Raw genomic sequence first — 72,089 nt, 5'->3', positions numbered from 1 at the left:
AAGATATGTTTCTGGAGGAACTTCAGCACTGTTTTAATATCATTGGTGGTGTGGCAATAGCCTCAACCCATTTTGATACATAGTCAACTGCCACCAGAATATAAGTGTTTGAGTATGATGGTAGGAAAGGTCCCATGAAGTCAATTCCCCATACGTCAAACAACTCAATTTCCAAGATTCCTTGTTGAGGCATGGCGTAACCATGAGGCAGATTACCAGCTCTTTGGCAACTGTCACAATTACGTACAAACTCTCGGGAATCTTTATAGAGTGTGGGACAATAGAAGCCACATTGGAGGACCTTGGTGGCTGTTCGCTCACCTCCGAAATGGCCTCCATATTGAGATCCATGGCAATGCCATAGGATCCTCTGTGCTTCTTCTCTAGGCACATACCTACGGATAATTCCGTCTGCACATCTCTTAAAGAGATAAGGTTCATCCCACAAGTAGTACTTTGCATCAGTAATTAATTTCTTCTTTTGTATCCTGTTGTACTCCTTGGGTATGAACCTTGCAGCTTTATAGTTTGCAATATCGGCAAACCATGGTGCTTCCTGAATGACAAATAAATGCTCATCAGGAAACGTCTCAGAGATCTCAAGAGAAGGGAGGGACGTCCCTTCCACTGGCTCTATCCGGGACAGATGATCAGCCACTTGATTATCTGTCCCTTTTCTGTCTCTTATTTCTATATCAAACTCTTGCAGAAGCAATACCCACCTGATGAGCCTGGGTTTTGAATCCTGCTTTGTGAGTAGATATTTAAGAGCAGCATGGTCAGTATACACAATCACTTTTGATCCTACTAAGTATGATCTGAACTTGTCAATGGCGTAAACCACTGCAAGTAGTTCTTTTTCTGTGGTTGTGTAATTTTTCTGGGCATCATTTAGAACGCGATTGGCATAATAAATGACATGCAGAAGCTTGTCATGCCTCTGTCCCAATACTGCACCAATGGTATGATCACTGGCATCACACATTAGCTCAAATAGTAATGTCCAGTCAGGTGCAGAAATGACTGGTGCTGTGACCAGCTTAGCTTTCAGCGTTTCAAACGCCTGCAGGCACTTTGTGTCAAACACAAATGGCGTGTCAGCAGCTAGCAGATTGCTTAGAGGTTTTGCGATTTTTGAAAAATCCTTTATAAACCTCCTATAGAATCTTGCATGCCCCAGAAAGCTTCTGATTGCCTTAACATTGGCAGGTGGTGGTAATTTTTCAATTACCTCTATTTTTTCTTGATCCACCTCTATTCCCTTGTTTGAGATTTTATGCCCAAGAACAATTCCTTCAGTCACCATGAAGTGACACTTTTCCCAGTTTAAAACTAGGTTGGTCTCTTGGCATCTTTTCAGAACAAGTTTCAGGTGATCAAGACAGGAGCTGAATGAGTCTCCATATACTGAGAAGTCATCCATGAAGACTTCCAGAAATTTTTCCACCATGTCAGAGAAAATAGAGAGCATGCATCTCTGGAAGGTTGCAGGCGCATTACATAGCCCAAATGGCATCCTTCTATAAGCAAACACTCCGGATGGACATGTGAATGCTGTTTTCTTTTGATCCTGGGGATCTACTGCAATCTGGTTATAGCCTGAGTAGCCATCCACAAAGCAGTAATAATCATGACCTGCTAGTCTTTCTAGCATCTGGTCTATGAATGGTAAAGGAAAATGATCCTTTCTGGTGGCTGTATTGAGCCTTCTGTAGTCAATACACATGCGCCACCCCGTAACTGTTCTTGTAGGAACCAGTTCATTTTTTTCATTATGAATCACTGTCATGCCTCCCTTTTTTGGGACGACTTGAACAGGGCTCACCCAGGGGCTATCAGAAATAGGATAAATAATCCCAGCCTCTAGTAACTTGGTGACCTCTTTCTGCACCACTTCCTTCATGGCTGGATTTAGCCGCCTCTGTGGTTGAACCACTGGTTTGGCATTATCCTCCAATAGGATTTTGTGCATGCATCTAGCTGGGCTTATGCCCTTAAGGTCACCTATGGACCACCCAAGAGCTGTCTTGTGTGTCCTTAGCACTTGAATAAGTGCTTCCTCTTCCTGTGAATTTAAAGCAGAGCTTATGATCACTGGAAAAGTGTCACCTTCTCCTAGAAATGCATATTTCAAGGATGGTGGTAGTGGCTTGAGCTCGGGTTTAGGAGGTTTTTCCTCTTTCAAAAGAAAGTTCAGAGACTCTTTCATGTCTCCTGAATCCTCCAAATCAGGCTGAACATCTTTAAAGATGTCTTCCAACTCTGATTCGAGACTCTCAGCCATGTTGATCTCTTCTACCAAAGAGTCAATAAGATCAACTTTCATGCAGTCTGTTGATGTGTCTGGATGCTGCATGGCTTTGACAGCGTTCAACTTGAACTCATCATCGTTGACTCTCAGGGTTATTTCCCCTGTTGGACGTCAATGAGGGATCGTCCAGTTGCTAGGAAGGGTCTTCCTAGAATGAGAGTAGCACTCTTGTGCTCCTCCATTTCCAGCACAACAAAGTCAGTGGGAAAGGCGAATGGCCCAACTCTGACAATCATGTCCTCAATCACGCCTGATGGGTATTTAGTGGAACCATCAGCAAGTTGGAGACATATCCGGGTTGGTTTAACTTCTTCAGTTAAGCCAAGCTTCCTGATAGTGGATGCAGGTATTAGGTTGATGCTTGCCCCAATATCGCATAAAGTTGTCTTAGTGCAATTATCTTCTAATATGCATGGTATCAGAAAGCTCCCAGGGTCTTTAAGCTTTTCAGAAAAGCTCTTCAGAATGACTGCACTGCATTCTTCAGTGAGGAGTCTGTTTCTCTCCAGTCCTTCTTATGACTCAAGATCTCTTTCATGAACTTGGCATAAGAAGGTATTTGCTCAAGTGCTTCTGCAAATGAAATCTTTATTTCAAGAGTCCTGAGGTAATCTGCAAAGCGAGCAAATTGCTTATCCTGCTCCTCTTTCCGGAGTTTTTGAGTATAAGGTATCTTGGCTTTATATTCTTCAACCTTAGTTGCTGCAGATTTATTGCCTACAGAAGTGGTTGAAGAAGCCTTTTTAGAGGGGTTGTTATCAGCATTTGTGTGTGTCTGATCCCTCACTGGCACTTGAGTGCCAGAGTTAGAAGCTGGAGTGAAACTGGACGCCAGCTCCTTGTCTGCTCCTGGCGTCTGAACGCCAGAACTGTGCCCTTTTTGGGCGTTCAACGCCAGATCCTGCCCATTTTGGGCGTTCAACGCCAGATCCTTGCCCATTTCTGGCATTGAACGCCAGTCCTATTGTATTTCTGGCGTTGAATGCCAATTTTGGCCATGATCTGGGCGTTCAGCGCCAGCCTTCCACCAATTTTCTGGTGTTTTAGCGCCAGAATTATTTTTCCCTGGGCTCTTACTGTCCTCAGGTGAATTTTGGGTGGTTTGCTCATTTCTTAGCTTTTTGCTGCCTTGAGGTGGGGTATTTAATCTTTTCCCACTTCTTAGTTGAACTGCTTGGCATTCCTCTGCTATTTTGCTTTGACAGCTGCTGCTTTGTTTGCTTAAACTGTTCGTCCATATGTATATTAGCCATCCTTGTCTCTTGTAACCTGTCTTTAAATTCGGCTAGCTGCTTTGTTAGAAAGTCCAATTGCTGATTAAATTCAGCAGCTTGTTTTATAGGACTGAGTTCAGCAGTTACTGTTTTAACCTCTTCATTCATGGAAGGGTTGCTGCTTAGGTACAGATGCTGATTCCTGGCAACTGTATCAATGAGCTCTTGAGCCTCTTCAATTGTCTTTCTCATGTGGATAGATCCACCAGCTGAGTAATCTAGAGACATCTGAGCTCTTTCTGTAAGCCCATAGTAGAAGATGTCTAACTGAACCCACTCTGAAAACATTTCAGAGGGGCATTTTCGTAGCATCTCTCTGTATCTCTCCCAAGCATCATAAAGAGATTCATTATCTCCTTGTTTAAAGCCTTGGATGTCCAGCCTTAGCTGTGTCATCCTTTTTGGAGGGAAATATTGATTCAGAAATTTTTCTGTCAGCTGTTTCCATGTCCTTATGCTGGCCTTAGGTTGGTTATTTAACCACCTCTTAGCTTGATCTTTTACAGCAAATGGAAACAGTAATAGTCTGTAGACATCCTGATCTATTTCCTTATCATGTACTGTGTCAGCAATTTGTAAAAATTGTGCCAGAAACTCTGTAGGTTCTTCCTATGGAAGACCAGAATACTGGCAGCTTTGCTGCACCATGATAATGAGCTAAGGATTCAACTCAAAGCTACTGACTCCAATGGAGGATATGCAGATACTACTCCCATATGAAGCAGTAGAGGGGTTTAAATATGACCCCAGAGTCCTCCTGGACTGTTCATTTCCGCTTAGGTCCATGATGGAGAAAGGGAGATGATGTAAAATAGAAAAAATATTTTTATTTATTTATTTATTAATTTATTTCAAAAATAAAATAAATCAAAATAAAATAAATAAAAATGAGTAAAAGATTTTCGAAAAAGTGAGGAGAGAGAAAGACAATAAGATAACACAGGATTTAAAATTTTTAGATCTGAGGTTCCTTATTTTTCGAAAATTTTGGGGGGAGGGAAAAGCACCAAGGAACACCAAACTTAAAAATTTTAAGATCAAGACACAAGAAAAACTTAAGAACACTTTGAAGATTCACAAGAACACGAGAACACAAAGGAAGAACACCAAACTTAAAATTTTTAGAAAACCAAAATAAATTTTCGAAAAACACAGAAAAATCAACAAGAAAACACCAAACTTAAAGTTTGGCACAGAATTTAATAGAAAAATTATTTTTTTTTGAAAGAGATTTTAAAAAGAAAATAAGGATTCTAAGATTCTAACACCACAAAAAAAAGAGAGACTCTAAACAAAAAAAAAGAGAAATTTTTCCTAATCTAAGCAACAAAATAAACCGTTAGTTGTCCAAACTCGAACAATCCCCGGCAACGGCGCCAAAAACTTGGTGCACGAATTGTGAATCACACTTTTCACAACTCGTACCACTAACCAGCAAGTGCACTGGGTCGTCCAAGTAATACCTTACGTGAGTAAGGGTCGAATCCCACAGAGATTGTTGGTTTGAAGCAATCTATGGTTACCTTGTAAATCTTAGTTAGAAAGTCAATTATGTTTGTCAGTTGAATTGCAAATAAACAATAGAGCATGGATTAAAGGTTACTTGTTATGCAGTAATGGAGAATATGTTGGAGTTTTGGAGATGCTTTGTCTTCTGAATCTCTACTTTCCTCTGTCTTCTTGTTCACGCATGCACGTCCTCCTATGGCAAGCTGTGTGTTGGTGGATCACCGTTGTCAATGGCTACCTTCCATCCTTCCAGTGAAAACTACGCTCACGCGCTCTGTCACAGCACGGCTAATCACCGGTTGGTTCTCGATCCGGTTGGAATAGGATTTACTATCCTTTTGCGTCTGTTACTAACGCCCAGCCTTCAGGAGTTTGAAGCTCGTCACAGTCATTCAATCCTTGAATCCTACTCGGAATACCACAGACAAGGTTTAGACTTTCCGGATTCTCATGAATGCCGCCATCAGTTCTAGCTTATACCACGGAGATTTTGATTAAGGAATCTAAGAGATACTCATTCAATCGTATATAGAACGGAGGTGGTTGTCAGGCACACGTTCATGATTTGAGGAAGGTGATGAGTGTCACAGATCATCACCTCCATCACAGTTAAGCGCGAATGAACATCTTAGATAGGAACAAGCGTGTTTGAATGGAAAACAGAAATACTTGCATTAATTCATCGAGACACAGCAGAGCTCCTCACCCCCAACAATGGGGTTTAGAGACTCATGCCATCAGAGAATACAAGGTTTTGATCTAAAATGTCATGAGATACAAAATAAGTCTCTAAAAGTTGTTTAAATACTAAACTAGTAGCCTAGGTTTACAAAAAATGAGTAGACTATGATGGATGATGCAGAGGTCCACTTTTGGGGCCCACTTGGTGTGTGCTGGGGCTGAGATTTAAGTGAGTCACGTGCAGAGGCCATTTGTGGAGTTGAACGCCAGTTTTTGTGCCAGTTTGGGCGTTCAACTCCAGCTTTTGATCCTTTTCTGGCGCTAGACGCCAGAATTGGGCAGAGAACTGGAGTTGAACGCCAGTTTACGTCGTCTATCATTGTGCAAAGTATAGACTATTATATATTTCTAGAAAGCCCTGGATGTCTACTTTCCAACGCAATTGGAAGCATGCCATTTCGAGTTCTGTAGCTCCAGAAAATCCACTTTGAGTGCAGGAAGGTCAGAATCCAACAGCATCAGCAGTCCTTTTTCAGCCTGAATCAGATTTTTGCTCAGCTCCCTCAATTTCAGCCAGAAAAATACCTGAAATTACAGAAAAACACACAACTCATAGTAAAGTCCAGAAATATGAATTTTTCCTAAAAACTAATGAAAATAGACTAAAAACTAACTAAAACACACTCAAAACTATATGAAATTAACCCCAAAAAGCGTATAAAATATCCGCTCATCAGAGCATCAAGAGCATTCCACCACCCTCAATGAAATAAGAGAAGATCAAAGGGCTTTGAGGGAAGAACAAGAAAGACAAAGGTGTGACATTGAAGAGATCAAGCACTACATTGGATCCTTGAGGAGGAGTAGTAGTCGCCATCATTAAGGTGAATTCGTTCTCTTAATCCCCTTCTTTTATGTCATTTTTCTGTTTTTCATTATGTTTTATTGTCTGTTCTCATGTTCTTATTGCATGATCATTTCTATCTATGTCTTAAAGTTATAAAATGTTCCATATATCTCTCACCTTACTTAAAAGAAAATTTTATTTGAAAAAGAATTGAGAGATACGTGAATTTCAAGTTTATCTTAAGAATAATTCAATTATTTTGATGTGGTAGCATTGCTTTTATTTTTTGAATGTATGAATGAATAGTGCATATTTAAAATTGGAATCATGAATGTTGGATCTTGAAAGAATGAGGATAAAAGTGAAATATTATTGGTAATCTGAAAAATCTAAAAATTGATTCTTGAAGCAAGAAAAAGTAGCAAAAAGAAAAAGAAAAAGCATGTTGCAATAAAAAGAAAAACAAATACATGCGATAAATAAATAAATAAATAAAAATAAAAAACAAAAAAAGCCAATAGCTCTTTAAACCAAAAGGCAAGAGCAAAAAGCCAATAACCTTTTAAACCAAAAGGCAAGGGTAAAAGGATCCAAGGCTTTGAGCATCAATGGTTAGGAGGGCCTAAAAAAAATAAAATCTTGGCCTAAGCAGCTCAACCAAGCTATCCCTAACTATATGCTTGTGGTGTGAAGGTGTTAAGTGAAAAGCTTGAGACTGAGCAGTTAAAGTCGTGATCCAAAGCAAAAAGAGTGTGCTTAAGAACTTTGGACACCTCTATCTGGGGATTCAAGCAAAGCTGAATCACAATCCGAAAGGGTTCACCCAATTAAAGTGTCTGTGGCATTTATGTATCCTGTGGTAATACTAGAAAACATGCGCTTTGGGTCACCGCCAAGACTCTAAAAAGCTGTATTCAAGAATAAAAAAGAACTAAACTAGGAGAGTCAATAATATCATCTGGATTCTAAGTTCCTAAAGAGGCCAACACTTCTGAGTTTCAATGGATAGTGAGATGCCAAAACTATTCAGAAGCAAAAAGTTACTAAGTCCCACTCATCTAATTGAAACTGAGCTTCATTGAAAAATCTGAGATTTATATTATCTTACTCTTATTTTTATCCTACTTCCCCAAGCAACAGTTTAAGTTTGGTGTTGTGATGAGCGGATATTTTACACACTTTTTGGCATCATTTTCATATAGTTTTTAGCATGTTTTGTTTAAGTTTTATTAAGTTTTCATAAGTTTTAGTGTAAAATTTACATTTTTGGATTCTACTTTGAGTTTGTGTGTTTTTATGCAATTTCAGGTATTTTCTGGCTGAAATTGAGGAGCTGGAGCAAAAGTCTAATTCAGAGACAGATAAAGTGTTGCAGATGCTGTCCGGATATGACCTCCTTGCACTCAAAAGAGATTTTCTAGAGCTACAGAAGTCCAAATGGGGCGTTCTTAACGGCTATAGAAATCTAACATTCAGAGCTTTCCAGAAATATATAATAGTTTATACTTTACTTCAGAATTGAAGGCCCAAAACTGGCGTTTAACGCCAGCCATCTTCCCTATCCTGGCGTCCAACGCCCACAAGGGTGTAGCCAGCATTCCAACGCCCAAGAAGGACCCCCAAGCATGCGTTTAATGCCCTAAAGGCCTCCTAGCACATGGATCTCATTCAAGCTCAGCCCAAATACTCACCAAGTGGGCCCCATAAGTAGATTTTAGCACCAAAAGACTATTTTACCCTTCTTATGTAATCCTTAGTCATTAGTCTAGTATTTATTTGAGAACTTTTACACTTTTCAGAAGCTACCACCACTCTACACATTTATCATTGTATTTTCTATCAGTATGAGTTTCTAAACCTCCTAGGTTGAGGGGAGGAGCTCTGCTGAGTTTTATGGATTAATAAAGTACTACTGTTCTATCTCAATACGTGTTTGATTCTCTATTCTAAGATGTATATCCGCTCTTCATCATTATGAATGCGTTGAACCGGCACAAGGTTATCTGATTCTACATGGGTTTAGAGTGAGTCTTTCATCGGACAATGATGAACCACTAGCTTGATTATACATCTACTAGACGGTTAATCCACGAATTCATTGGGGACTTCTCGAGACACCAGTTTAGCTGAGGTATGGGAAGATTAGAGTCTTTGTGGTAGAAGCTAGAACCAAAGGTGCAGCATTCTCTGATTCAGAAGATTCAACCTTGTCTGTGGCATTTTGATTGGGATCACTAAAGAGAATGAACTACAGGAGCTTCACCCTCAATCAGACTGGATCCGCACTAACCTTGGGGTTTAGATCTGGAGGAGTATTGGTGATCTCTTAAGAAAGGCATTGATCACATACAGCCTGCCATAGAAGAAATCATTCACAGTTGAAGAAAACAATAAGACCAGATTGATCCAGAAGAACAAAGCATCTCCAAGCCTTAACCATCTTCATATCATTGCATTCACCATCAACTGAGTAACGTTTTATTTATTTTCCTTTTATGTGAATTAAACAAACAAACAACTCTTCTATCCACCTGATCCACCTGACTAAGATCTACAAGATAACTATAGCTTGCTTCAAATCACAATCCTCGTGGGATCGACCCTAACTTACTCATGTATTACTTGGACGACCCAGTGCACTTGCTGGTTCAGTTGTGCGAAGTGTAATTCTGTGCTACCATCCACCTTGGTTGCCCAAGTGCATTAATATCACAAACAACATTGTAAGTTTGGTTTCCTACTCTTCTTTTTTCGATAAAGCATTGTAAGTAAGAGTGACCAATTTTTATACAATTAAAACAATAATTTTCTGGTGCATGTTGCTAAAATTGATTTGTGTTTTTATGCTAGAAATGATCAAAAGAGTGAGATTTTCTGATTTTTGAAAAAGATGCATTTTTTTTACAAAATTATTTTTATTATTAGCATCTCTTTTCGCAAATTCACTCAGACCAAAATTTTTGAAAGCATATGGGCTTCTTGAATAAGACGTTCTCTTGTGAAATTGTGGTTTTTTTAAAGCAATCTCATTGTTTGAGACATGGACCAGACCCCACTTGTTCAAAATAGGCTCTGTTCTTGAATATGATGTTGTTTCATCAAAATGAGGTTTTTCAAGTTCATCTTCATAGATGGGAACATATCCAATACCAGCTTTGTTACAAGTGGGTTTCGTTTTCGAAGAAGTCATGAATTTTGTAATGGGTTTTTTCAAAAACTACTTCTTCTTTTGTCACAAAGCCCAAACCATATTTTTTAAACAATGGTCTTTTGTCACTAGTCTCTGTCTGTTTTTCTGTCATTAAAACTTTACAGACTTTTCTTCGACTTTTATCTTTTCTTCAACTTTTTATCTTTCTTTTATCTTTGCCCCACTAATATGTTCTTACCACTCCCTAAGTATTTTATGAAGGTAATTATGAGATTCTACGCTTAAAGTTGTCTTTCTAAAGCTTTTACAGAAAACTGCCTTTTCCACATTATTTTATTATTTTTATTAAAATATTATTTTTAATTAAATATTATTATTTAATATTTTATTATTATTTATTATTTTATTAATATAATTTCGAAAATTACCTTCCTTTAACCTTTTACTTTATAAATTCACTTTTTACCACCCGTAACTTTTAATATTTCTACTTTAACCACCTTAACTTTCCGAAATTACAAAATAACCCCTCAAAACCAAAATATTTACTTTCTTGCCTTTTCTAAGATCTAAAAGGTGTTCTTCAATGTTCTTCACCACACTCAAAGTGTTCTTCATGTTCTTCGTATATTCTTCAGATTCTTTCTCTGTTTTTACCCGTTTTTCAGTCTTTTCAGTAACCAATTCTTACCAAAATTCATAATAAATTCCCAGCCACTAAAACCCCATCTTTTCCACATAATTTCAACACAAATTGAACCCCAATTTAATGATTAGGGTTCGTTTTTCCAGCTGCACTCAAGAACATGTTTCATAGCTTGAATATCATCAAATTTCATCAAATTTTCACCAAAATTTCAACAAGAATCACTCATATAAATCATCAATTTCAAGCACAGCCAAACCATATCATAATCACACAACTCAAACACAATCAATCAAGATTAAATTCGTCAAACCATACCTTGATTTGCTGCTCCAAATCCGGTTACTCTTTGAAGTGTTCTTAAAGCACTTTTTCCTCCTAAAACACATCAAGAACAACTTTAAAACTCTAAACCATCAACTAAACGAACTTCAGCAGCATCTTAGAAAGGTTATCTTCACCTTAAACGTGCAGGAAATCAAATATCTTTGGCCCACAAGTCAAGCTAAGCAAGAGATCTAAGGAAGAACATCAAGAAAACACTTGTTTAAGCATGTTTCCTTGAAAACCGAATTCAAATGGGAAAGGGACAGCCATCTAACCTTATTTCCAGCCTTGATAAGTTACATGGTTATGTAGAGAAAGAAGAGAGGATTATTTTGGTAAAATCGGAGTTTTGATTTGAGTTTTAGTTCAGGAGAAATCAAGCTTTGAAGATTAAGTGTTCATGAAAGTTTCTCTCTTTTCTCTCTTGTTATTTTCGTCCAAAATGAAGAAATGATACAGCCTTGGAGTGTCTTGGGGGTGTAGGGTGAGTTGTGATTGGTTGGCTTGGAGGTGGATTAAAATAATATTAAAATATCTCAGGTGTATCAGAACACTTATAAAAACATCTCTAAAAATTATTTTCTGAGCTACTAGCATAAATGACACTAGTAACATATTTATTGTGAGAATAAAACATGTATAATGAGGCCTTAGCATTGCTAAAGTCATCAGAGAGTGCTGGTGCTAAGCTGCACCAGTAAACTGTGAACCCGGTTAAACCGATTTTCTATTTTTAACTAAAACTAACCAGGTAACCTTATAATATCATTCAAGAAGCTTCTAATACTCATATAATGATGATATTATCCTATTATCTCTCTTCTCTCATGAATCGAGTCCGGTTCATCAAATTGAGACTATTTACGAAAAACCGAATCAAAACTCCTAACCGATACGGTTCAAAAACTAGGTTCTTCGTGACTGTGTTATCGAGCTTGCTTCATAAAAGGTTCTAACTTAAATATGACATAATGACAATGAGGATTGAGATACTTGATGATATATCAGAGCTTCTCCCCTTACTGATCCTCTGGAGAAATCTGTACTTTCAGAAAAGATCTCGCGTACTTGAAAATCAGGGTTGTTACACATTCGATTTCCTTCATTTTTCTTTCAAAAAATTATTTTCAGCTTTCAATGTATCCTTTTCAAAATTGCATTTATTGTATTTGTTTAGAAATTTCTCAAAATGGAAGGTGAGATCATCAATGATAACATGTAAATCGTCTATGGACAAGTCATAGTAATTTACCTCATCCAGTTGATCTTCACCAGCTATGAAACATATTTGAGCTTCACATTCGGAGTCTTCTTCCTCATCCAAATCATTCTCAAGATCTTCCTAAGATGCCATGAGCACTCTCTTCTTTTTTTTCTTCCCTTTGTCCTCCTTCTTGAGTTTTGGGCAGTTGTATTTAAGGTGTCTAGCCTCCTTGCAGATGTGGCAAATTACTTTGCTCAAATCTTTCTTGTACTCCTTTGAGCTCGAGCCCTTGTACTTGCTTTTGTTTCTCATTTGCCTTCTAAGTCTCCTAGAAAAAAACACAAGTTCTTCATTTGAAAAATTGTCACTAGATTCACTTTCTTTTGGTTCAACTTTTGATTTAAGGGCTATTTCCTTTTTCTTTGAGTCTTGGCTTCTGTCTGTGGTTTCATAGGCAAGAAGTTTTCCTCTTAGCTCATCATAGGTTATAGGACTTAGGTTGTTACTCTCGGCTAGAATAGTGACTTTTGTTTTCTATTCTTTTGTGAGGCTTCTAAATACTTTTCTTACTAAATTTTGTTTAGTGTGTGTTAAGCCCATAGCATCAAGGCTGTTGATAATGATTGAGAATCTTGCAAACATTTCATCAATACTTTCTCCATCCTTCATGGTAAGCATCTCATACTCTTTTCGTAGCATATCAATCCTTGTTTCTTTGACTTGTTTGGTGGCTTCGTGTGTAACATGGAGTTTCTCCCAGATTTCTTTGGCCGTCTTGCATCTAGACACCTTTCGGTACTCCTCAAAGCTGATAGCACAGTGTAGTAAGTTAATGGCTTTAGCATTCAACTCCACTTTTTGTCATCATTATTCCACTCAGCTTCCTCTTTTGGGGCCACTACTACATCAGCGCTGGTGTTTGTTGGCATTTTGGGACCATTCACAACTATTTTCCATATGTTGTAGTCGATGGATTGAATGAAGATTCGCATTCTTTCTTTTCAGTAGGCATAGTTCTTCCCATTGAAGAAGGGAGGCTTGTTGTTTGACTGGCCTTCTGTTAGAGTGTAGGCAATGGTGGGAATTTTTAAAATATTCACAACTTAACCGAAAAGTGCACCAGGTCGTCGAAGTAATACCTCAGGTGAGTGAGGGTCGATCCCACGAGGATTGATGGACTGAGCAACAATGGTTGAATGATTAGCTTAGTTAGGCAAACAGAAAAGATTGTTTGGTGGTTTGAAATTGCATAAGACAGTAAATAAGTAAATAAGAAAGCAAAAAAGAGTATTGATGTAAAAACATTGAGAAAATGGTTAAAGCTTCGGAGATGTTTACTTTTCCGGATTAAAATGTCTTACCAACTATTTTAACAATGAATGATTCATTCTATGGAAAACCATAAGTGTCTAAATCCTAATCTCGTAGCGATTTAGCCTCCTCGAACCTTCATCAACTGCCACTCTCGTGGTCACTTAACTCAGATTAGAGGGTGAAGTTCAGAAAACTAATTTATACTACGAAGGCCCTAACCACCCTAAACCAGCTGAATAGATATTGCTTATCCCCATCGGTTTATGTAATTAGCCATCTAAGAGGTGTGCTTTCAAGCTATAGTTCAAGTGAGATAACTCTCTCGAGAATCACAAGAACTCATGTAGAAAAGGGTCATACTCTCGTTCCACCCAGTTCATAAGATTAAGAATGAAAACAATCCTTAGAATTGAATCAAACAAATTAAAATAGAAGAATAATAGTTCTAATCCATAGATATAAACAGAGTTCCTAACCTTAACCAAGGAGGTTTAGTGGCTCATGACTTACAGAGAAAAAATGTAAAAATGCGGAAGTGAGAAGTCCCCCTCCCAGAGGAGAGATCGAGTGTCCTCAGGGGAGGAAGAAATTTCCCTATTTATAGTAAAAACCTCTAAGACTAAACATAGAATTCAAATTCAAACTAAATCAAAACGAAATCAAATCTATATCAAATCAAATCTTTTGATTTGAAACTAAAATAAAATATTAAATTCTAAACCTAAAAGATATTGTTTGTAATTAAAAATTAAAAAGAAAATAAAATATAACTAATAGGTGCTAAATCCACTTGGAGGCCCAAAGAGGGGTGATTCCAGATAGCTGCTGGCATTTAACGCCAGTTTAGGCATTAAACGCCCAAGGAGGAGGAGTTCTGGCGTTGGTCTTGTCCCTGTTGGGTGCTAAATGCCAGGCTCGACGTTTAGCACCACATTTAGCAGTGATTCCAGAAAAAAAAAAGAGTATAGACTATTATATATCGTTGAAAATTTCTGAAAGTTGGCTTTCCAACACCATTAAAACCGCATCAATCGAACCTCTATAGCTCAGGTTATGTCCGTTGGAATACAAGGAGGTCAGGGTTGACAACATATACTATCCTTTCTTTGTTTTTGCACAAAACTCTGTCAAATTCGCTCGAATTTCACTTGAAATCATAAAAATACTAAAACAACTCAAAGTAGCATTTAAAGAGGATTTTTCACTAAAATCAAGTAAAACTAAATAAAATCTAACTAAAAATAACTAGAAAATGCTATAAGAAAAAAAGGGTATAAAATATTCACACATCAAAACACCAAACTTAAACTATTGCTTGTCCTCAAGCAACCAAAACAATGTAAGACCAAGAAGAGAAAATGTCTGAGACTTGAGTTGTCATTTAAGCTCAGGTCTAGTTATTAAGTGGGGCTAATGATACTCTACTCTAAATAGTTTTGGCATCTCACTATCCTTTGAAGCTCAGAAATATTGGCATCCTTCGGAACTAGAACTCGGATGATATTATAGATTCTCTTCTTTAGGCTCTAATTGATTCTTGAACACAGCTTTTTCTTTCTTTTCTATGGTCCTTTGCACCTTGACCCTAGCCGTGACTCTAAGTGTTTTGTCTTCAAGCTTAACTTGATACAAGAACACCAGAAGCACTTAACTGGGAAACTCTTTGAGTTCTAATTTTTCTTTTTACTTCTCCTAGACTGTGGTGCTCAGAGCCTTAGGCATACTCTGTAACAGCAATGGGTCACAACTTTAAGTATTCAGTCTTAAGGGTTGCTTCACACATTCACACCACAAGCATATGGTTAGGGAAAACCACTCTTTTGATCTTTAGATCAATTTTGACCCTCCTACCCATTGATGCTCAAAGCCTTTGACCTTTTCTTTTTTATTTTTATTTTCTTTTCAATTTTTTGCTATTTCTTTTCCTTCAAGAATCAATCTCTTCTTTTTTCAGAGAATTAATAATATTTCTCTAAGTTCCTGTTCCTCAAGAACCAATATACTCAACTCCAATATCAAATATGCACAATTAATTCATACATTCAGAAATAGAGATAAGGCCACCACATCAAAGCAATTAGAATAACTATAACACCCTCACTATCAGAATGTCACGCTTCCAACTGCGCCACTCTGATAACTTGGATATTACGACAACTCTAAACATATTTAATACTAAAATAGGAGCCTGTTTAAACTTAAAACCGCATAACCTTTCTAAAAAACTTTTTAGTTGAAAACATAAACATAGATGTACATACAAACCAGATACAATACCGTAATCTATATATATACAAATCACTAACTCTATAAACATACATATCACAAATTCCTATCCCTCTTACAAAATTAATAAAGATAAAGGCGAGGGAAAAATCATTACTATGATAATACAAAAATACCGAATGAACAGAAAAGGAATATAACTCTTCAGAAGCTTCGTCGTCCATATCTTGAAAAGGAATAACTTGTAGGGGAGTGAGAACGTTGTCCTCGCTTGTTCTCACTATAGGATTACAGAAATTGCTATAACAAGATACGTAAAATAAAACTATTTTTAAAGTACGATGATCAATGCTCGGCTTATGTGCCTTTTTGAAATCCATTGAGTTAACATCCAAAAATCCATTTCAAAAGAGGAAATAAGATAATTATCCAAAGCTTGGAAAACTTTCTCCTTTGGTATAAAAATCTTAAAATCTTTCCTAGACAGTATAAATGACCAACCTGTCCCAAGCATAGGTTCATTAAGTCTATGTTGAACCAGTTTGATACTTTATACAGAGCTAGACCTCAAACATACTAACCACAGCCTCAGGCCTATCCAATCCAACACGGCCTTGCCCCAAACAACTCAATCATCAACCAACTCATCACAAACCACCCAATCAAACATAATCACAATTAATGTAGTTCAAACACAATCAAGAGCAGTTACAACAAGTATAACAGTTAGCAGTTAACATAATTATTCACATAGGCAAACCAATTACAATATGCATACCCAAACAATGTCACATAGATGCAAATGATGAATGTCAGTCCTACTGGCTGTGATTGCCAATCCGACACATTCCCATGGGAATGTTGCCTTTCGGTCACGAATAAATGGGAATCCCCTGGGATAACGTGCCCAGCACACGGTCCAGGATGTCAGTGCCTGCACACTCCTGTGATCCGAAAGGATGTGAGCGGGATACTCTGCCTCCGACCTCACATTTACACGTAAGCAGGATTAACCACCGTCCTTACGCGGGCGCCGCAACCTCGACAAGCGGGATTAACCACCATCCTTGCCAGGCGCAAGCAACTTATCAACAATCTCATCAATATCAAATCTCTCGGCATAAGCGGGACGAACCCGGCCCTTATGCTTACAACTCAGCGTAAGCGGGACGAACCCGGCCGTTACGCTTACCAAACAATATCTCATCAATCTCAATAATATCCATAATCAATCAGGCTCAATATCTTATTTCAAAATCATTCTTGGTCCATTTTCTTTTAAATAACAAATGTATTCAATTCACATCTTACCAAGAATCAAATTTCAAAACGGAGCCACTTTTCACATCTTTCTAAAACTCCCAGACAATCTCAAAACCATGCCAAATTCAAAATTACTTTTGAAAGACTCAAAATCATTCATTTCTAAATTAGGATTTGGTCATAAAATTTCTAAGTGGAGTCTCAAGAATTCAGGGGAGAATAACCTAATTCATTTTCTTAAATTCATTGAAAACCTCTGAAACCTTAACTTCTTGATTTGAATAAATAAAATAGAACTTAAACCAAAACCAAATCATTTAAACCAAAAACTAATTTTAATTTCATTCTTAAATCTGTTTCCAAAGGCTCAGAAAATTGTTCAGTTTTACTAAATCAAAGTTTTAGAGAATACTTCAAATTTTTCCTAAAATGTCATAAGGTAAAATTATTTAATCGAAATCCAAGTTACTTTTAAATCCATTAAAACTCCTCCAAAATTTGCTTACTTAATCAAACTTCAAAACATGATTATTTTCATCTTTAAATCGATCTTAAAACATAATTCTTTTTCTAAAATAGTTTACATTCAAAATATAATAATTTTCTTAATAAAAGAGTTCAAACCTAATTCATTTATCAGTAATTCAATTCAAGGCATAACCCATTCTTTTAAAATATTGTTTCAGATAAAGTCTTGGATTTTTGTAGAAATTTGGCAGCATCTCACCTAAAACTTGGACTTTGCCACCCTTTTTGGGTCTCAACCAAACCAATCATCAACCCTTCTCAGCTAGTTCAAGACCAAATCAGTTTCAAATAAACAAAACTCAGATTTTCAGACTATCAAAGCCATTTCAAATCAATCAGTCTAAAATCTCCAATTTATCAAAATCAGACATTATTTCACTCAAAACACGCAACCATATTCATCCAAGACATAATCAGACAATTCATAAGACTCGCATAATCACCAGAAATACATTTCGCCCAGCATATCTATTTATAACAAATTCTAATTTAAATAAATTAGTTTGTATAAAAAACCCTACCTCGACTCGTCGAAACCATAACCCAAAACGTGTCAACGAAACCTTTCCTTTTAACCCGAAATCAACAGCAACCACAACTCAGTCCTTGATCACTTTCACAGAACTCACAACAACTTAAAGCGACAGGCAATGCTCAGAACACGACCCTACATTACCAGAACCTCAGAGTTTATGACCAAACATAACAGAATACTAATGTAGGGGTTTCCGAAACATAAATACTTACCGAACTAAGAAAATGAAACAGCAGCGGACACTGAACCGATTTGGCGGCAGCCCCGGTAACCACCTTGAGCGGCAGCGGCGGCCAGAACTCGGGCGACGGCGACTGTAATAAACATGCAGTGATGAAAAACATTTCGGAAACTTAAAAGGAGCGAAAGCCAACTTATAAACCCTTACCGGTAGTGGGTCTCAGTGGTGGTGGTTCCCAGCGGCAGCAACGGCGCCGTGGAGCTCCAGCGATGCAGCAGCTCTACGACAGTTCTCTCTCTCACGTCCTCTGTTCGCGACTCCAATGGCGGATCTGATGGCGGACCTGAAGGTAAGGCGAGCTCCCTCTCCTCTTCGTGAACAGCGACGACATCTGGCAGTGGGAAAGACGAACGGCGGCGGCGAGCATAGACGGTGGCCCAAGCTTCACAGATGGCAACTGGATGGCGCGGTTTCCTCCTCCTCCGCAGTCTTCTCTCTCACCTTAGTTCTGACCCACGATGGCGTCGGCTTCACGGTAGCAGCGGCAGCGAAGGGCTTCCTCCATGCCAGCAAGTATGACGGCGGTGAGGCACTGACTTGATGGTGGCGGCTACTGGGTGGTGGCGCAGACAACTCGCCTCCTCTTCCTCTCCTCCTCCTCGGCAGTCCCCTTCCCGTTTCCCCTTTCTTCTCTTTTTCCCGTTTCTGTGTGCATTTGTGGGTGATGTTAGAAGGGAGGGGGACTGATGGGTAGCTAGGGTTTCATTTTGGGGAAAAAGTGAAAAATGTGTGTTAATTAAGATTAGGGTTTATGTATGAAATTAGGGATTTTGGGACTAAATTTGAAAATTAATTGAAACCTTAAAATTACTTTACAATATATTATTTGTTGCATCAAACTGCTATTTGATTTTCACTCAAATACTCTAATTGAAAATATATCATAATATAACTAATTTTTCTTTATTAACTAAACTTAAGGTATTTATTTATAAAACATTATCATATAAAAAAATCGGATTATTTTACCTCTACTAATTTTATAATTTAAATATAGAAATTAATTCAATAATTAGAAATTGGATAAAATTCTAATTTAAATATCCAAATAGCATTATTTTTAAGTTTCTAAGGCTTTAAATAGTAAATAAGAAAATAATCCAAAAGTATAGAATTTGGATAAAAATCTTAATTTATTTCAAATCCAAATTAATCAAAACTACCTTTAATTACCTTTAATAAAATAAAATGATCTAGGAAATTAAAACTGTAAATATATATATATATATATATCATAACTTGAAATTAGTTCGTAATAACTTTTCAAAAATTCTGGGTCTTACAATAACTCATAATATGACTCAAGATCTCATGCATTTTACTACTTCTTTTTCAATAGATTTTTCTTTTTAAACTTAGTGAGCAATACATGAGATATCTTTCAAAATAAACATAAAATAACAAAATAAGGAACTAAACTAGAAAGCAAGAAAATACTACTGCAAACTTAGAATGGGAAACAGGAAATAAGCTAAAAATACTGGAAAAACAGAAGATAAGATAAGGTAAGGAATAATGAAACTCAACCACCTCAGTCATGGTGGTTGCTGCTCCCTCTTCAGATTGTGCTCTTCCATGAAGATGATTCATCTTTCTTTGGTGCCATTGATGATAATATAACCTGAGGACTTGTTCTGCAACATCAAACTTAAAATTTGCTTGTCCCCAAGCAAGGAAAACTAAAAATGTAAGGGACATGAAGAGCACATGGATGAGTAAAAATAATACAAAAGAAGATAGGAGTGATAGAAGGGAAAAAAAGTTTTAAATAAACGCTAGGAAAGGGCATTAAATGCCCTAGGGGGAGCAAAAAGTAGTGCTGGAATGCCCCCTTTTGAGCGTTAAACCCCCAAGCCAAAGCTCCCTCTCTTGGCACTATACACCAGAGAGGGCATTTAGCGCCCACGACTGTTTTTCTCCAAGACATTCTGTTCTTCACTCTGAGTTCTTTTGTCCCTGTTCTAAGCACTGTGCATGATCATAAACTAGATTAAACCTAGGAAAACTATGGAAATCAATAAAAAATGAAATCAAAATAAAATAAAATTGAAATAAAACTGAAATAAACTTAAGGATACTTATGGTTGGGTTGCCTCCCAACAAGTGCTTCTTTACCGTCATTAGCTTGACGGTTGATGGTTGAATTTTCTTCCTCTTCTTCCAGTTGGTTAAGAGAAATGACTTTAAGAGAGAAGAGGAGAAAAAAGATACCCACCTAAAAGCCATCCGCATATAACTCTTTGATTCATTAGGACTAAAGAAAGCATATTCATATGTTGGGGGAGAAGACTTCAATTCAAATGTGGGTGGTGCATTCAGATTTTTCTTTCTGGAGGCTTGCATGCATTGATTAAAAGGAATTTGTATGGCTTCCTCCTTAATTATTGGAAGGTTCAAGCATGGAGTGTGCATGACTTCCTCCTTTATTTGTGCATCTTCCTCTTGTAGCTTCTGAGGATATGGAATCCTAGGCTTGTATTCCTCCACGACCTCCTTCTTAATTGGAATTTCACTTAGTACAAGGGTCTATTGGTCTTGCTCTTCTAACTCTTCTTTTTTTTTTTTCGGGGCTTTGTGCAGTATTTGGAAAGACCCCTTCATCAAGAGCCTCTTGAATTGATGGTTCAATTAAATCAACCTCTATGCACCTCTCTGATTTATTGGAGGATGGACTCCTTTGAATGATTCTGTCACATTCTTTTGTAGAGATTTGCATTGCTTCTCTTGTGAGGGAGTTTGCTTGTTTTTCTACCCAATGCTTGGTAATCACCTCCACATGCCCCTCTATATTTTTGACACTCATTCTCATATCATGTATGCATCTTTGAGTGGCCTCCCTTAATTCTTTCATGGTGAGCTCTAAAGCTGATAGTTCTTGATATGAATAAGGAGATGATGATTCTTGATATGAATAATGAGAAGTGGCTCTTGATATGACTAAAAGGAGTATGGTTCTTAGTATGAATATGGAGATGGTGGTTCTTGATATGAGTGAGAAGATGATGGTTCTTGATAGATGGAATACGGAGCACTGAAGTTTCTTTAGTCTTGACTTTCCCAACCAAAGTCCAGATAATTCCTCCATCCATAGTAATTTGAATCACTGCTTGGATGTGAGTAGTAACCATGTGATCCCTCTCTATTATTGTTCCTCAGCACAAAACACCAAACAAAATTAAATGCACCATGTGGTAAACAGAAAAGCAAAGAAGAAAGAACAGAAAAATTTATTTATTTATTTATTTTTAAAGAAATAAAATAGAGAAAAGTAAAAAAAATTCAAAAATAAATGCGAAGAGGTAAACTAAAAATTAAAAAATTAAAAAAAAAAAAGAAAAATACTAGTATTTTCAAAAGAAAAGTTACTATGGGGACACCAAACTTAATTTCAAAAATTAAAGAAAAACTTTAACTAAAATAAAACTCAAATTTTCGAAAATTAAAAGAAAAAACAAAATTAACACAAATCAAAAACTAAAAACGCCTAATCTAAGCAATCAAACAATTAATAGTTGTCAATTATAGTCAATCCCCGACAACGGCGCCAAAAATTTGGTGTGGATTTTTGGAATACCCACAACTTAACCTGCAAGTGCACCGGCTCATCCAAGTAATACCTCCAGTGAGTGAGGGTCGATCCCACGAGGATTGATGGACTGAGCAACAATGGTTGAATGATTGGCTTAGTTAGGCAAACAGAAAAGACTATTTGGTGGTTTGAAATTGCATAAAACAGTAAATAAGTGAATAAGAAAGCAAATAAGAGTATTGATGTAAAAATAGTGAGAAAACGGTTAAGGTTTCGGAGATGTTTACTTTTTCGGATTAAAATGTCTTACCAACTATTTTAACAATGAATGATTTATTCTATGGAAAATCATAAGTGTCTAAACCTTAATATCTTAGCGATTTAGCCTCCTCTAACCTTCATCAACCGCCACTCTCGTGGTCACTTAACTCAGATTAGAGGGTGAAGTTCAGAATACTAGTTTATACCACGAAGGCCCTATCTGTAACACCCTAACTACCAAAGTTCACACTTCCGGCTGCACGACTCTGATAGCTCGGACATTACGACGACACTTATACTACTTAATACTAAAATATGAGCCTGTTTAAAACTTTAAACCACAATACCGCTCCCAAAAATACTTTCGTTCGATAACGTACCTCCATAAATACCATTCAACTTACAACAACTCATAAAGAGTACATCCATATATACATAAATATATATAAATAATATTACAAACATAATCCAATACAATTCATATCCCTCTTACAGATTATATCAAGATAAAGGCGAGGGTGTAGTAAATCATAACTAAAACAATACAGAGCATCACAACAACAATTAAATAAGCTCTTCGTAACTTCTGCGCCCATATCCTGAAAGGGGAAAAATGTAGGGGGGTGAGAACATCATCCTCGAAAGGGTTCTCAGTAGAGGATTTTTGGGAATTACTGTAATAGGATACTTGAAGATAAACTGTACCAGTGATTAATAACCATCTCATGCCTCTTTTCAGAAACATCGGTTTACAATAAAAGTAAAGTCGGAAATCTTTTCTGAAAGAGGAACCATTCAATTCTCAAAAACTCAAAAGTCTTTCAAAACGGTTTATCTATGCTGAAACAAAATAGCATTTCATATTTTATTCTAAATCAGAAACATAAAACTGAAATCAACCATCGGTTCATCTCATTCCAACCACGGCCCTATGCCCAAACAATCCAACCACGGCCCTAGGCCCAAACAATCCAACCATCAACCAAATCACCACAATCTAACAGAGTCCCAGTTGCAAACACAGATAGGAAGTTCAAGCACAAACAACAGTTACAGCAAGTAGAACAATTAGCAGTTAATCATATAGACAAACCAAGTACAATATGCACACCCAAACAATGTCACATAGATGCATATGATGCATGCCTGTCCCTAGTGGCTGATGATATCATCTGTCGGTTATATAGCCAACCCGACACGTCCTGGTAGCTAACCATAAACAGAAACACCCATCGCGGAGTAAGTAGGTTTGAGCTACAACCCCATTGCTACTACCCGCTCAACCCAGAGCCAGTGGAATAACCACTACTGCGGCTACTACCCAGGCGGGTGTTTAACAGCTCAACCTGGAGCGAGTGGAATCACCACTACTACCGCTACTACCCAGGCGTCACAGTCTCTGACCTGGAGCAAGTGGGACGAACCACAACCCTTGCTACTACTCAGGTATCTCAAGCATATATTCATTCAGTCCCAGCCATGGATCAACATCCATCTTAGCCATCCGGCTTAAATTCATAATTCATAGTCAGCCATACGGCCCATAACTCATTCGGCAATCAGCCATAAATCAATATCATACATAGCCATTCCGGCTCACGGTTCAATCCAGAACCAGCCAATATTCATAATCATACACAGCCATTCTGGCCCATAACAAAACAGCACTTCCACCATTCAACATCATCAAATTCATAAAACCGGCATTTTAGCCACAAATCACTTTTCTCAAGCCATTTCACTTTGAAATCAAACTTCAACTCTTTTTAGCCTTGGCTTTTAGAAATCTCGTTTCTCAAATCATCTCAGGCTCATAAGCCAAATTTACTCAAAGTGAGTTCCCTTTTTAAAACAAAGCCGCTCTCGGCATCCTCTTTCCGAAACTTCCAAAACCATGGAAAGTTAAAGATTCATTTTGGGAACATTCGAAATCACCCATCCCACAATGAGATTTTATAACAAAGTTTTTCGGCAGAGTCCCAAGTCTTTAGGGGAGAATAGCATAACTCATTTCGCCGAATTCATTTAAAATCATTAAAACCTTGGCTTTCCGATTTGAGTAATAAAATAGGATCTAAGCCGAACCGAGTCACGTAATCATTTATTTCTTTCAAAGCCATTTCCTTTACTTAGGCAAAACCAGCTTCAACCCCCATGATAAATTCTAAAGCGTTTCAACTGTTCAAAATTGTTTTAGTCTTGCAAAAGTTCAGAGTTCAAAGTGTACTTAAAACCTTTCTCAAAACATTTCAAAATAAAACTTGTCAATAGACATTCAGGTTCTTTCAAAGTCATTGAAACTTCTTTAATTGAAACCCCCAAGTCAAATTCAAAGGCATAAACCCTTTTCGCATTCAAACAGCTTTAAAACACAAGTTTCATCTAAATAACTTTCTCTTGAAAGAGATACAATACCTTTCTTAAGAAGCAAGACTAAATCACAATTTCATCTTTACTAACTCATTTCGAAAGCATGAATCATCCTTTTCTTGATAATTCAAATAAAATAGCAGAAGTCTTTAACTCATCATTTTCCAGACAACATTTCAATAAAGACTCGGATTTTATAGAAATTTCGGCAGCACCTCCCCTAAAACTTGGACTTTTGCCACCCGGTTCGGGTCCCAACTAAACCGTTTCTCATTCCTTTTCAACAGCTCAATCCAGAAATCAATTCAAAAGCAAGCTAAATCCAACAGTCGCCTCAGTGGCATATCTCAAGGAAACCATTTCAAAAATCAACTCAATACCAACTGATTTAACTCATTTCTAAAGCTTTAGAGAATCAGTTCAACAATAAATCATTTTTCAAAACCAAATCAATTAAAGCAACCCAGGCTGAATTTCAAAAGTATTCTATCTTTCACATCATCAAAATAATTGACTCCATTCAAACCAATCCTCAACGGATTAAACTCATTTCAAATCTTTAAAGAATCAACTTCAAACATTACATTTCACAAGCCACACAACAATTCAGCCAAACCAACATCCATAGTCATTTGAGTCAATCAAATAATACATAAGGCAGATACAATCACCAAATACACAATATCTCACATCAGTACCCATATGTAATAATTCCAATAATAAACTATAGTTTTCGGAAAGCGCCCCTACCTCAAAACGCAATTCCATAATCCAAACGCCTCATCAAGCCCATTTCCGCCTCAACTCGAACTGACGGCAACCAAAACCTCAGCTCCCAGCCACGTTCACAATAACCATAGCAACACTAATCGCAACATACAACAACCAGAACTCAATCGTATAGCGATTAATGCCACAAACCTCAGCGTATGATAACAGGATAGTAACTAAAGGGATTTCAAATCGAAACGCTTACCGAACCGAAGAAGGAATGGTTGAACCGAAACAGCGGCGGTCTCCGAACCGGTTTGGCGACAACCCGGCAGTCAGCCCCAAGCAGCAGCGGTGATCTGAACCACACGCAGTGACGATGAAGTTCCAGGAAACTCAACAGAAGGGAAACTCAACTTAAAAGCCTTACCGGCAGCATTTTCCGGCGACGACAGCAGGATCTCAAGTGGCAGAGGCTCAGCCCGGAGCTCCGGCGGTGATCCCGGAAGTGACAGAACCACTCCAGGCGGTTAAAACAAAGGGGCACAGCTTTCTCTTCCTACCGCGACACCTGCGGCGGCCTGAATCCTTTTCCGGCGACAGTGAGAACCCCAACAGCGCGGCGCGGTTCAGTTTGCTCCATAGCACAGCAGCAACCGAGCCTCCAACTCGCGTCGTCCTCTCTCCCACGACGCTCACTCACGGCGAACCAGGGAAGCAGAAGCGGAGCTCCATCGTGCTTCTCGTTCGGAGCTGGCAAGGACGATGGCGCAGTGACCCCGACGGCAACTGGGCGCAGCTCGCAGCTCCGTGGGTGGCGGCGACGCGATGAGTTCCTCTTCTCCTCTTCTCTGCGCGACACGACTCTGACTGCGGACTCCAAGGCGGCGCGACGGCGGTGGTGAGGCCTGATGCACCGGCGACACTCCTCCCTCCCCTCTTCCTTCCTAACTTCTCCGTGTATCCCTCACCCCACTTCCCTTTCTGTTTCTATTTCCGTTGGAGGGGTTTTGGGTGGCAACGCGTTTCAAACCTTGGGGGAAAGAACGGCGCTGGGTAGGGGTCAAGTGGCTAGGGTTTCAGGGTTAGCTTTTAGAGTAAAAATTAGGGTTAAGGGCATTATGGTAATTTCACATAAAATTGGGAATAATATAGTAATTGAAACCCAAATTAAGTCCAACACTAATTGTATATAGGAAATACAATTTGCTCATCAATTTCACAAATTATTTTCAATAAAATGTCCAAATCAAATAATTAGAAGTAATATACTTAATTTCTTCATTTTCCAAAATAGCAGTAATAATATTTAAAATATTACTTATCTAATCCAAATCATATAAAATCCTTATTATTTCATAACTATCAACCTTATACTTTAAATATAGAAAATAATCCAATAATTATAAAATTGGATAATAATCATAACTTATCTCAAATCCAATAAATCAAAATTTGCCTTAATTATCTTTAATAAAATAATTTCTGAAATTGAGGCTGTAAATAACTATATGATTTGAGACTTGATCATAAAAAGACTTTTCAAAGTCCTGGGTCTTACATTCTACCCACCTTATAAAAATTTTCGCCCTCGAAAATTGATACAAAATGAAAGAAATTCCATAACAGTTCACCTTTGAACACATTTAAGGAAGAAGCAAAAATATCTCAAAATATAATCATATATACGATTTTCAAATACTTTGATTGTCATATGCATAAGGGTGCAAAGGTAGGAGTGTGATTGCAAAGCAAACGTTACAAGGTAGGCTCAATACACAAGGTCACATAATCTCAAGACTTTTACAAAAACTTGAGGTAACAAAATATGGTGCAAACCAAGATAGGCGTTCACAAAATAAGGCGATATCAATGTGACATAAAGGCTACCAAAACAGGTTGGTAATAAAACAATGGCCACAACGTTTGCCGACAAATCTCGTTCTTACTTCAGAACCTCAACCTCCCAACTCCACCAATCATTTTACAACCTCATGGCCAATCATAAGCCTAACAACCGCAAACCCGTTAGCAAGGAACAAAACATCCACAACTCATAACATGGTACACCTACCGTTTCACCTTCCATATACACATATCACGTCTTAAAGAACTAACGCATCGTGTTACTACGTCTACAAATCGCACGTGATATCAAAACAGTTCTCGAGTCTACTCAGAAGGATACAAGATTTAAAAAGGAGAGTCAAATGTCAAGGATAATACTCATAGATTCGAGAGAATGTATCCAATCCCCGGATAGACAAAGATGTCCAAGCAAAGGAGTTTGCTAGAAATAAATTGATTGACAATTCCAAAGAAAACACTTGGATCCAAGAAATCCAATAGGACCAATCAGAAGAGAACCAGCGCCTTAGTTCGAAACAAATTCAAGTTGAGTCGAAGAAGTAGGAGGTTTACAAAAAGGAATATCAAACCCAAGACAAAGCTCACAAAACTCAAGAGCAAGATTAAAAGTACTTCCAAATACATTGTTCATAAAGGAACTGAAACTTGCGGAAAAACCACTTCGCAATCTAAAAGAAAGGTTAATTAACAACATCCTTCAAGAGAGTAACAAAAGCATAATCGTGGCTTTGCTTTAATGCAAGTTCATGTTGAAATAGATTTTGTCGAGTTCTAAAAACAAGGTGCACACGGGTTTGGCTAAAGGCTAAAATATTTCTTCAAATATTTTAGAAAGATAATTAGATGCACAACTTAACCAAAAGTAGTTCATAAAACTCGGGAGAGAAATCAAAGGCTTGTTCAAAAATTCTCAAAGTTCATATTCAAACAAGCGTGTATAACATTCGTAGCAAGGATGAAAGAGAAAATTAAACTCCTTTTAGAAAAGAAACTCCAAGGTAAAAATTTGCACACAATCTGGTAAGGAAATAAGTGGTGTGTTACAAACAAACCAGTTTCCACTAAACAAGGAAGCTTTCCAAAACTTCATTTAAAAGGGCGCATGCCAACTTTAAATTAATTTCGTCACAATTGGACAATGGTTTTAATCTCAATCAAACAACAGAAAATAAATTCCATTTAATATTTCGTCAAAGAGAATTCGAAACTTCTTTAAAAGGTCCAAAACAAGACTCCAAAAGCGTTCTTGAAATCACCATCTCGGAAGAACATTCAAGAAGTTTAAGATGTACTAAAAAGGAGTCAAGCCTTGCAAGAAAGGATCTTAATTTAAAGTAGTTCAAACAAGATCCACTAGACATGAAACATCAAACAAGTTTTAAATTGATCCAAAAGAATACAAAAGTCATAGAAAAAGACAACTCAATCATTTGTAATTTTTCAATGATAAATCTTTAACTAAAAACTCTTGTAGAGATAATGGGAGAATAAACAATGCACTATCTTGAAACGAATCAAACTGACCCACATAAGGATGAGATTCACAAGAGGGGACAAACCAAGATCAATGGTAATGTTCACAAGATGTAAAAGATTAGTTAAAAACAGAATTACGTATGACATTCATAGAGGTGAAAAGCTTAAGAAGGAACCAGTCCGTTCATAAGAAGAAAGCTATGAATCCAACATTTTCAAAAGAACAACAATGGCATAAACCATGTAGTATGCTAAACCAAACTCAATTCAAAATAGTTAAGTAAAGCTTATCAAACGAAACTCAACCGGAATAAAAGCGAAAAATCCTTTCTTTTCAGTATTTCGGAAAATATCCAAATACACAATCAAATAAAGATGTCCATTGGAACTATAGTAAAATTACTAGAAGGTCAAAATTTACTTTTAAAGTAAGTGCAATTGCGTAAACCAGTAAAAGTACAGGGAAGGTATTAGAAAGAAATAGTTGTTAAACTGTATAAATAATTTCAAAGTCTCATATATAGAAAAGTATATATCTAATCAACAGCAATTTATAAAATCTCAAAATTGGCTGTGATCACTGTCAAGTAAGAGAAAAACTGAATCAACAATTTCTCAAAGAATGGACTCAGAACCCGGAGTTAAAAGTCACAGCACATTAAGACAGGTTCAAGGCTATATCAAAGAATACTTGAATCAAGAAGAACTCAAACAGAGGAAGATAGATGCAACAATGATCTTAAACCAGCATATGCACTTAAGGTCAAACAAGAATGCATATGGATAGAGGAATAGAGTGAAGACATCAAATTACTTTTCAAAAGGTCTAGCAAACAAGAACTTCAAGTTAGGATATGAAAGAACATGTCGACTCGAACAGAATTCAAGACACACAACTGAATAGCCTCGAGAAGTAGTTTCCAACTTTTCCAAAACCCGCGATTTGCCTTACTCAAAACTAGGATTTCATCTATGATAACACATCAGTGCTTTCATATACATACTTCACTAGTATTAAGCCGGCCGAACTTAATATCAGGAATTATGCAATGCAAGACTAACAGCGTTAATCAATAGACTGTCATGTGCATAAAGCTCTAATTCTCGTCATTCGACAAGACCTAATACATGACAAACGCTCAGAGTATGCAACTGAAGCATAGTCAGTCCATTCCTCAGGCTCTACAGGAAGAACTCCTCTGATACCATAATGTAACACCCTAACTACCAAAGTTCACACTTCTGGCTGCGCGACTCTGATAGCTCGGACATTATGACGACACTTATACTACTTAATACTAAAATATGAGCCTGTTTAAAACTTTAAACCACAATACCGCTCCCAAAAATACTTTCGTTCGATAACGTACCTCCATAAATACCATTCAACTTACAACAACTCATAAAGAGTACATCCATATATATACATAAATATATATAAATAATATTACAAACATAATCCAATACAATTCCTATCCCTCTTACAGATTATATCAAGATAAAGGCGAGGGTGCAGTAAATCATAACTAAAACAATACAGAGCATCACAACAACAATTAAATAAGCTCTTCGTAACTTCTGCGCCCATATCCTGAAAGGGAAAAAATGTAGGGGGTGAGAACATCATCCTCAAAAGGGTTCTCAGTAGAGGGTTTTTGGGAATTACTGTAATAGGATACTTGAAGATAAACCGTACCAGTGATTAATAACCATCTCATGCCTCTTTTCAGAAACATCGGTTTACAATAAAAGTAAAGTCGGAAATCTTTTCTGAAAGAGGAACCATTCAATTCTCAAAAACTCAAAAGTCTTTCAAAACGGTTTATCTATGCTGAAACAAAATAGCATTTCATATTTTATTCCAAATCAGAAACATAAAACTGAAATCAACCATCGGTTTATCTCATTCCAACCACGGCCCTAGGCCCAAACAATCCAACCATCAACCAAATCACCACAATCCAACAGAGTCCCAGTTGCAAACACAGATAGGAAGTTCAAGCACAAACAACAGTTACAGCAAGTAGAACAATTAGCAGTTAATCATATAGACAAACCAAGTACAATATGCACACCCAAACAATGTCACATAGATGCATATGATGCATGCCTGTCCCTAGTGGCTGATGATATCATCTGTCGGTTATATAGCCAACCCGACACGTCCTGGTAGCTAACCATGGACAGAAACACCCATCGCGGAGCAAGTAAGTTTGAGCTACAACCCTATTGCTACTACCCGCTCAACCCAGAGCCAGTGGAATAACCACTACTGCGGCTACTACCCAGGCGGGTGTTTAACAGCTCAACCTGGAGCGAGTGGAATCACCACTACTACCGCTACTACCCAGGCGTCACAGTCTCTGACCTGGAGCAAGTGGGGCGAACCACAACCCTTGCTACTACCCAGGTATCTCAAGCATATATTCATTCAGTCCCAGCCATGGATCAACATCCATCTTAGCCATCCGGCTTAAATTCATAATTCATAGTCAGCCATATGGCCCATAACTCATTCGGCAATCAGCCATAAATCAATATCATACATAGCCATTCCGGCTCACGGTTCAATCCAGAACCAGCCAATATCCATAATCATACACAGCCATTCTGGCCCATAACAAAATAGCACTTCCACCATTCAACATCATCAAATTCATAAAACCGGCATTTTAGCCACAAATCACTTTTCTCAAGCCATTTCACTTTGAAATCAAACTTCAACTCTTTTTAGCCTTGGCTTTTAGAAATCTCGTGTCTCAAATCATCTCAGGCGCATAAGCCAAATTTACTCAAAGTGAGTTCCCTTTTTAAAACAAAGCCGCTCTTGGCATCCTCTTTCCGAAACTTCCAAAACCATGGAAAGTTAAAGATTCAATTTGGGAACATTCAATATCACCCATCCCACAATGGGATTTTATAACAAAGTTTTTCGGCAGAGTCCCAAGTCTTTAGGGGAGAATAGCATAACTCATTTCGCCGAATTCATTTAAAATCATTAAAACCTTGGCTTTCCGATTTGAGTAATAAAATAGGATCTAAGCCGAACCGAGTCACGTAATCATTTACTTCTTTCAAAGCCGTTTCCTTTACTTAGGCAAAACCAGCTTCAACCCCCATGATAAATTCTAAAGCATTTCAACTGTTCAAAATTGTTTTAGTCTTGCAAAAGTTCAGAGTTCAAAGTGTACTTAAAACCTTTCTCAAAACATTTCAAAATAAAACTTGTCAATAGACATTCAGGTTCTTTCAAAGTCATTGAAACTTCTTTAATTGAAACCCCCAAGTCAAATTCAAAGGCATAAACCCTTTTCGCATTCAAACAGCTTTAAAACACAAGTTTCATCTAAATAACTTTCTCTTGAAAGAGATACAATACCTTTCTTAAGAAGCAAGACTAAATCACAATTTCATCTTTACTAACTCATTTCGAAAGCATGAATCATCCTTTTCTTGATAATTCAAATAAAATAGCAGAAGTCTTTAACTCATCATTTTCTAGACAACATTTCAATAAAGACTCGAATTTTATAGAAATTTCGGCAGCACCTCCCCTAAAACTTGGACTTTTGCCACCCGGTTCGGGTCCCAACTAAACCGTTTCTCATTCCTTTTCAACAGCTCAATCCAGAAATCAATTCAAAAGCAAGCTAAATCCAACAGTCGCCTCAGTGGCATATCTCAAGGAAACCATTTCAAAAATCAACTCAATACCAACTGATTTAACTCATTTCTAAAGCTTTAGAGAATCAGTTCAACAATAAATCATTTATCAAAACCAAATCAATTAAAGCAACCCAGGCTGAATTTCAAAAGTATTCTATCTTTCACATCATCAAAATAATTGACTCCATTCAAACCAATCCTCAACGGATTAAACTCATTTCAAATCTTTAAAGAATCAACTTCAAACATTACATTTCACAAGCCACACAACAATTCAGCCAAACCAACATCCATAGTCATTCGAGTCAATCAAATAATACATAAGGCAGATACAAACACCAAATACACAATATCTCACATTAGTACCCATATGTAATAATTCCAATAATAAACTATAGTTTCGGAAAGCGCCCCTACCTCAAAACGCAATTCCATAATCCAAACGCCTCATCAAGCCCATTTCCGCCTCAACCCGAACTGACAGCAACCAAAACCTCAGCTCTCAGCCACGTTCACAATAACCATAGCAACACTAATCGCAACATACAACAACCAGAACTCAATCGTATAGCGATTAATGCCACAAACCTCAGCGTATGATAACAGGACAGTAACTAAAGGGCTTTCAAATAGAAACGCTTACCGAACCGAAGAAGAAACGGTTGAACCGAAACAGCGGCGGTCTCCGAACCGGTTCGGCGACAACCCGGGAGTCAGCCCCAAGCAGCAGCGGCGATCTGAACCACACGCAGCGACGATGAAGTTCCAGGAAACTCAACTTAAAAGCCTTACCGGCAGCCTTTTCTGGCGACGACAGCAGGGTCTCAAGCGGCAGAGGCTCAGCCCGGAGCTCTGGCGGTGATCCCGGAAGTGACAGAACCACTCCAGGCGGTCAAAACACAGGGGCACAGCTTTCTCTTCCGACCGCGACACCTGCGGCGGCCGGAATCCTTTTCCGGCGACAGTGAGAACCCCAACAGCGCGGCGCGGTTCAGTCTACTCCATAGCACAGCAGCAACCGAGCCTCCAACTCGCGTCGTCCTCTCTCCCACGACGCTCACTTACGGCGAACCAGGGAAGCAGAAGCGGAGCTCCATCGTGCTTCTCGTTTGGAGCTGGCAAGGACGATGGCGCGGTGACCTCGACGGCAACTGGGCGCAGCTCGCAGCTCCGTGGGTGGCGGCGACGCGATGAGTTCCTCTTCTCCTCTTCTCTGCGCGACACGACTCTGACTGCGGACTCCAAGGCGGCGCGACGGCGGTGGTGAGGCCTGACGCACCGACGACGCTCCTCCCTCCCCTCTTCCTTCCTTCCTTCTCCGTGTATCCCTCACCCCACTTCCCTTTCTGTTTCTATTTCCGTTGGAGGGGTTTTGGGTGGCAACACATTTCAAACCTTGGGGGAAAGAACGGCGCTGGGTAGGGGTCAAGTGGCTAGGGTTTCAGGGTTAGCTTTTAGAGTAAAAATTAGGGTTAAGGGCATTATGGTAATTTCACATAAAATTGGGAATAATATAGTAATTGAAACCCAAATTAAGTCCAACACTAATTGTATACAGGAAATACAATTTGCTCATCAATTTCACAAATTATTTTCAATAAAATGTCCAAATCAAATAATTAGAAGTAATATACTTAATTTCTTCATTTTCCAAAATAGCAGTAATAATATTTAAAATATTACTTATCTAATCCAAATCATATAAAATCCTTATTATTTCATAACTATCAACCTTATACTTTAAATATAGAAAATAATCCAATAATTATAAAATTGGATAATAATCATAACTTATCTCAAATCCAATAAATCAAAACTTGCCTTAATTATCTTTAATAAAATAATTTCTGAAATTAAGGCTGTAAATAACTATATGATTTGAGACTTGATCATAAAAAGACTTTTCAAAGTCTTGGGTCTTACACTATCCACCCCCCAAACCGGCTAAATAGATGTTACTTATCCCCATCGGTTTGTGTAATTAGCCGTCTAAGAGGAGCGCTTTCAAGCTGTAGTTCAAGCGAGATAACTCTCTCGAGAATCACAAGAACTCATGTAGAAAATGGTCATACTCTTGTTCCACCCAGTTCATAAGATTAAGAACAAAAACAATCCTTAGAATTGAATCAAACATAAATTAAAATAGAAGAATAATAGTTCTAAGCCATTGAAATAAACAGAGCTCCTAACCTTAACCAAGGAGGTTTAGTGGCTCATGACTTACAAAGAAAAAATGTGAAAATGCAAAAGTGAGAAGTCCCCCTCCTAGAGGAGAGATTGGGTGTCCTCTGGGGAGGAAGGAAGTCCCCTATTTATAGTAAAATTCTCTAAGACTAAATCTAGAATTCAAATTCAAACCAAATCAAAACAAAATCAAATCTAGATCAAATCAAATCTTTTGATTTGAAACTAAAATAAAATATTGAATTCTAAACCTAAAAGATATTGTTTGTAATTAAAAATTAAAAAGAAAATAAAATATAACTAATATATGCTAAATCCACTTGGAGGCCCAAAAAAGGGTGATTCCGGACAGCTGCTAGTGTTTAACGCCAGTTTGGGTGTTAAACGCCCAGGGAGGACGAGTTTTGGCGCTGGTTATGTCCCTATTAGGTGCTAAACGCCAGGCTTGGTATTTAGTGCCAGATTTGGCAGTGATTCCAAAAGAAAAGTATAAACTATTACATATCGTTAGAAAGCTTGGGAAGTTGGCTTTCTAACGCCGTTAGAGCCGCATCAATTGGACATTTATAGCTCAAGGCATACTCGTTGGAATACAAGGAGGTCAGGGTTGACAACATCTACTATCCTTTCTTTGTTTTTGCACAAAACTCTGCCAAATTCTCCCGAATTTCACCTGAAATCATAAAAATTCCAAAACAACTCAAAGTAGCATCTAAAGAGGATTTTTGCACTAAGATCAAGTAAAAATAAATAAAATCTAACTAAAAATAACTCGAAAATTCTATAAAAGGGTATAAAATATTCACTCTTCAGGCAATTATGGTTATGCCCAAGTTGTTCACCATTGAACCTTTGCTCCAAGCTGTGATGCTTGATTCTTGAGACCTTGACTCTTGATACCAATTGAAGGTTACAGAAGGCTTAGAGAAAGGGAGGTTGAATCTGTGACCTTCTTTTGCTTTAATAGATTAAGCCTTTAATACCAGAACTCTGTATGAACTGCGCAGCGGAATATTTAGGAGACAATTTCTTTTTGTCTCATAAATTTCAAAAAACAGAATAAAACAAAAAGGAAGAAGTTAACACAGTCATGTATCCTGCTTCGATTGTCTTGTGTAATGCAACCTACATCCAGTCTCTACCACAACGTTGGTGAAATTTTCACTATAATCAAAGTATTACATACACCAATTTCCTAGGACTCACATAATCCTATCTGGGTACACAAGTTTCAACCTAAACTTGACTTAGTAATGTTAATACCTAAACTCTTTACAATAAGTGATTACCCAACTTAGCAAGAGACACCTCTCAGGTACAAGACAGAAAATTACAACCAAAAGAAATCTGAAATCACTCTTGGCTTTTCTCTCAAGTATTTCTCTTAGTCTTTTTTTCACTCATTGGCTTTTTTTCAATGTCTCTCTTTCTTGCCGTTTACCTCTCAAAGAAAACACAGAAAGGTATACATTGAAACTGAAATACAAAATCATAAAACATGAAGGAGATGATGAATAACAGCATTAACACTATGAACATAACCCAACAACAGAACTCAGGACTTTGTTCTTCATCTTGGCGGAGTGCTCCCTTTAGTGTAGGTGCAATGCTTCCAAGACTTCAAACTCAGTAGTGAGGTTTCACACACAGCTCTCTATTCGAGTTCTCTCTCCTTGTCTTCTAACCAGAATCATTTTTCTTTTTGTACCTTATTCTGGATCATGGCTTGAGTTCCTTCAAAGTCAAGTTCTTGGACTTTGAGATTTCAGAGATCATGCCTTCTCTTTCTTCAATCAACCCCAAAAATTAGGAATTTTGAAATTGATCATATCACCGTAGCAGACACAGTAGTATCACCAATCAACTTTTTCAATAAACTTATCAAAATAAAAACCATTAGATTTGTGCTTTGACCCTAAAAAATATTTTTGACCATTGATATACAGTAGGAATGTTCAGCCACTATTTTCTTTAATTTTTTTAAAATGGTATTGCAGAGAGTAGGAGAAGAAGTGAAGAAATCAATTTATATGCAAAAAAAATTATTTACCTTTAACCGTTGACTTAGCTTAACATGTCTTTGATTAGTATGATTTGACAACGCTTTCTTACTTAACCTTTCTCTTTCTTTCTTCTCTAGTGTATGAACCAGAAGAAGAAGCTTTCTCTCTCTATCTATTGCATTTGTCCGAATGGAAACAATGCTGGGACTTAGCATTGTAGTTACCTTTCTCTTGAGATACATTGGGCTTGATTGGTGGATCACAATTCATTTAGCCCACTAGATTTCTTTGTTTTCTTTTGATGGGCTTTGTTTGTGGATCAACTAATCTTCAGCAGCCTTTATTATTATTTTTTCTGTTTTAATTTGTTGGGTTGCTACAACCTTTGTTTTTGGGCCTGTATCACTAATCAAAGCAATCAAAACCAATTAGATGTTTAGCCCAACTAATCAATGCTTGTCATTATCATTAAATTAATTTTGTTCTAAACTCAACATAACGTTTAACTATAATATTACATATTCATATTATTCTACTCGTATGATTAATTAAATATTCAATTTAAAAATAATGATTTAAATTTTTAAATTAAAAATTAACAATTTAATTTTTTTAAATTAAAAAACGATAAGCGCAAAATCTCTTGATATGTCGATATAATGATATATATAGGTATAAAAAGATTTAATTCCAAAATATAAAAAAGATTATATGGTATAATTTGTTAAAATTTAAAAGTATTTATTTAATTTTTTATTAATTTAATTAAATTTTATTCAAGGATATCAATTTAAATTTATTTTTGAATCTGGTGTAATTTAAATTATTGTAATTGGATTGAATCTATTTAAATTTAAAATTTATAAAAAAGAGAAAATGACAACAAAGCTTGCAATTATTTAAATGAGCTGTTATTTTTCTAAATAATTTAAATAACTACAAGTTTCGTTACCATTTTTTCTTTTTCATAAATCTTAAATTTAAATAGATTCAATCTAATCCCAATAATTTAAATTAGACCAAATTCAAAATTAAATTTAAATTGATATCTTTAAATAAAATTTAATTAAATTGGTAAATAAAATTAAATAAATACTATTTAATTCGTAACAAATTATACCATAAATGTCTGTTTTTTATTTTAGAATTAACTTTTTTATATATACGAATACCATTATTTCGATGTATCAAAGAGATTTTGTATATATCATTTTTTAATATAAAAAATTTAAATCCTTTTTTTTAAATTGAATATTTAATTAAGGGTTAAGTACGATTTTTGTTTAGGTTGAAAATTTTTTTTGTCCTCAACTTTTTTTGTACATAAAATCGTCCTTAAGGTTTAAAACCAAGTTTAAAGTTGCCCTTTTTACTTAAACCTTAAAATTTTAGACCAAATTATCCATAACAAAGAAATTATAAAATAAAAAAATAATAAGAGAATGAGAGTATTTCTGTTTTTGCGTGCAAAGGAGAAAGAGAAGAAGAAGATGGGAAAGGGAAGAAGAAGAAGCTATCCACGATTCATTTCTGTCTCCGTTTCTGCCACCAAAAATTTAAAACCAAATTAAACTTTAGGGATCATTTTGTATGCAAAAAAAAAATTAAAAATAAAAAAAAATCTTAACATATACCTTAGGAATTAAAATCATACTTAACCTTTTAATTAATTATATACAAGTTGAATAATACGAATACATAATATTATAGTTAAATGTTATAATAATACTCCGGATACGTATCATAATGCTTGTACCGGTTTGTTTACAAAGACAACACTTTATTGGAACTTAGCAGTTGTGCCATATTTCAAGTACAATTTTTGTTGAATCATATATGTGTTTAATGTTTATTGTGCCTTGGGTCACAGTATTCGAAACGTGTAAAATTGCATATATTAATAAATAATTGTGTGAGTTATGAATTTTGGTAAATAATATGTTTAATTAATTTAAATGAAAAAAATCCTGAACAAAAAATAAGATAGATAATTACAAGTTTACAACTTCAAGAAAAATAAGCTGAAGGTTTGCGGCAATACAATTCCTAATAAACACATCCGAATCACAAATAACCTATGTTGCTTTCAAATTTTGTTTAAACTTTGAAGCTTAACATGCTCCTCCCCCACCTCCTCCTCCACCGCCACCGCCACCACCGCATCCACCCCCAGCTCCTCCCCCACCGCCACATCCACCCCCACCTCCTCCTCCACCGCCACCGCCACCGCCACCGCCACCACCGCATCCACCCCCAGCTCCAGTAGCACCAGCATCGACCCCAATAATCCCACCCGCTACAATACCACCATGAATATGATGATGATGGTTATTGCGATGAATAAAACAACCACCATCAGATCCGAAACTTGCTCCTACTGCTCGGCACAATAGACTCAACATTAAAACACAGGCGAATATTGAGACAGCTACGATGATGAATATTACAAATGGTTCCATCTTCTCAAATAATACTATTTGCCCAGTTGCACGTTAATTTAAAACATTCTTTCATCTTAGTTGCTTTTATAGTCGCAATATGTTTACCTCGTCAACATAGGGTCGTTTTCTTGTGCTATTGTTTTCTTGTGTGTTTAAGGAACTAACTCGTTGAAATGTATGTATATGTTATCGTGTTTTGTTTATTTGTGCAACACAAGTTGCTAATATTGTGGCGCATTGGTTTTGTTGAAAATGTGCAAGAATGTTGACAATGTGCAAGAATGACCAAGTCTCGTTTGAAAATTTTCTATACTTCTCGAATATCATATTATCCATTTGAATAAGTGTTACTTTGAAACTTTAAAAACATTTAAATTTCTTTGTATTGCATGATTCATAAAATGTTGTATTGAACAATCCTGAATCATATACTATGTAAATTGTAAAGTGCCAATGTTTTACTTCGTGCATGTGTTTGATTTCTAATAGGTTCCGTTTACATATTTTAATGTTTTCAATTATTTGTCACATTTATAACATTTAATAAGCATTATTTTTCTAAATTTATTATAATTTTTCTACGATGATGCAATTTTAAGAAGAAAATAAGAGTACTATTAACACTATATTAATCAAAGTTTTTTTATACAGAGTTAATATAATTCAGTCTATTTAGTAGTTATACAAATTTCTACTATTATCAAGATGGTTTTCTTTATTTTCTTGGTGCCTTTTGTAACGACCTAAGTCATATCCTATCTTTAAGGGTCTTTAAATAAGGTGCCACACTTTATCAAGAAAAAGATTGACTTAATCATTGCGCAAAGAAGGAGTAAATGCGCGTAGAGCGGAAGATGAGTAGCACTAAAACGTTGGAATTTGAATAAAAGTGAAATAACATCTTAACCATGAGTACGTTTCAAAATACTTATAGAAAACAAGAAAAGAAACTAATTACGTCCTAAACTAATCTCGTCGAAGAGGCCCCCATACTTGCATCCTATCCTATCCTTGATCAGGACTCTTCAGTTATTCATGAATCGAGGTACCAAGGGTTTTCTTCCAACACCTTTTCGCGCAGTGAAGATCTGGTTTCGTTGTGTGGGATGAACTAGGACTCGATGGGCAGCTGGGATTCTCCTTCCACAAACTCTCGACCTAAGTAGATAGTTTGGAGTACGGTAGTAGTGGTCGTAACTACCCACGCGTGCTTCGAGGGATCATACTCAGAAGTTACCCTCGGGGGGCACTGCGTCATCTTTATCCGCTGTGCCATGTTCCTTTGGAGACAGTATGGGAAAAGAAAGGGAGTGAGAACCTAACGTCTCAGTAGGAGTGCTATGCAACACCTCCATATCCATCTCCAGCCCACGTGCGGGATTTTAAAAAAACGTGCGTATAACATGGCATGTAATATACATCTTTCTTGTAAAACATGTGTGCAAAAAAAAAGGAAATCATATAAGAAAATAGAAGGATAATATCTTAAGTGACATCAACATAATCATAATTAAATCTAAAAGAAAAACATAGAAATCAAACTTTCATTCATGCCTTCTCCTTTCTTAATTTATAACTTTTATGGAGGGTATTGAGCTCAAACCGGTATAAGCGGGAGTCCCCTTCCCTTACCGAAGGTTCTTATCCCAAACGTTTTGGCGATCACCTTCCCTTACCGAAGGATCATCTCGATCGATCACCTTTCCTTACCGAAGGATCATATCGATATCTTGTCTTTGGGGGTCACCTTCCCTTACCGAAGGATCATTCCCTCAGTTTAATTTACAATCAAGTTTATTTAGACATACACAAGAAGAGAGTCATATAAAAAAGATATATTATTATATAAAATTGATGGGATAGTCACCTTCCCTTACCGAAGGTTCTTATCCCAAACGTTTTTCGATCACCTTCCCTTACCGAAGGATCATATCGATATCTTGTCTTTGGGGGTCACCTTCCCTTACCGAAGGATCATTCTCTCAGTTCGATTTACAATTAGGTTGTTTAAACATATACGAGAGAAAAATCATATAAGAAGAGATCATGCAAGAAAAGGGACAATTGTGATAATAAAGCGATATATGAAAATCATGAGACTCTAGCATGTGTATGGATTTTCTAATTAAAAGATCTTGGTAATATAATAGCATGGATTGAAAGAGGTCCTATCAAAGTGCAGAAAATAGGGGGCATTTTAAATAATTGCACAAAATATTAAAGAAATTATGTATTCTCGATCCTAAAGGAATATTATAATGGTGTAAACGATCATATGGGTGTACATAATAAGAATAGAGTATATTAAATATTTGAATAAAATATTTAAGAAAGCATGTACTCTTGACTTTAAAAGAGTAATAATGACATAATGATATGCACATAATAGAATAGGGTATATTAAATATTTGAATAAAATATTTAAGAAAGCATGTACTCTTGACTTTAAAAGAGTAATAATGACATAATGATATAACAGGTCACATAGATGCACAAGATAGAATAAGGTATATTAAATATTTGAATAAAATATTATAAATAATAATATAATAATGTAAGAGATCACACATATGCATATAATAGAATATGGTATGTTGAACAAAACAGTATAAGAAGGCATGTACTCTCGACCCTAAGGGGATATTAATAATATAATCATATGAAAGAGCACAAAATGAGTATAGTGAATAATTGAATGAACATCACAAGGAGACATATACTAATGATTCAAGAAGATATGAATGACATGGTGGACAAACATGATCAACATGAATAAAGGATGAGTGAAAGATAATAAATGCCATGATAACATTCGTGAATGGAAGAAAAATAAAAATGGAACATAACACATGCCAAGCATTTTAAAAACATAATTCCCTACACTTTTTCCTAACGTTTCTTCGAGCTTGCCTCTTGTGTTTGCCCACGGAATATTATTTTTTTTGTAGAGAGAGAAGGGAGAGGATTAGTATTTGAGAGGAGTGATTTTCTACCTATGGGTGCTCCCCTATTTATATACGTTTGGGGATGGGGTGGTTGGGGTATTTTAAATTTCAAACTGAGGGTGGTTACTAGGTTCCTATCCGAAATTTCAAAATTCTAATCTTATCCCCTAACCGATTTTCAAACTTCGAATTTAATTTTGTTTCTAGAAGGGGTGGTTGTTACATTATCACCCCCTAAGAAAAGAATTTGTCCCCAAATTTTCTGTCTAAACTTGGTCGATAAGGGTCGTTTTAAATAACTTAGGGGTCTTACTGAAATTTCCTATTGTTGGGGAGAAAAGGAAATCCTCATCACGATTGTTACCTGTAAACAAGTTCGGGAACTTCTGTCTCATGTCTGCCTCTTTTTCCCACGTGTAGTCTCTGGAATTGCCGCTACCCCATGCCATTTTTACCAGTTGTATCGTCTTGCTCCTTAGTTGCTTCATGCTTCTGTCTACAATCTCTATGACTGGTAGTTCAAAAGTTAGGTCATCTTTGAGTGTTACATCCTCTTGCTGCAACACATGGCTTGGATCGTGCTGGTATTTTCAGAGTTGGGACACGTGGAATATGTTGTGTAGTCTTGATAGATTTGGTGGTAGGGCAAGCTGGTATGCCGACTTTCCTATACGCCGGAGGATTTGGAATGGACCCAGGTACCGGGGGCTTAGTTTTTGTACCTTAAGAGCCCTCCCTACTCCGGTGGTGGGGGTGATTTTTAGGAATACGTGATCGCCTTCCTGAAATTTGAGGGGTTTTCTTCGTTAATCTGTATAACTCTTTTGTCGACTTTGGGCGGTGCGCATTCTTTCTCTTATCCTCTTGATATCTTCTGTGGTCTGTCTTACTAACTCCGGTCCTAAGTAGCCTTTATCTTCTGGTCCGTACCAGCATAAAGGAGATTGGCATCTTCGCCCGTACAGTGCCTCATATGGTGCCATCCCGATGCTACCATGGTAACTGTTGTTATAAGTAAACTCGATAAGTGGTAAGTGACTCTCCCACTTTCCTGGTCTGTCCAGGACACAAGCTTATAACATGTCTTCCAACGTCTGGATGGTCCTCTCCGTTTGTCCATCTGTTTCCGGGTGGTATGACGTGCTCAGGCACAATTTTGTCCCGAATGCCTTCTGCAGTGCGTTCCAAAACCTCGAGGTGAATCTTGGGTCTCTGTCCGAGACTATGGTTGTTGGTACCCCATGTAACCTTACGATCTCTTTGATATATAGCGTGGCTAGTCTTTCCAATGAGTCGGTCGCCTTAACTGGTAGAAAGTGGGCAGTCTTTGTAAGCCGGTCCACGATGGCCCATATAGCGTCACGCCCTGCTTGAGTACGAGGTAGTCCCATGACGAAATCCATTGATATGTCCTCCCATTTCCACTCCGGGATGCCAAGGGGTTGCAATACCCCTGATCTCAGGTCGATTTTTGAGAACACTGTTGCACCTTGTAGTTGGTCCATCAAGTCATCTATTCTTGGGAGAGGATACTTGTTCTTCACCGTGATTTTGTTAAGTTGCCTATAGTCCACGCAGAGACGCATGCTGCCGTCCTTTTTCTTCACATACAATACTGGAGCTCCCCAGGGAGAGGCACTTGGTCGGATGAATCCTTTTTGCAGCAGCTCCTCTAATTGGTTCTTCAGTTCAGTGAGCTCCAATGGAGCCATCCGGTAAGGGGCTATGGAGATTGGCCCTGTCCCAGGCATCAGTTCTATGGAGAACTCAACCTCTCGTGTTGGGGGAAACGAGGGTATATCTTCGGGAAAGACATCTGAAAAGTCTTGTACTACTGGTATCTCACAGAACTCTCGATGAGAATCTGCTTTTACCGAATTTAGCAAAGCATATTCTTGCCTCGTACTTGTGTCTTCGGAGGATCTTGGAAGATCACGTGTGTCTCGTATGGATTGAGAAGGGAAGATGACTTTTCTCTCAAAACAATCTAACAGGACTCGGTTTTCGTTGAGCCAATCCATTCCTAGGATGATGTCTAATCCTACTAAAGGGAGGCACACTAGGTCAGCAAGGTATGATCTATCTGAAATGAGGATGCAAACCCTCTGACAAACCTGCTGAGTTTCGACACTCTTACCGGCTGGGGTGGTCACTAGTAGGACATATGGTAGTTTGGTCATGCATAAACTGATTCTACTAGTAGCAGAGAGAGATATAAATGAGAAGCACCTGTATCGTATAGGATAGTTAAAGGAGCTCCATTAATTGTGCACTTACCCTCGATTCGATCTTCTAACTGGTGGGCTTCCTCGCTGCTGAGGGCAAGGACTCGTCCTTGACGTTGGGGTGCATCGGCAGAGGGTGGGGGAACTGCTGGACATTCCCTGGCGATATGCCCTGGCTGGAAACACCGGAAGCAGACATTTTTCCCAGCAAGGCACCTGCCCCTATGTTGCTTTCCACACGAGGCACATTCCTTGAGTTCGGTGGCCTTTGGTGAGGTGTCAGTGGGAGGTTTCTGGCGGTTCGTGCCCTGTTGAGATTGTCTTCCTGTAGGTCTTCCAAGAAAGGCCTTCTTCTGCGACAGCTGCTGAGAAGATCCTTGATTTAGCTGCCTTTTCTTGAAAGCCTCGCTTCTTTCTGACGCTAGTTTCTTGGTGCATTCCTCGATCACCTGGCACTTGCTAACAAGGGAGAAGAACTCCCGGATTTCCAGTGGGACTATTGCGGTTAAGATCTCTGCCCTGAGCCCTCCTTGATACTTCATACATTTCCACTTTTCATCTGGATTAGCCTTATACATTGCGAAAAATTTGCAGAGCCTCTCGAACTTCTCTGTGTACTCTGCAATACTCATCCTATCTTGCTTCAGTTGAAGAAACTCCATCTCCTTGGACTCTCGAGCAGAAAGGGGGAAGTACATCTTGTAGAAAGCTTCCTTGAAGGTGGCCCAGCTGAGATCTGTTCCAGCATCCTCCAACAACCGTCTTGCTCCATCCCACCAGAATTTGGCATCAGCTCTGAGCATGATAGTAGCGTAATTCACTTGCTGCACCTCAGTGCATGGAAAAATTGTGAATACTTTCTCCATTTCTGTCAGCCATTCCTCTGCCTTATCAGGGTCGAGGGCCCCACAGAATTCAGGCGGACCAATCTTCTTGAAATCAGCAAAAGTCATACGAGTTTGTCCCTCCTCCAGTCTGGGAGTATTGGGATCCCTGTCCCCAGTGGACAGTTGATGAGCCATCAGAGTAGTGACTTGGGCTTGCTCCTTCATTGCCTTGGCCATCTCCTTCATCTGCTTCGCTAGGGCTGAGGAGCTCGAGCTCGATCCACGCGGGCGTCCACGACTTGCCATGGGTCCCCTGTTTATGGATAACCATAGGAAGAGGTTTCATTGGTCATATCTCCTAGGATCGACTTTGCTCTGATACCATTAATGTAACAACCTAAGTCATATCCTATCATTGAGGGTCTTTAAATAAGGTGCCACACTTGATCAAGAAAAAGATTGACTTAATCATTGCGCAAGGAAGGAGTAAATGCGCGTAGAGCGGAAGATGAGTAGCACTAAAACGTTGGAATTTGAATAAAAGTGAAATAACATCTTAACCATGAGTACGTTTCAAAATACTTATAGGAAACAAGAAAAGAAACTAATTACATCCTAAACTAATCTCGTCGAAGAGGCCCCCATACTTGCATCCTATCCTATCCTTGATCAGGACTCTTCAGTTATTCATGAATCGAGGTACCAAGGGTTTTCTTCCAACACCTTTTCACGCAGTGAAGATCTGGTTTCGTTGTGTGGGATGAACTAGGACTCGATGGGCAGCTGGGATTCTCCTTACACGAACTCTCGACCTAAGTAGATAGTTTGGAGTACGGTAGTAGTGGTCGTAACTACCCACGCGTGCTTCGAGGGATCATACTCAGAAGTTACCCTCGGGGGCACTGCGTCGTCTCTATCCGTTGTGCCATGTTCCTCTGGAGACAGTATGGGAAAAGAAAGGGAGTGAGAACCTAACGTCTCAGTAGGAGTGCTATGCAACACCTCCATATCCATCTCCAGCCCACGTGCGGGATTTTAAAAAAACGTGCGTATAACATGGCATGTAATATGCATCTTTCTTGTAAAACATGTGTGCAAAAAAAAAGGAAAGCATATAGGAAAATAGAAGGATAACATCTTAAGTGACATCAACATAATCATAATTAAATCCAAAAGAAAAACATAGAAATCAAACTTTCATTCGTGCCTTCTCCTTTCTTAATTTATAACTTTTATGGAGGGTATTGAGCTCAAACCGGTATAAGTGGGAGTCCCCTTCCCTTACCGAAGGTTCTTATCCCAAACGTTTTGGCGATTACCTTCCCTTACCGAAGGATCATCTCGATCGATCACCTTCCCTTACCGAAGGATCATATCGATATCTTGTCTTTGGGGGTCACCTTCCCTTACCGAAGGATCATTCCCTCAGTTTAATTTACAATCAAAGTTATTTAGACATACACAAGAAGAGAGTCATATAAAAAAGATATATTATTATATAAAATTGATGGGATAGTCACCTTCCCTTACCGAAGGTTCTTATCCCAAACGTTTTTCGATCACCTCCCTTATCGAAGGATCATCTCGATCGATCACCTTCCCTTACCGAAGGATCATATCGATATCTTGTCTTTGGGGGTCACCTTCCCTTACCAAAGGATCATTCCCTCAGTTCGATTTACAATTAGGTTGTTTAAACATATACGAGAGAAAAATCATATAAGAAGAGATCATGCAAGAAAAGGGACAATTGTGATAATAAAGCGATATATGAAAATCATGAGACTCTAGCATGTGTATGGATTTTCTAATTAAAAGATCTTGGTAATATAATAGCATGGATTGAAAGAGGTCCTATCAAAGTGCAGAAAATAGGGGGCATTTTAAATAATTGCACAAAATATTAAAGAAATTATGTATTCTCGATCCTAAAGGAATAATATAATGGTGTAAACGATCATATGGGTGTACATAATAAGAATAGAATATATTAAATAATTGAATAAAATATTAAAGAAAGCATGTACTCTTGACTTTAAAGGAGTAATAATGACATAATGATATGCACATAATAGAATAGGGTATATTAAATATTTGAATAAAATATTTAAAAAAGCATGTACTCTTGACTTTAAAGGAGTAATAATAACATAATGATATACACATAATAGGATAGGGTATATTAAATATTTGAATAAAATATTTAAGAAAGCATGTACTCTTGACTTTAAAAGAGTAATAATGACATAATGATATAACAGGTCACATAGATGAACAAAATAGAATAAGGTATATTAAATATTTGAATAAAATATTATAAATAATAATATAATAATGTAAGAGATCACACATATGCATATAATAGAATATGGTATGTTGAACAAGACAGTATAAGAAGGCATGTACTCTTGGCCCTAAGGGGATATTAATAATATAATCATATGAAAGAGCACAAAATGAGTATAGTGAATAATTGAATGAACATCATAAGGAGACATATACTAATGATTCAAGAAGATATGAATGACATGGTGGATAGACATGATCAACATGAATAAAGGATGAGTGAAAGATAATAAATGCCATGATAACATTCGTGAATGGAAGAAAAATAAAAATAGAACATAACACATGCCAAGCATTTTAAAAACATAATTCCCTACACTTTTTCCTAACGTTTCTTCGAGCTTGCCTCTTGTGTTTGCCCACGGAATATTATTTTTTTTGTAGAGAGAGAAGGGAGAGGATTAGTATTTGAGAGGAGTGATTTTCTACCTATGGGTGCTCCCCTATTTATATACGTTTGGGGATGGGGTGGTTGGGGTATTTTAAATTTCAAACTGAGGGTGGTTACTAGGTTCCTATCCGAAATTTCAAAATTCTAATCTTATCCCCTAACCGATTTTCAAACTTCGAATTTAATTTTGTTTCTAGAAGGGGTGGTTGTTACATTATCACCCCCGTAAGAAAAGAATTTGTCCCCAAATTTTCTGTCTAAACTTGGTCGATAAGGGTCGTTTTAAATAACTTAGGGGTCTTACTAAAATTTGCTATTGTTGGGGAGAAAAGGAGATCCTCACCACGATTGTTACCTGTAAACAAGTTCGGGAACTTCTGTCTCATGTCTGCCTCTTTTTCCCACGTGTAGTCTCTGGAATTGCCGCTACCCCATGCCATTTTTACCAGTTGTATCGTCTTGCTCCTTAGTTGCTTCATGCTTCTGTCTATAATCTCTATGACCGGTAGTTCAAAAGTCAGGTCATCTTTGAGTGTTACATCCTCTTGCTGCAACACATGGCTTGGATCGTGCTGGTATTTTCGGAGTTGGGACACGTGGAATATGTTGTGTAGTCTTGATAGATTTGGTGGTAGGGCAAGCTGGTATGCCGACTTTCCTATACGCCGGAGGATTTGGAATGGACCCAGGTACCGGGGGCTTAGTTTTTGTACCTTAAGAGCCCTCCCTACTCCGGTGGTGGGGTGATTTTTAGGAATATGTGATCGCCTTCCTGAAATTCGAGGGGTTTTCTTCGTTGATCTGTATAACTCTTTTGTCGACTTTGGGCGGTGCGCATTCTTTCTCTTATCCTCTTGATATCTTCTGTGGTCTGTCTTACTAACTCCGGTCCTAAGTAGCCTTTATCTTCTGGTCCGTACCAGCATAAAGGAGATTGGCATCTTCGCCCGTACAGTTCCTCATATGGTGCCATCCCGATGCTACCATGGTAACTGTTGTTATAAGCAAACTCGATAAGTGGTAGGTGACTCTCCCACTTTCCTGGTCTGTCCAGGACACAAGCTCGTAACATGTCTTCCAACGTCTGGATGGTCCTCTTCGTTTGTCCATCTGTTTCCGGGTGGTATGACGTGCTCAGGCACAATTTTGTCCCGAATGCCTTCTGCAGTGCGTTCCAAAACCTCGAGGTGAATCTTGGGTCTCTGTCCGAGACTATGGTTGTTCGTACCCCATGTAACCTTACGATCTCTTTGATATATAGCGTGGCTAGTCTTTCCAATGAGTCGGTCGCCTTAACTGGTAGAAAGTGGGCAGTCTTTGTAAGCCGGTCCACGATGACCCATATATCGTCACGCCCTGCTTGAGTACGAGGTAGTCCCATGACGAAATCCATTGATATGTCCTCCCATTTCCACTCCGGGATGCCAAGGGGTTGCAATACCCCTGATCTCAGGTCAATCTTTGAGAACACTGTTGCACCTTGTAGTTGGTCCATCAAGTCATCTATTCTTGGGAGAGGATACTTGTTCTTCACCATGATTTTGTTGAGTTGCCTATAGTCCACGCAGAGACACATGCTGCCGTCCTTTTTCTTCACAAACAATACTGGAGCTCCCCAGGGAGAGGCACTTGGTCGGATGAATCCTTTTTGCAGCAGCTCCTCTAGTTGGTTCTTCAGTTCAGTGAGCTCCAATGGAGCCATCCGGTAAGGGGCTATGGAGATTGGCCCTGTCCCAGGCATCAGTTCTATGGAGAACTCAACCTCTCGTGTTGGGGGAAACGAGGGTATATCTTCGGGAAAGACATCTGAAAAGTCTTGTACTACTGGTATCTCACAGAACTCTCGATGGGAATCTGCTTTTACCGAATTTAGCAAGGCATATTCTTGCCTCGTACTTGTGTCTTCGGAGGATCTTGGAAGATCACGTGTGTCTTGTATGGATTGAGAAGGGAAGATGACTTTTCTCTCAAAACAATCTAACAGGACTCGATTTTCGTTGAGCCAATCCATTCCTAGGATGATGTCTAATCCTACTAAAGGAAGGCACACTAGGTCAGCAAGGTATGATCTATCTGAAATGAGGATGCAAACCCTCTGACAAACCTGCTGAGTTTCGACACTCTTACCGGCTGGGGTGGTCACTAGTAGGACATATGGTAGTTTGGTCATGCATAAACTGATTCTACTAGTAGCAGAGAGAGATATAAATGAGAAGCACCTGTATCGTATAGGATAGTTAAAGGAGCTCCATTAATTGTGCACTTACCCTCGATTCGATCTTCTGACTGGTGGGCTTCCTCGCTGCTGAGGGCAAGGACTCGTCCTTGACGTTGGGGTGCATCGGCAGAGGGTGGGGGAACTGCTGGACATTCCCTGGCGATATGCCCTGGCTAGAAACACCGGAAGCAGACATTTTTCCCAGCAAGGCACCTGCCCCTATGTTGCTTTCCACACGAGGCACATTCCTTGAGTTCGGTGGCCTTTGGTGAGGTGTCAGTGGGAGGTTTCTGGCGGTTCGTGCCCTGTTGAGATTGTCTTCCTGCAGGTCTTCCAAGAAAGGCCTTCTTCTGCGACAGCTGCTGAGAAGATCCTTGATTTAGCTGCCTGTTCTTGAAAGCCTCGCTTCTTTCTGACGCTAGTTTCTTGGTGCATTCCTCGATCACCTGGCACTTGCTAACAAGGGAGGAGAACTCCCGGATTTCCAGTGGGACTATTGCGGTTAAGATCTCTGTATTGAGCCCTCCTTGATACTTCATACATTTCCACTTTTCATCTGGATTAGCCTTATACATTGCGGAAAATTTGCAGAGCCTCTCGAACTTCTCTGTGTACTCTGCAATACTCATCCTATCTTGCTTCAGTTGAAGAAACTCCATCTCCTTGGACTCTCGAGCAGAAAGGGGGAAGTACTTCTTGTAGAAAGCTTCCTTGAAGGTGGCCCAGCTGAGATCTGTTCCAGCATCCTCCAACAACCGTCTTGCTCCATCCCACCAGAATTCGGCATCAGCTTTGAGCATGAAGGTAGCGTAATTCACTTGCTGCACCTCAGTGCATGGAAAAATTGTGAATACTTTCTCCATTTCTGTCAGCCATTCCTCTGCCTTATCAGGGTCGAGGGCCCCACAGAATTCAGGCGGACCAATCTTGTTGAAATCAGCAAAAGTCGTACGAGTTTGTCCCTCCTCCAGTCTGGGAGTATTGGGATCCCTGTCCCCAGTGGACAGTTGATGAGCCATCAGAGTAGTGACTTGGGCTTGCTCCTTCATTGCCTTGGCCATCTCCTTCATCTGCTTCGCTAGGGCTGAGGAGCTCGAGCTCGATCCACGCGGGCGTCCACGACTTGCCATGGGTCCCCTGTTTATGGATAACCATAGGAAGAGGTTTCATTGGTCATATCTCCTAGGATTGACTTCGCTCTGATACCATTAATGTAACAACCTAAGTCATATCCTATCATTGAGGGTCTTTAAATAAGGTGCCACACTTGATCAAGAAAAATATTGACTTAATCATTGCGCAAGGAAGGAGTAAATGCGCGTAGAGCGGAAGATGAGTAGCACTAAAACGTTGGAATTTGAATAAAAGTGAAATAACATCTTAACCATGAGTACGTTTCAAAATACTTATAGGAAACAAGAAAAGAAACTAATTACATCCTAAACTAATCTCGTCGAAGAGGCCCCCATACTTGCATCCTATCCTATCCTTGATCAGGACTCTTCAGTTATTCATGAATCGAGGTACCAAGGGTTTTCTTCCAACACCTTTTCACGCAGTGAAGATCTGGTTTCGTTGTGTGGGATGAACTAGGACTCGATGGGCAGCTGGGATTCTCCTTCCACGAACTCTCGACCTAAGTAGATAGTTTGGAGTACGGTAGTAGTGGTCGTAACTACCCACGCGTGTTTCGAGGGATCATACTCAGAAGTTACCCTCGGGGGGCACTGCGTCGTCTCTATCCGCTGTGCCATGTTCCTCTGGAGACAGTATGGGAAAAGAAAGGGAGTGAGAACCTAACGTCTCAGTGGGAGTGCTATGCAACACCTCCATATCCATCTCCAGCCCACGTGCGGGATTTTAAAAAAACGTGCGTATAACATGGCATGTAATATGCATCTTTCTTGTAAAACATGTGTGCAAAAAAAAAGGAAAGCATATAGGAAAATAGAAGGATAACATCTTAAGTGACATCAACATAATCATAATTAAATATAAAAGAAAAACATAGAAATCAAACTTTCATTCGTGCCTTCTCCTTTCTTAATTTATAACTTTTATGGAGGGTATTGAGCTCAAACCGGTATAAGTGGGAGTCCCCTTCCCTTACCGAAGGTTCTTATCCCAAACGTTTTGGCGATCACCTTCCCTTACCGAAGGATCATCTCGATCGATCACCTTCCTTTACCGAAGGATCATATCGATATCTTGTCTTTGGGGGTCACCTTCCCTTACCGAAGGATCATTCCCTCAGTTTAATTTACAATCAAGGTTATTTAGACATACACAAGAAGAGAGTCATATAAAAAAGATATATTATTATATAAAATTGATGGGATAGTCACCTTCCCTTACCGAAGGTTCTTATCTCAAACGTTTTTCGATCACCTTCCCTTACCGAAGGATCATCTCGATCGATCACCTTCCCTTACCGAAGGATCATATCGATATCTTGTCTTTGGGGGTCACCTTCCCTTACCGAAGGATCATTCCCTCAGTTCGATTTACAATTAGGTTGTTTAAACATATACGAGAGAAAAATCATATAAGAAGAGATCATGCAAGAAAAGGGACAATTGTGATAATAAAGCGATATATGAAAATCATGAGTCTCTAGCATGTGTATGGATTTTCTAATTAAAAGATCTTGGTAATATAATAACATGGATTGAAAGAGGTCCTATCAAAGTGCAGAAAATAGGGGGCATTTTAAATAATTGTACAAAATATTAAAGAAATTATGTATTCTCGATCCTAAAGGAATAATATAATGGTGCAAACGATCATATGGGTGTACATAATAAGAATAGAGTATATTAAATATTTGAATAAAATATTTAAGAAAGCATGTACTCTTAACTTTAAAGGAGTAATAATGACATAATGATATGCACACAATAGAATAGGGTATATTAAATATTTGAATAAAATATTTAAAAAAGCATGTACTCTTGACTTTAAAGGAGTAATAATAACATAATGATATACACATAATAGGATAGGGTATATTAAATATTTGAATAAAATATTTAAGAAAGCATGTACTCTTGACTTTAAAAGAGTAATAATGACATAATGATATAACAGGTCACATAGATGCACAAGATAGAATAAGGTATATTAAATATTTGAATAAAATATTATAAATAATAATATAATAATGTAAGAGATCACACATATGCATATAATAGAATATGGTATGTTGAACAAGACAGTATAAGAAGGCATGTACTCTCGGCCCTAAGGGGATATTAATAATATAATCATATGAAAGAGCACAAAATGAGTATAGTGAATAATTGAATGAACATCACAAGGAGACATATACTAATGATTCAAGAAGATATGAATGACATGGTGGACAGACATGATCAACATGAATAAAGGATGAGTGAAAGATAATAAATGCCATGATAACATTCGTGAATGGAAGAAAAATAAAAATGGAACATAACACATGCCAAGCATTTTAAAAACATAATTCCCTACACTTTTTCCTAACGTTTCTTCGAGCTTGCCTCTTGTGTTTGCCCACGGAATATTATTTTTTTGTAGAGAGAGAAGGGAGAGGATTAGTATTTGAGAGGAGTGATTTTCTACCTATGGGTGCTCCCCTATTTATATACGTTTGGGGATGGGGTGGTTGGGGTATTTTAAATTTCAAACTGAGGGTGGTTACTAGGTTCCTATCCGAAATTTCAAAATTCTAATCTTATCTCCTAACCGATTTTCAAACTTCGAATTTAATTTTGTTTCTAGAAGGGGTGGTTGTTACACCTTTTTTTTTTCGGAACAAATATAGTGAAACATGGAGTACTAAGGTTCTAAAAATTGGTTCGGGTCGGCTGGATGGACCGGTCAAATTGTGAACTGTTACTAAATACGGTTGAGTCAAAATTGTCAAATTAAAAAACCGATATTAGATTGCCAAACTAGTTGAAAATCGGTCGGTCGAACTGAACTATAACTCAACCGGTTTTTAAATTGTGTCAAAAATGGTTATGTTTTGGTTGCTGAATCCTATTTCCCCAACTCTCTAAGTTTCCTATCAATTACCCCTCTCTTTTCCAGTCTTCACAATAGGTAGAAGTAGAACACGAAGCAGCACTCACCTGGACGACTGGACCTCGAACTTCTGGTGCAATTTCCGTCCAGTCAACCTTAGCCAGCTCTGTTCGCGCAGCGGCCACTTTCCGTCGCGCAGCCAGTTCTGTTTGATCTTCGAAAATTGATACCACCGCTAGCGTCACTTTCCGTCGTGTAGCCACTTCCTGCCAACGCCAACTCTGTTCCACACTTCCACCCCGTCAGTCACTATCTTAACTCTTGTCAGCCACTGTCCCCGTTAGATCTACTTTTTTTTCAGGCTTCCAGCTTTCCTAGGTATTAATTTTTTCTTTATAATAATAACTGTTGAATAATTGATTAATTGTTGTTAGTTAACCTTGCTGTTGAAGCATTAATTATTGATTAATTGTTGAAACATTGATTAGTTGTTGGGTGCTAAATCTTGCTGTTGAAGCGTTAATTAATTGTTGAATAATTGATTAATAATTAAATAATTGGATAATTGTTGAATAATTTTAAATAATTTTGACTGTTGTCTGCTGAGATTATTGGGTTGGAGTGGGTTGCTGCATGTGATAATGTAATTGGATTGTATTATTATTGGATTATTATTATTAGTAATTTTTAGGTATGGACGAGAGTATCAACCAAGAAACACCTAGAGAAAATAATTCGGTTTCGAATTCTATTGCTTCAAATCTCCAGTAAGTTATGGCGGATTTTGATGATTGATGATAAATTTTGATATTGGTATTTTATGTTTGGTTGGTTGTATACTTGTATTTGTTATTTGACTTTTGAATTTATATTTGAATGAGATCATAATATTGTGGTTTATGTAGTACTTTAATTTAGATGATATTTTTAAAATTATATTAGACTATAATTATATTTTAATGTGTTTATTTATATTTTATTTATTATTTTATTATAAAACGATTTTTTAGTTAAATCATAATCGAACTGATTAAACCAATAAATTAATAAATCCATATTTAGGACGATTCGATGATCGATTCGGTTTTCAGAATCTTGTGGAGCACTATAGTTTCAAGCTAATAAGGTTGATCATGAACTTTATTTGGTCAAAGTTTTGATAATTCAGCGTTGGCTTTGTTGTTTTATAGCAAGACTGAAAGTTTCCAATTTCATTTCGAGTACGATTTCTAAGAGTCGCTAGTCAAAATATGAAACTCTATGTTAATTAGGTAATTTTATTAATTTTCTCATTTTTCTTTTTCAATTACTCATATTGAGGGAGTCAAAAATTGTAATTGAAATGTGATCATATTTCATGTTACTCCGTCTCTACTCTCTATTGAAGACTAAATTTTTAATCTACTATAAACCACCCATTTAACCAGCTGCTAGATTTTACACTTTAGTGATCTAGAGCCAAATTTAATTTATGCTTTATAGATTATGATATTGTCTTGAAAAAATTCATTCTTCAAAATATTAAATGAAATAAAACAAAGACCCTACAAAAATAAAATAAATAGACACTTTCATATTTGAAACCTTTCAAAAATAGTCGAATTTTCCCTCAATTAATAATTAGAAAGATATTAAAAGTTCCTATTACGTAAATAAATAAGTTTTTTATAATTATTGGACTCTATCTAAATTCTGAACTATTCTAAATAGAGGCCTGCTACACATACAAGTCTTTTTGGCTTACAAGTCTTACAAGTTGGCACAAACTCAACAAAAAACACGCATTACACTCCCACATTCAAGAGTAAATAAACGCACGTTATTCAACCACTTCCTGTTTCCAAAGCGCGCTACTCACCATACATTATAAACGACTCTTCTTCTTCCTCCTCTATGAAAACGAGTTTCTTGCTAAATTTGAAGATAATGGAACTTCAGAAATACACCCAAACGATTACAGAAATACACTCAAACGATTACAGAAATACACCCAAAGGATTATAGAAATACACTCAAATGATTAAAGGAATTCACCCAAACGATTATAGAAATACACCCAAAGGATTACAGAAATACACCAAAAGGATTACAAAAACTACACCCAAAAGATTTAAGAAATACACCAAAATTCGTTGAAGTACACCTTATGCATAATTCAGAATTCTTTCTCTTTCTCCTCCTCATCTTCTACTACTTCTTCTTCTTCAAAAACGATTTCAGAGCTTGATATTAAAAAATAATGGGAATCGAGAATAACGAAGAAAGAAAACAGAGAGAAAAGCGCATAAATGAGGAAGGAGAAAGAGAAGGCAAGAAACGAAAGAAAAGAAGAAGAAGAAGAAGAACGTGCAGCAAGAAAAAGAAGAAGGTGCAGTGAAAACGTGCAGTAACGGTTGAAGAATGAGAAAGAGAAAGCAAGAAACGAAAGAAAAGAAGAAGAAGAAAAGGAAGAGGAAGAAGAACGTGCAGTAAGAAGAAGAAGAAGGTGCAGTGAAAACGTGCAGTAATGGTTGAAGAAGGAGAAAGAGAAGGCAAGAAACGAAAGAAAAAAAAGAAGAAAAAGAGGAAGAAGAACGTGCGCAAGAAGAAGAAGAAGGTATACTTATAAAGATTTGTATAAAAAAACGCTTGTATGTGGAGAATTTCTCTTCTAAATAATTAAGCTCTTTCAAGTACCTGCAACTGCAAGCGTTTCTTTCCCTTCGTATATTCAACTATATATTGGTATCTACGTATTAATATAGAAATTTGATCAATTTCGATTTTCGACTAACGATTACTAGTATTCGTAATAACACCCGACGAAAATAATAAAGGAATATATAGTGATCTATTTTGGGTTTAAGATTTTATTAAACCAAATATTTGAAGATATTTTAATAATTATTAATAAAAACTTTTGTTTTAGATTGTACAAAGACCCTATGTGCATTTACAATGAGTCTAATTTTTGTTATTAACTATTTGATCAATAAAAGTCAAATTTAAATTAAAAAATTATTTTGCAACTTCTTGCAACCAAAATTCTCTTTTCAAGAATTAGAATCATATATATTTATGTATATAGAAATAACCGAACAAAATGTGTCTGTTTTATTTTTACTAGTGTCAATGTGTCATATAATATAGTATTGTTTCTTATTTTAAATTTGAATTTTATCTTATTTCAAATTGAATCATATCACATCTTAATTTAAAATAAATTCAGTTAGGATATTATCAAAATTTAAAATTTAAAGTTTAAAATTTATAGTAGAATAACTAATTATTTTTTATCTTTATTTAATATTCTCAATTATCATATTCAGGATTGCTACACATTCAAGTATTTTTTTATCCAAATTTATCTAAGTAGGTCTAACACCAGCAAAAGTCACTCTCATTAAAAGAGGGTCATTACACGTGCTTCTTCTTTCAAATACACGCATACGTCCTCTTCTTCTTCTTTCAAATTCACACATACCTCCTCCTCCTTCTCCTCTCCTCCTCCTTCTTCTTCACACACGCAGATTCTTCTTCTGCTTCTCCTCCTCCTTCTCTTCTTCTTCTTCTTCTCCTCCTCTTCTTTCATTATCGTCATCACCAACAACACCAACATTTTGTTAATAGATTATTTTTTCAATCGAATTGAATGGACGCAGATGTTCTGAATTGAATTGAATTGATAATCTCTAAATTGTAGACACAGGTGTTTTGAATTTGATTTTTTATAATGGATAATGTTCCATTCATTTAGTACTATGCAATTGTTTCACCTTAATAACATGTTCAGTTCATTTTGCAAAAAGATGTTTGAATTTGATTTTGATTTTATATAATGGATAATATTCCGTTCATTTAGTACTTTTTAGTCGAAAATATTTTTGACTAGGACAAGCCAATTCGAAGCTTCGAAAAGAGGTTAAGGTGAGAATAAAGGTCAATTAAATGACACGTGTCCAGGCATTTATTGGGAGTTATTCTGCATGTATTCGATTTAGTCATCTTTGTAAATCGAATGAGAGATCAGTTGAGATATCGAACAGGAGCATGGTGCGCAGAAATCGTGACAGTTCCATTCCTTGGTAACGACGCTGAAAACTTTATACGCACGTTCATACTCTTAATTCTTTGTCACAACTTCGCACAACTAACCAGCAAGTGCACTGGGTCGTCCAAGTAATAAACCTTACGTGAGTAAGGGTCAATCCCACGGAGATTGTCGGCTTGAAGCAAGCTTAAATCTCAGTCAGGCGGATTCAAATGTATTAAGAGATTATAGTGTACTAAAAGATAATTAAAATAGGATAGAGATACTTATGTAATTCATTGGTGAGAATTTCAGATAAGAGTATAGAGATGCTTTCGTTCCTCTGAACCTCTGCTTTCCTGCTGTCTTCATCCAACCATTCCTACTCCTTTCCATGGCAAGCTTTATGTAGGTGATGAGCGGATAATTTATACACTTTTTGACATTGTTTTTAGTATGTTTTTAGTAGGATCTAGTTACTTTTAGGGATGTTTTCATTAGTTTTTATGTTAAATTCACATTTCTGGACTTTACTATGAGTTTGTGTATTTTTTTGTGATTTCAGGTATTTTCTGGCTGAAATTGAGGGACTTGAGCAGAAATCAGATTCAGAGGTTGAAAAAGGACTGCTGATGCTGTTGGATTCTGACTTCCCTGCACTTAAAGTAGATTTTCTGGAGCTACAGAACTCGAAATGGCGCGCTTCCAATTGCGTTGGAAAGTAGACATCCAGGGCTTTCCAGAAATATATAATAGTCCATACTTTGACCAAAAATAGACGACATAAACTGGCGTTCAACGCTAGCTTTCTACCCAAACCTGGCGTCCAACGCCAAAAAAGGAGCCAAAACCAGAGTTGAACGCCCAAACTGGCACAAAAGCTGGCGTTCAACTCCAAGAAGGACCTCTACACGTGCAACACTTAAGCCCAGCCCAAGCACACACCAAGTGGGCCCCGGAAGTGGATTTATGCATCAATTACTTACTCATGTAAACCCTAGTAGCTAGTTTATTATAAATAGGACCTCTTACTATTGTATTTGACATCTGGGGATTACCTTATGATTCTTTGATCACGTTTTAGGGGGCTGGCCATCTTGGCCATGCCTGGACCTTCACTTATGTATTTTTAACGGTAGAGTTTCTACACTCCATAGATTAAGGTGTGGAGCTCTACTTTTCCTCAAAGATTAATGCAAAGTACTACTGTTTTCTATTCAATTCATCTTATTTCGCTTCTAAGATATCCATTCGCACCCAAAAACGTGATGAAGGTGATGATTATGTGTGACGCTCATCACCATTCTCCCCTATGAACACGTGCCTGACAAACACTTCCGTTCTACATGAAATAAGCTAGAATGAATATCTCTTAGATCTCTTAACCAGAATCTTCGTGGCGTAAGCTAGAATGATGGCGGCATTCAAGAGAATCCGGAAGGTCTAAACCTTGTCTGTGGTATTCCGAGTAGGATTCAATGATTGAATGACTGTGACGAGCTCCTAACTCGCGATTGTAGGGCGTTAGTGACAGACGCAAAAGGATAGTAAATCCTATTCCAGCATGATCGAGAACCGACAGATGAATAGCCGTGCCGTGACAGGGTGCGTGAGCATATTATTCACTGAGAGGATAAGATGAAGCCATTGAAAAGGGTGATGCCTCCAGACGATTAGCCGTGCCGTGAGAGGGCCTTGGATCATTTTCCCGAGAGATGACCGAAAGTAGCCATTGACAGTGGTGATGTATCACATAAAGCCAGCCATGGAAAGGAGTAAGACTAATTGGATGAAGATAGCAGGAAAGCAGAGGTTCAGAGGAACGAAAAGCATCTCCATTCGCTTATCTGAAATTCCTACCAATGATTTACATAAGTACCTCTATCCCTATTCTATTATTTATTATTCGAAAACTCCATAATTATTTTATATCTGCCTGACTGAGATTTACAAGGTGACCATAGCTTGCTTCATACCAACAATCTCCGTGGGATTCGACCCTTACTCACGTAAGGTATTACTTGGACGACCCAGTGCACTTGCTGGTTAGTTGTATCGAAGTTGTGAACCATGGTATTGGCACCATGTTCTTGGCGCCATTGCCAGGGAAAGAAAGAGCCATAAATTTTACATAATTAAAGTGTAATCACGATTACGCGTACCAAGTTGCTCACGTTGCCAGGGATTGTTCGAGCCTGGACATCACAATTTCGTGCACCAAGTTTTTGGCGCCGTTGCCGGGGATTGTTTGAGTTTGGACAACTGACGGTTCATCTTGTTGCTCAGATTAGGTCATTTTCTTTTTGTTTTCTTTTCAAAAATTTTTCAAAAAAATATTTCAAAATTTTCTCCTTTGTTTTCGAAAAAAAAAAATTTAATATAAAAATGTTTTCAAAAAATTTTAGATTCAAAAGTTTTAAGAATGAATTCTAGTGTTTCATGAAGCACGTTGAAGCCTGGCTGGCTGTAAAGCCATGTCCTATTCCTTTGGGAATGAGTATGTCAGGCGTGTCATGTCAGAATTACATGCTGAAGCTTGGCTGGCCTTTGGCCATGTCTAGTGTTTTGGACCGGAGCTTTCATTGAAAGCTTGGCTGGCTAGTGAGCCATGTCTAATTCCTGGACTGAAGCTTTAGACTAAGAATGCAAGATTCCTGGAATTCATATTAAAAATTTTGGAATCCTTATTTTTCTTTTACATATAATTTTCGAAAAATACCAAAAAAATTAGAAAATCATAAAAATCAAAAATATTTTTGTGTTTCTTGTTTGAGTCTTGAGTCATGTTATAAGTTTGGTGTCAATTGCATATGCATGTAGCATTTTTCGAAAATTTCATGCATTCATAGTGTTCTTCATGATCTTCAAGTTGTTCTTGGTAAGTCTTCTTGTTTGATCTTGATGATTTTTTGTTTTGTGCTGTATAGTGTTTTTCATATTTATTCTTGAATTCTTGGTGTCTAGGCATTAAAGAATTCTAAGTTTGGTGTCTTGCATGTTTTCTTTGCATTAAAATTTTTTCAAAAATATGTTCTTGATGTTCATCATGACATTCATAGTGTTCTTGGTGTTCATATTGACATTCATAGCATTCTTGCATGCATTCATTGTTTTGATCTAAAAATTTCATGCATTGCATCTTTTTAGTGTTTTTCTCTTGCATCATAAAAATTCAAAAAATCAAAAAAATATCTTTCCCTTTTTCTCTCATCAAATTCGAAAATTTGGATTGACTTTTTCAAAAATTTTTAAAATCAAGTTGTTTCTTATGAGTCAAATCAAATTTTCAATTTGAAAATCCTATCTTTTTCAAAATCTTTTTCAAAAATCAAATCTTTTTCAAAATTCTTAGTTATTTTCGAAAATTCCAAAAATATTTTTCAAAAATCTTTTTCTTATACCAAATTTTCGAAAATAACATAATCAATTAATGTTTTGATTCAAAAATTTGAAGTTTGTTACTTGCTTGTTAAGAAAGATTCAAACTTTAAGTTCTAGAATCATATCTTGTGATTTTTTGTGAATCAAGTCATTAATTGTGATTTTAAAAATCAAATCTTTTTCAAAAACTAATTTCTATCATATCTTTTCAAAAATATCTTCTTATCTTTTTTCAAAAATTTGATTTCAAAATATCTTCTCTAACTTCCTAACTTCTTATCTTTTCAAAATTGGTTTTCAAAATTTGTTTCAACTAACTAACTAACTTTTTGTTTGTTTCTTAACTTTTTCAAAACTACCTAACTAACTCTCTCTCTCTCATTTTCGAAAATATCTTCCCTCTTTTTCAAAATTTCTTTATTTTATTAATTATTTTAATTTTTAAATCTTAATTTTCGAAAATTACTAACATTTTTCAAAAACTATTTTCAAAAATCACTAACTCCTTTTCAAAAATAATTTTCGAAAATTCCCTCCTTCTCTCTCATCTTATTTTATTTATTTATTCATCTACTAACATCTCTTCCTCAAATCATCACCAAATTCGAACCCCCTCTTCTATCTGTGTTCGAATTTCTTCTTCTTTTCTTCTACTAACAATAAGGAACCTCTTTACTGTGACATAGAGGATTCCTCTTCTTTTCTTTTTCTCTCCTCTTTCTTATGAGCAGGGACAGAGAAAAAGACATTCTTGTTGAAGCTGATCCAGAACCTGAAAGGACTCTGAAGAGGAAATTAAGAGAAGCTAAATTACAACAATCCAGAGACAACTTGATTGAAAATTTCGAACAAGTAAAGGAGATGGCAGCCGAACCCAACAACAATGCAAGGAGAATGCTTGGTGACTTTACTGCACCAAATTCCAATTTACATGGAAGAAGCATCTCCATTCCTGCCATTGGAGCAAACAACTTTGAGCTGAAACCTCAATTAGTTTCTCTGATGCAGCAGAACTGCAAGTTTCATGGACTTCCATCTGAAGATCCTTTTCAGTTCTTAACTGAATTCTTGCAGATATGTGATACTGTTAAGACTAATGGAGTAGATCCTGAAGTCTACAGGCTCATGCTTTTCCCTTTTGCTGTAAGAGACAGAGCTAGATTATAGTTGGATTCTCAACCCAAAGACAGCCTGAACTCTTGGGATAAGCTGGTCACGGCTTTCTTAGCCAAGTACTTTCCTCCTTAAAAGCTGAGCAAGCTTAGAGCTGATGTTCAAACCTTCAGACAGAAAGAAGGTGAATCCCTCTATGAAGCTTGGGAAAGATACAAACAGTTGACCAAAAAGTGTCCTTCTGACATGCTTTCAGAATGGACCATCCTGGATATATTCTATGATGGTTTATCTGAGCTATCAAAGATGTCACTGGACACTTCTGCAGGTGGATCCATTCACCTAAAGAAAACGCCTGCAGAAGCTCAAGAACTCATTGACATGGTTGCTAATAACCAGTTCATGTACACTTCTGAAAGAAATCCTGTGAGTAATGGGACGCCTATGAAGAAGGGAGTTCTTGAAGTTGATACTCTGAATGCCATATTGGCTCAGAATAAAATATTGACTCAGCAAGTCAATATGATCTCTCAGAGTCTACATGGAATGCAAGCTGCATCCAACAGTACTCAAGAGGCTTCTTATGAAGAAGAAGCTTATGATCCTGAGAACCCTGCAATAGCAGAGGTAAATTACTTAGGTGAACCTTATGGAAACACCTATAACTCAACATGGAGAAATCATCCAAATTTCTCATGGAAGGATCAAAAGCCTCAACAAGGCTTTAATAATGGTGGAAGAAACAGGTTTAGCAATAGCAAGCCTTTTCCATCATCAACTCAGCAACAGACAGAGAACACTGAACAAAATACTTCTAATTTGGCAAACTTAGTCTCTGATCTGTCTAAGGCCACTGTAAGTTTCATGAATGAAACAAGGTCTTCCATTAGAAATCTGGAAGCACAAGTGGGCCAGCTGAGTAAAAGGATCACTGAAATCCCTCCTAGTACTCTCCCAAGCAATACAGAAGAGAATCCAAAAGGAGAGTGCAAGGCCATTGACATAAGCACCATGGCCGAACCTGTAAGGGAAGGAGATGACGTGAATCCCAAGGAGGAAGACCTCCTGGGACGTCCAGTGATCAATAAGGAGCTTCCCCTTGAGGAACCAAAGGACTCTGAGGCTCATCTAGAGACCATAGAGATCCCATTGAACCTCCTTATGCCCTTCATGAGCTCTGATGAGTATTCCTCTTCAGAAGAGAATGAGGATGTTACTGAAGAGCAAACTGCCAAGTTTCTTGGTGCAATCATGAAGCTGAACCTCCCTTGTTCATCAATGAACTAAGTGATCTGGATCAACTGATATTGCCTCAGAAGAGACAGGATCCTGGAAAGTTCATAATACCCTGTACCATAGGCACCATGATCTTTAAAGCTCTGTGTGACCTTGGTTCAGGAATAAACCTCATGCCCCTCTCTGTAATAGAGAAACTGGGAATCTATGGGGTGCAAGCTGCTAAAATCTCATTAGAGATGGCAGACAGTTCAAGAAAACAGGCATATGGACAAGTAGAGGACGTGTTAGTAAAGGTTGAGGGCCTTTACATCCCTGCTGATTTCATAGTCCTGGATACTGGAAAGGAAGAGGATGAATCCATCATCCTAGGAAGACCTTTCCTGGCCACAGCAAGAGCTGTGATTGATGTTGACAGAGGTGAAATAGTCCTTCAATGGAATGAGAAATCCCTTGTGTTTAAAACTCAAGGATCTCCCTCTGCAACCATGTAGAGGAAGCAGAAAAGGCTTCTCTCAAAGCAGAGTCAACCTGAGCCCCCACAGTCAAACTCTAAGTTTGGTGTTGGGAGACCACAACCAAACTCTAAAGTTTGGTGTTGAACTCCCATATCCAAACTCTAAGTTTGGTGTTGGAGAGTCTCAACAATACTCTGAACATCTGTGAGGCTCCATGAGAGCCCACTGTCAAGCTATTGACATTAAAGAGGCGCTTGTTGGGAGGCAACCCAATGTTTATTTATCTAACTCTATTATTCTTGTTTTTCATGTTTTCTTAGGTTCATGATCATGTGGAGTCACAAAATAAATATAAAAATTGAAAACAGAATCAAAAATAGCAGAAGAAAAATCACACCCTAGAGGAGCATCTGTCTGGCGTTCAGCGCCATAACAGAGCATGGTTCTGGCGCTGAACGCCCAAAATGGGCAGCTTCTGGGCGCTGAACGCCAGAACAGACATGGTTCTGGCGTTCAACACCAGAAATGGCACACAAATGGGCGCTGAACGCCCAAAATGGCCACCAACCTGGCGCTGAACGCCCAGAGTTGGGTACAAAGGCATTTTTACATGCCTAATGGGTGCAGGGATGTAATTCCTTGAACACCTCAGGATCTGTGGACCCCACAGGATCCACTCAGGATCTGTGGACCCCACAGGATCCCCACCTACCTCCACTCACATCCATCCACTCTTCCCCATAAACCTACCTCACAAACTCCACCTACCTTCAAAATTCAAAACCAATTTCCCACCCAAACCCACCCATATGGCCGAACCTTAACCCCCCTCCCTTCCCTATATAAAACCCTCCATTCTTCATCAAATTCCCACAACACACCCCTCTACACCCTTCTTGACCGAAACCACATCTCCCTCTCCCTCTCCATATTTCTTCTTCTTCTTCTTCTATTCTTTTGTTTATTGCTCGAGGGCGAGCAATATTCTAAGTTTGGTGTGGTAAAAGCATAGCTTTTTTGTTTTTCCATTACCATTGATGGCATCTAAGACCGGAGAATCCTCTAGAAGAGGGAAAGGGAAGACAAAAGCTTCCACATCCGAGTCATGGGAGATGGAAAGGTTCATCTCCAAAGCCCATCAAGACCACTTCTATGATGTTGTGGCCAAGAAAAAGGTGATCCCCGAGGTCCCTTTCAAACTCAAAAGAAATGAGTATCCGGAGATCCGACATGAAATTCAAAAAAGAGGTTGGGAAGTTCTAACAAATCCCATCCAACAAGTCGGCATCCTAATGGTTCAAGAGTTCTATGCTAATGCATGGATCACCAAGAACCATGATCAAAGTAAGAACCCGGATCCAAAGAACTATGTTACAATGGTTCGGGGGAAATACTTAGATTTTAGTCTGAAAAATGTGAGGTTGGCGTTCAACTTGCCAAACATGGAAGAGAACGCACGCCCCTACACAAGGAGAGTCAACTTTGATCAAAGGTTGGACCAAGTCCTTATGGACATATGTGTAGAAGGAGCTCAATGGAAGATTGACTCCAAAGGCAAGCCGGTTCAACTAAGAAGATTGGACCTCAAGCCTATAGCTAGAGGATGGTTGGAGTTCATTCAATGCTCAATCATTCCCACTAGCAACCGGTCTGAAGTTACTATAGACCGGGCCATCATGATCCATAGCATCATGATTGGAGAAGAGGTGGAAGTTCATGAGATTATACCTCAAGAACTCTACAAGGTGGCTGACAAGTCCTCCACTATGGCAAGGTTAGCCTTCCCTCACCTCATTTGCCATCTATGTTACTCAGCTAGAGCTTTCATAGAAGGAGATATCCTCATTAAAGAGGACAAGCCCATCACTAAGAAAAAGATGGAGCAAGCAAGAGAGCCCAGTCATGGAGCTCAAGAGGCGCAAGAAGCTCATTTCCATGAGATCCCAGAGATGCCTCAAATGCACTTTCCTCCACAAAACTATTGGGAGCAAATCAACACCTCCCTAGGAGAATTGAGTTCCAATATGGGACAACTAAGGGTGGAACATCAAGAGCACTCCATCATGCTTCATGAAATTAGAGAAGATCAAAAAGCAATGAGGGAGGAGCAACAAAGACAAGGAAGAGACATAGAAGAGCTCAAGGACATCATTGGTTCCTCAAGAAGGAAACGCCACCATCACTAAGGTGGATTCATTCCTTGTTCTTGTTTCTTCTGTTTTTCATTTTCTATGTTATGTGCTTATCTATGTTTGTGTCTTCATTACATGATCATTAGTAGCTAGTAACTGTGTCTTAAAGTTATGAATGTCCTATGAATCCATCACCTCTCTTAAATGAAAAATGTTTTAATTCAAAAGAACAAGAAGTACATGAGTTTCAAATTTAACTTTGAACTTAGCTTAATTATATTGATGTGGTGACAATGCTTCTTGTTCTCTGAATGTATGCTTGAACAGTGCATATGTCTTTTGAAGTTGTTGTTTAAGAATGTTAAATATGTTGGCTCTTGAAAGAATGATGACTAGGAGACATGTTATTTGATAATCTGAAAAATCATAAAAATGATTCTTGAAGCAAGAAAAAGCAGCAAAGAACAAAGCTTGCAGAAAAAAAAAAGGGGCAAAAAAAAAATATAGAAAGAAAAAGAAAAAGTAAGCAGAAAAAGCCAAAAGCTCTTAAAACCAAGAGGCAAGAGCAAAAAGCCAATAGCCCTTAAAACCAAAAGGCAAGGGCAATAAAAAGGATCCCAAGGCTTTGAGCATCAGTGGATAGGAGGGCCTAAAGGAATAAAATCCTGGTCTAAGCGGCTAAATCAAGCTGTCCCTAACCATGTGCTTGTGGCGTGTAGGTGTCAAGTGAAAACTTGAGACTGAGCGGTTAAAGTCAAGGTCCAAAGCAAAAAAAGAGTGTGCTTAAGAACCCTGGACACCTCTAATTGGGGACTTTAGCAAAGCTGAGTCACAATCTGAAAAGGTTCACCCAATTATGTGTCTGTGGCATTTATGTATCCGGTGATAATACTGGAAAACAAAGTGCTTAGGGCCATGGCCAAGACTCATAAAGAAGCTGTGTTCAAGAATCATCATACTGAACTAGGAGAGTTAATAACACTATCTGAAATCTGAGTTCCTATAGATGCCAATCATTCTGAACCTCAATGGATGAAGTGAGATGCCAAAACTATTCAAGAGGCAAAAAGCTATAAGTCCCACTCATATGATTGCAGCTATGTTTCATTGATAGTTTGGAATTTATAGTATATTCTCTTCTTTTTATCCTATTTGATTTTCAGTTGCTTGGGGACAAGCAACAATTTAAGTTTGGTGTTGTGATGAGCGGATAATTTATACGCTTTTTGACATTGTTTTTAGTATGTTTTTAGTAGGATCTAGTTACTTTTAGGGATGTTTTCATTAGTTTTTATGTTAAATTCACATTTCTGGACTTTACTATGAGTTTGTGTGTTTTTCTGTGATTTCAGGTATTTCTGGCTGAAATTGAGGGACTTGAGCAGAAATCAGATTCAGAGGTTGAAAAAGGACTGCTGATGCTGTTGGATTCTGACCTCCCTGCACTCAAAGTGGATTTTCTGGAGCTATTGAACTCGAAATGGCGCGCTTCCAATTGCGTTGGAAAGTAGACATCCAGGGCTTTCCAGAAATATATAATAGTCCATACTTTGGCCAAGAATAGATGATGTAAACTGGCGTTCAACGCTAGCTTTCTACCCAAACCTGGCGTCCAGCGCCAGAAAAGGAGCCAAAACCAGAGTTGAACGCCCAAACTGGCACAAAAGCTGGCGTTCAACTCCAAGAAGGACCTCTACACGTGCAACACTTAAGCCCAGCCCAAGCACACACCAAGTGGGCCCCGAAAGTGGATTTATGCATCAATTACTTACTCATGTAAACCCTAGTAGCTAGTTTATTATAAATATGACCTCTTACTATTGTATTTGACATCTGGGGATTACCTTATGATCCTTTGATCACGTTTTAGGGGGCTGGCCATCTCGGCCATGCCTGGACCTTCACTTATGTATTTTTAACGGTAGAGTTTCTACACTCCATAGATTAAGGTGTGGAGCTCTGCTGTTCCTCAAAGATTAATGCAAAGTACTACTGTTTTCTATTCAATTCATCTTATTTCGCTTCTAAGATATCCATTCGCACCCAAGAACGTGATGAAGGTGATGATTATGTGTGACGCTCAGCACCATTCTCCCTTATGAACACGTGCCTGACAAACACTTCCGTTCTACATGAAATAAGCTATAATGAATATCTCTTAGATCTCTTAACCAGAATCTTCGTGGCGTAAGCTAGAATGATGGCGGCATTCAAGAGAATCCGGAAGGTCTAAACCTTGTCTGTGGTATTCCGAGTAGGATTCAATGATTGAATGACTGTGACGAGCTCCTAACTCGCGATTGCAGGGCGTTAGTGACAGACGCAAAAGGATAGTAAATCCTATTCCAGCATGATCGAGAACCGACAGATGAATAGCCGTGCCGTGACAGGGTGCGTGAGCATATTATTCACTGAGAGGATAAGATGAAGCCATTGACAAGGGTGATGCCTCCAGACGATTAGCCGTGCCGTGACAGGGCATTGGATCATTTTCCCGAGAGATGACCGAAAGTAGCCATTGACAGTGGTGATGTATCACATAAAGCCAGCCATGGAAAGGAGTAAGACTAATTGGATGAAGATAGCAGGAAAGCAGAGGTTCAGAGGAACGAAAAGCATCTCCATTCGCTTATCTGAAATTCCTACCAATGATTTACATAAGTACCTCTATCCCTATTCTATTATTTATTATTCGAAACTCCATAATTATTTTATATCTGCCTGACTGAGATTTACAAGGTGACCATAGCTTGCTTCATACCAACAATCTCCGTGGGATTCGACCCTTACTCACGTAAGGTATTACTTGGACGACCCAGTGCACTTGCTGGTTAGTTGTATCGAAGTTGTGAACCATGGTATTGGCACCGTGTTCTTGGCGCCATTGCCAGGGAAAGAAAGAGCCATAAATTTTACATAATTAAAGTGTAATCACGATTACGCGTACCAAGTTGCTCACGTTGCCAGGGATTGTTCGAGCCTGGACATCACAATTTCGTGCACCAGTAGGGCATCACCGTTGTCAATGGCTACATCCCATCCTCTCTGTGAAAATGGTCCAATGCGCTGTCACTGAATGGCTAATCATCTGTCGGTTCTCGATCATACTGGAATAGGATTTACTATCCTTTTGCGTCTGTCACTACGCCCAACACTCGCAAGTTTGAAGCTCATTACAGCCATCCCTTCCCAGATCCTACTCGGAATACCACAGACAAGGTTTAGACTTTCCGGATCTCAAGAATGGCCGTCCATGGGTTCTAACTTATACCACGAAGATTCTAATTTCTCAGACTCGGTCCTCTGTATTAGATATCTAAGAGATATTCATTCTAGCTTGTTTGCATGTAGAACGGAAGTGTTTGTCAGGCACGCATTCATAAGTGAGAATGATGATGAGCGTCACATAATCATCACATTCATCATGTTCTTGGGTGCGAATGAATATCTTAGAAGCGGAATAAGCTTGAATTGAATAGAAAAACAGTAGTACTTTGTATTAATTCATGAAGAACAGCAGAGCTCCACACCTTAATCTATGGTGTGTAGAAACTCTACCGTTGAAAATACATAAGTGATAATGGAGTTCATTGGTCTTGGCCTCAGAGGGGAACCAGAGTAACCAAGACTTAAAATGATCCGAAGATGTAAATACAATAGTAAAAAGTCCTATTTATACTAAACTAGTTACTAGGGTTTACAGAGATAAGTAAATGATGCAGAAATCCACTTTCGGGGCCCACTTGTTGTGTGCTTGGGCTGAGCATTGATCTTTAAACGTGTAGAGGCTTCTCTTGGAGTTGAACACCAGTTTGTAACCTGTTTCTGGCATTTAACTCCACTTTGCAACCTGTTTCTGGCGTTTAACTCCAGAATGCAGCATGGAACTGGCGTTCAACGCCAGTTTGCGTCATCTAAACCTGGGCAAAGTATGGACTATTCTATATTGCTGGAAAGCCCTGGATGTCTACTTTCCAACGCAATTGAGAGCGCACCATTTGAAGTTCTGTAGCTCCAAAAAATCTACTTTGAGTTCAGGGATGTCAGAATCCAACAGCATCTGCAGTCCTTTTTCAGCCTGAATCAGATTTTTGCTCAGATCCCTCAATTTCAGCCAGAAATTACCTGAAATCACAGAAAAACACACAAACTCATAGTAAAGTCCAGAAATGTGAATTTTAATTAAAAAATAATAAAAATATACCAAAAACTAACTAAATTATACTGAAAACTATGTAAAAATAATGCCAAAAAGCGTATAAATTATCCGCTCATCACAACACCAAACTTAAATTGTTGCTTGTCCCCAAGCAACTGAAAATCAAATAGGATAAAAAGAAGAGAATATACTATAAATTCCAAAATATCAATGAAACTTAGCTCCAATCAGATGAGCGGGACTTGTAGCTTTTTGCCTCTTGAATAGTTTTGTTATCTCACTTTATCCGTTGAAGTTCAGAATGATTGGCATCTATAGGAACTCAGAATTTAGATAGTGTTATTGATTCTCCTAGTTCAGTATGTTGATTCTTGAAAACAGCTACTTTATGAGTCTTGGCCGTGGCCCTAAGCACTTTGTTTTCCAGTATTACCACCAGATACATAAATGCCACAGACACATAATTGGGTGAACCTTTTCAGATTGTGACTCAGCTTTGCTAAAGTCCCCAATTAGAGGTGTCCAGGGTTCTTAAGCACACTCTTCTTTTTGCTTTGGACCTTGACATTAACCGCTCAGTCTCAAGTTTTTACTTGACACCTTCACGCCACAAGCACATGGTTAGAGACAGCTTGGTTTAGCTGCTTAGGCCAGGATCTTATTCCTTTAGGCCCTCCTATCCACTGATGCTCAAAGCCTTGGATCCTTTTTATTACCCTTGCCTTTTGATTTTAAGGGCTTTTGGCTTTTTTTTTTCGCAAGCTTTTGTATTTACTGCTTTTTCTTGCTTCAAGAATCATTTTTATGATTTTTTAGATTATCAAATAACATTTCTCATTTTTCCTTATTCTTCAAGAGCCAACATATTTAACATTCATAAACATTAACTTCAAAAGACATATGCACTATTCAAGCATTCATTCAGAAAACAAAAAGTATTGTCACCACATCAAAATAATTAAACTAGTTTCAAGGATGAATTCGAAACCATGTACTTCTTGTTCTTTTGTAATTAAAATATTTTTCATTCAAGAGAGGTGATGGATTCATATTCATAACTTTAAGGCATAGACACTTAGACACTAATGATCATGTAATAAAGACACAAACATAAATAAACATAAAGCTCAAAAACCGAAAAATAGTAAAATAAATAGACAAGGAGATTAAGGAATGAGTCCACCTTAGTGAGGGTGGCATCTTCCTCTTCTCGAAGAACCAATGGTGCTTTTGAGCTCCTCTATGTCTCTTCCTTGTCTTTCTTGCTCCTCCCTCATAGCTCTTTGATCTTCTCTAATCTCATGGAGGATGATGGAGTGCTCTTGATACTCCACCCTTAGTTGTCCCATGTTGGAACTTAATTCTCCTAGGGAGGTGTTGATTTGCTCCTAATAGTTTTGTGGAGGAAGGTGCATCCCCTAAGGCATCTCAGGGATTTTATGGTGAGTAATTTCCTCATGCTCATGTTGAGGTCCATGATCTCTTATTTGCTCCATCCTTTTCTTAGTGATGGGCTTGTCCTCTTCAATGAGGATGTCTCCCTCTATGTCAATTCCAGCCGAATTGCAGAGGTGGCAAATGAGGTAAGGAAAGGCTAACCTTACCCAAGTGGAGGACTTGTCAGCCACCTTGTAAAGTTCTTGAGGTATAATCTCATGAACTTCCACCTCTTCTCTAATCATGATACTATGGATCATGATGGCCCGGTCTATAGTAACTTCAGTCCGGTTACTAGTAGGAATGATTGAGCGTTGAATGAACTCTAGCCATCCCCTAGCCATTGGTTTGAGGTCATGCCTTCTTAGTTGAACCGGCTTGCCTCTTGAGTCAATTTTCCATTGAGCTCCTTCCTCATATATGTCTATGAGGACTTGGTCCAACCTTTGATCAAAGTTGACCCTTCTTGTGTAGGGGCGTGCATTTTCTTCCATCATTGGCAAGTTGAACGCCAGCCTTACATTTTCCAGATTGAAATCTAAGTATTTCCCCCGAACCATGGTAAGCCAATGCTTCGGATTCGGGTTTACACTTTGATCATGGTTCCTAGTGATCCATGCGTTTGCATAGAACTCTCGAA

The 72,089-nt window shown here is 37.9% G+C and overlaps 2 protein-coding genes and 1 non-coding gene across 3 annotated transcripts; all 3 read right to left on the bottom strand.

Annotated features, from left to right (window-relative positions):
• Positions 1 to 43,688: 43,688 nt before the first annotated feature.
• On the bottom strand, positions 43,689 to 44,870 carry LOC148568545 (uncharacterized). The gene has a single exon (XM_088484722.1). The coding sequence runs from the start codon at positions 44,868 to 44,870 to the stop codon at positions 43,689 to 43,691; it is 1,182 nt and encodes a 393-aa protein (XP_088340848.1).
• A 3,158-nt stretch (positions 44,871 to 48,028) lies between these two features.
• Positions 48,029 to 50,649, bottom strand: LOC148568544 (uncharacterized). Its single transcript, XM_088484721.1, has 2 exons — positions 49,733 to 50,649; positions 48,029 to 49,520 (listed from the first exon to the last, which is right to left on the bottom strand). The coding sequence occupies exons 1-2, from the start codon at positions 50,647 to 50,649 to the stop codon at positions 48,029 to 48,031; spliced, it is 2,409 nt and encodes an 802-aa protein (XP_088340847.1).
• An 11,522-nt stretch (positions 50,650 to 62,171) lies between these two features.
• Positions 62,172 to 62,279, bottom strand: LOC148568543 (small nucleolar RNA R71). The gene has a single exon (XR_015881852.1). It is a non-coding gene; the product is annotated as a small nucleolar RNA R71 (small nucleolar RNA).
• Between the last annotated feature and the right edge of the window lie 9,810 nt (positions 62,280 to 72,089).

Source organism: Arachis ipaensis, chromosome B4 (genome assembly GCF_059453495.1).
Source record: "Arachis ipaensis isolate K30076 ecotype BB chromosome B4, ASM5945349v1, whole genome shotgun sequence".
NCBI lineage: Eukaryota > Viridiplantae > Streptophyta > Magnoliopsida > Fabales > Fabaceae > Arachis > Arachis ipaensis.
Note: the sequence above shows the minus strand (reverse complement) of the source record. Positions and strands in the feature narration are given on the sequence as shown.

Bases quoted from the DNA above. Each gene is read 5' to 3' on its own strand.
- LOC148568545 (XM_088484722.1), bottom strand. From the start codon at position 44,870: ATGGCAAGTCGTGGACGCCCGCGTGGATCGAGCTCGAGCTCCTCAGCC.
- LOC148568544 (XM_088484721.1), bottom strand. From the start codon at position 50,649: ATGGCAAGTCGTGGACGCCCGCGTGGATCGAGCTCGAGCTCCTCAGCC. The intron at 49,521-49,732 runs GTGCCTTGCTGG...TATACGATACAG, and splicing joins GGAAAGCAACATAGGGGCAG to GTGCTTCTCATTTATATCTC.